We start from the raw sequence: 56990 nt of genomic DNA, 5'->3' as shown, positions 1-56990 counted from the left end.
TACCCTCTGGTTAGTCTGGCTAAAGATTTACCTATGTTGCTGATTTTCTCAAAGAATCAGATCCTGGTTTTGTTGATTTTTTTTTTTTTTGTATACTTCCTTTTGTCTCTATTTGGTTGATTTCAGCCCTGAGTTTGATTATTTCCTGCCGTCTACTCCTCTTGGGTGTATTTGCTTCCTTCCGTTCTAGAACTTTCTGGTGTGCTGTCAAGCTGCTAGTGTAAGCTCTGTCTTTTTGGAGGCACTCAGAGCTATGAGTTTTCCTCTTACTACTGCTTTCAATGTGTCCCATAAGTTTGGATATGATGTGTCTTCATTTTTATTAAATTTTAAAAAGTCTTTAATTTCTTTCTTTATTTCTTCATTGACCAGGTTATCATTGAGTTGAGTGTTGTTCACTGCCCATGTGTATGTGTGATTTTCATTGTTTTTCTTGGAATTTAAGACCACCCTTAGCTCTTTGGTGATCTGATAGTGTGCACGGGATTATTTCAATATTCTTGTTTCTGTTGAGACCTCTTTTGTGGCCATTTATATGGTCAATTTTGGAGACTGTTCCCTAAAGAGCTGAGAAGAAAGTATATTGTTTTGCTTTAGGATGAAATATTTTATAAATATCTGTTAGATCCATTTGGTTCATAACGTATGCAACTTTCACTGTGTTTCTGTTTAGTTTCGGTTTCCATGATCTGTCCATAGCTGAGAGTGGGGTGTTAAAGTCTCTCACTACTATTGTGTGAAGTGGGATGCATGCTTTGTGATTTAGTGAAGAATCTTTTATGAAGGTGGGTGCCCTTGCACTTGGAGCATTGATGTTCAGAATTGAGAGTTCCTTATCCTTTTTGATAACTTGTGGTTGAAAGTCGATTTTAATTGCAATTAGAATGGCTACTCCAGCTTGTTTCTTGGAACCATTTGCTTGGAAAATTGTATTCCAACCATTTACTCTGAGGTATTGTCTGTCTTCTTCACTGAGGTTCATTTCCTGTATGCAGCAAAATGCTGTGTCCTGTTTATTTAGTCCATTAGACTATGTCTTTTTATAGGAGAATTGATTCCGTTTATGTTAAGAGATATTAAGGAAAAGTGGTTCTTACTCACAGTTATTTTTGTTGTTAGAGTTGGCATTATGTTTGTGCGCCTATCTTCTTTGGATTTGTTGTAAGATTACTTTCTTTCTTTTTCTAGGGCATAGTTTCCCTCCTTGTGTTGGTGTTTTTCATCTATTAACCTTTGTGGGGCTGGATTTGTGGGAAGATATTGTGTAAATTTGGTTTTGTCATGAAATATCTTGGTTTCTCCATCTATGATAACTGAGAGTTTTGCTGGTTATTGTAGTCTGGGCTGGCATTTATGTTCTCTTAGTGTGTGTATGACATCTGCTCATGATGTTCTTGTTTTTATCGTCTCTGGTGAGAAGTCTGCTGTAATTCTGATAGGTCTGCCTTTATATACTGCTTGACATTATTCCCCTTACTGCTTTTAAAAATCTTTCTTTGTTTATGGCATTTGGTGTTTTGATTATTATGTGGCAGGAAAAATTTCCTTTTTGGTTGAATTGATTTGCAGTTCTGTAGGTTTCTTGTATGTTCAAGAGTATCTCTTGTATTAGGATAGAGAAGTTTTTGTTTTTTCTATAATTTTGTTGAAGATATTTGTGTGCCCTTGACAAGATTAACCAAAAGATATATATATAGAAAATCCAAATTAATAAAATTAGAGTTGAAATGGGATTAGATAGAGAGGAAATCCAGAGAATTATCAAGGAATACTATAAAAATACATACTTCACCAAATTGGAAAAACTAAGAGAAAGTTACAAGTTCTTGATTTATACCAGCTACAATAGTTAAATCAAGCTTCCAATTTATTACTGAGAGTGAAAGAGAAGCAGTAATTAAAAGTCTTATAACCATCTAAAGAAAGGAAGGGGTTTGCAACCCCATAGGAGAAACAATAATACGAACCAACCAGAATCTTTAGAGTTCCCAGGGACTAAACCATCAACCAAAGAGAACGCATGGAGGGGAAACCAGGAAAGATGATAACATTTGAAATGTAAAACAAGAAAATATCTAATAAAATGTCTTCTAACTAAAATAAGCCTAGTGTCAGAGGGATTCAGCAAAGAAGTCTACCAGTTTCAAAGAAAAAAGCTTCATGTTCTCTTAATTGCTGAGTCATCTATCAAGCCCTTTATTACCTCTGTAAGAAGGTCAAACACAGCCAAAGTTCCAGTAATGACTGGGAATGGGTTTACAAAGCCTCACTCCTAATGAAGAGTTACTGGCAGCTGCAGGCTACTAAGAGAGGGAAAGACAGTTTTATTCATCAGTGTGGCTACCTGTGGGTTACTTATTTTCCCGAGGTTGCCATTAATAAACAGAATGAACATAAACATAGTAGCAGGACATAGTGCACTCAGTAGTTCAAAAAAGGTGTATGAATTTGGAAAAACAATTGTGCTGGTCATGTGTTATGTACATGTGATGGTTCTGTTGAAATATAGGGGTGGTTTCAATCAAAGGCCTAGTATATGTGTATGAAATTAAAACAATAAAAAATGCTATCTAAAAATATTATTCTTTATTTTCTGCTGTCTATCATTTATGTTCTTTATTGCAGGCAGAAATCCACCATCCAAAGAGCATACGTGGATTGGGCCATGGCGCCGCTACATATGTAACAGAGGATTGCCTTATCTGGCAGCAGTGGCAGCGGGAGACCCTTGGTCTGTGGAGGCTTGATGCCGGAGTATAGGGGGATGCTATAACACGTGGGAGTGAATGGGTGTGTGGAGGAGCATTCCTGTAGTGACAAAAGGAGGAGTGATGGGAGGATGGAGGACTTGCTGAGGGGAGACTGGGAAGGTTACATTTAAAATGTAAATAAATAAAATTAATAAAAAAAGAAATCTATCAATTATAATGTTTATTCACTTTTGTTGTTTAGTTTGAGATATTAGAGAGCAATAATTGTGGTTTATTCTTCCAGCTGCCCTCTTATTGAATATTATGGAATTCTCTCCAACCAAAGTAAAACAATATCAGCCTGTTTACTCATCTACTTACCTACATGGTTTTTTATGGCTATTGGAGAGCTTTGGTGTTTTTATTTTATCTATCTATCTATCTATCTATCTATCTATCTATCTATTTATCTATCTATCTATCTATAATAATAATAATAATAATAATAATAATAATTATTATTATTATTATTATTATTATTATTATTATTATTTTCTATAAAGCTGAGCCTGGAGGAGAGTGACACAGCAAAGAAATAGATTCAAATTATGGTTAATTTAAATTTTTTATTAGATATTTTCTTCATTTACATTACAAATGCTATTCTGAAAGTCTCCTATGCCCTCCTCCTGCCCTGCTCCCCAACCCACTCACTCCCATTTACTGGCCCTGACATTAACCTGTATTGGGGAATATAGTCTTTGAAAGACCAAAGACCTCTCCTTCCAATGATGGCCAACTAGGCCATTTTCTATTACATATACAGCTAGAGACACAAGCTTTGGGGTTAGTGGTTAGTTCATATTGTTGTTCCTCCTATATGGTTGCAGACCCCTTCAGCTCCTTGGGTACTTTCTCTAGCTCCTCCATTGGGGACCCTGTTCTCCTTCCAATGAATGGCTGTGAGCATCCACTTCTGTATTTGCCAGGCACTGGCATAGTTTCACAAGAGACAGCTATATCATGGTCCTGTCAGAAAAATATTGCTGGCATATGCAATAGTGTCTGGTTTGGTGGCTGTTTATGGGATGGATCCCCGGGTGGGAAGTCTCTGGAATCCTTCCTTCAATCTCAGCTCCAAACTTTGTCTCTAAAACTCCCTCCATGGGCTTTTTGTTCTCGATTCTAAGACACAACGACGTATCCACACTTTGGTCTTCCTTCTTCTTGAGTTTCATGTGTTTTGCAAATTGCATCTTGGGTATTCTAAGTTTCTGGGCTAATAAACACTTATCAGAAAGTGAATGTCATGTGAGTTCTTTTGTGATTGGGTTACCTCACCCAGGATGATATCCTCCAGATCCATATATTTGACTAAGAATTTCATAAATTTATTGTTTTTAATAGCTGAGTAGTATTCCATTGTGTAAATGCACTATATTTTCTGTATCCATTCCTCTGTTGAGGGACATCTGAGTTCTTTTCAGCTTCTGGCTATGATAAATAAGGCTGCTATGAACATAGTGGAGCATGTGTCCTTCTTACCAGTTGGAATATCTTCTGGATATATGCCCAGGAGAGGTATTGCCGGATTCTCTGGTAGTACTATGTCCAATTTTCTGAGGAACCTCCAGACTGATTTCCAGAGTGGTGTACCAGCTTGCAGTACCCCAGCAATGGAGGAGTGTTAATCTTTTACCACATCTTCATCAGCATCTGCTGTCACCTGTATTTTTGATCTTAGCCATTCTGACTGGTGTGAGGTGGAACCTCAGAGTTGTTTTGATTTGCATTTCCCTGATGATTGAGGATGCTGAACATTTTTTCAGGTGCTTCTCAGCCATTTGGTATTCCTCACTTGAGAATTCTTTGTTTAGCTCAGAACCCCATTTTTAATGGGGTTATTTGAGAGTCTAGCTTCTTGAGTTCTTTGTATATATTGGATACTACTCTCCTGTCAGATTTAGGATTGGTAAAGATCCTTTCCCAAACTGTTTGTGGCCTTTTTGTCTTATTGATCATGTCTTTTGCCTTACAGAAGCTTTGCAATTTTATAAGGTCCATTACCTGTTTGGTTGTGTTTTTGTGTAATTTTTAAAGGAATTTTTATGCTTCCTCTTTACGGGCTTCTTAACTGTTTACCTGTGTTTTCCTGTATTTCCTTCTTAAAATCCTCCATCATCATCATGAGAAGTGAACTTAGATCCATGTCTTGCTTCTGGGAATGCAGAAGCAAGACAGCTTCTGAGATAGGCACCGATATGGGCTCCAGACAACCGGGCACATTCTCCACCAGAAGAGAGGTGGCAGCCTGAGAGAACTCTGACCACCAGAGCAGGTGAGGGAGCGATCTTGTGTCCTGGGTCCCTCAAAGACCAGTCTGTGCAGGTGAGAACGCAGATGGCAGAGGAAACACATCTTCTGGGACAGGCCTTGTTTCAGGCCTTCATCTTCGACCAGGAGGCAGTTCTGAACGCCAGACCTATGTGCACCTTCTCCGCAAGAGGAGAGTTTGCCTACAGAGAGTACACTGACCACTGAGACTCAGGAGAGAGCTGGACTCCCAGGACTACTGACAGAGGCTAACAGAATCACAGGAGGAACAAGCTCCAGCCAGAGACAACTATAACAACTAACGCCAGAGATTACCAGATGGCAAAAGGCAAACGTAAGAATCTTACCAACAGAAACCAAGACCGCTCATCATCATCAGAACCCAGCACTCCAACCTCAGCCAGTCCTGGATATCCCAACATACCCAAAAAGCAAGGCTGAGTTTTAAAATCATATCTCATGATGCTGGTAGAACTTTAAGAGGGGCATTAATGACTCACTTAAAAATATACAGGAGAACACTGCTAAACAGGTAGAAGTCACACTTTCATAAATGGACAGAACCTGGAAACAGAAACTAAACAGAGACACATGGACACTAACAGAAGTTATGAAACAAGTGGATTTAATAGATATCAAAAGAACATTTTATCCTAAAACAAAAGGATGTACCTTCTTCTCAGCACCACATGGTTCCTCCTCCAAAATGGACCATATAATTGGTCACAAAACAGGCCTCCACAGATACAAAAATATTGAAATTATCCCATGCATCCTATAGATCAGCACAGACTAAGGCTGATCTTCAATAACAGCATAAATAATAGGAATACAACATTCACATGGAAACTGATCAACAATGATACCTTGGTTAAGGAAGAAATAAAGAAAGAGATTAAAGACTTTTTAGAGTTAAATGAAAATGAAGCCACAACATATCCAAACTTGTGGGAAACCATGAAGGCAGTCCTAAGAGGAAAACTCATAGCCCTGAGTGCATCCAAAAAGAAACTAGAGAGAGAGTACACTAGCAGCCTGACGGCACACCTAGAAGCTCTAGAACTAAAGGAAGCAAATTCACACAAGCAGGAAATAATCAAACTTAGGGCTAAAATCAATCAAGTGGAAACAAAAAGAACTATTCAAAGAATCAACCAAACCAGGAGCTGGTTCTTTGAGAAAATCAACAAGATAGATAAACCCTTAGGCAGATTCACTAGAGAGTACAGGGACAGTATCCTAATTAACAAAATCAGAAATGAAAAGGGAGATATAACAACAGAACCTGAGGAAATCCAAAACATCATCAGACCATACTACAAAAGACTATACTCAACAAAACTAGAAAACCTGGATGAAATGGACACCTTCCTAGACAGATACCAGGTACCAAAGTTAAATCAGGATCAGATTAACAATCAAAACAGTCCCATTTCCCCTAAAGAAATATAAGCAGTCATCAATAGTCTCCCAACCAAAAAAAGCCCAGGACCAGATGGGTTTAGTTCAGAGTTCTATCAGTCGTTCAAAGAAGACCTAATTCCAACTCTCCTCAAACTATTCCACAAAATAGAAACAGAAGGTACTCTCCCCAATTCATTCTATGTAGCCACAATTACTCTTATACCTAAACCACACAAAGATCCAACAAAGAAAGAGAACTTCAGACCAATTTCCTTTATGAATATCAATGCAAAAATACTCAATACAATTCTTGCTAACAGAATCCAAGAATACATAAAAATGATCATCCAACAAGATCAAGTAGGTTTCATCCCAGGGATGCAGGGATGGTTTAATATACTGAAATCCATCAACATAATCCATTATATAAACAAACTCAACGACAAAACCCACAGGTTCATCACATCAGATGCAGAGAAAGCATTTGACAAAATCCAACACCTATTCATAATAGAAGTCTTGGAAAGATCAGGAATTCAAGGCTCATGTCTAAACATAATAAAAGCAATATATAGCAAATCAGTAGCCAATATCAAACTAAATGTAGAGAAGCTGAAAGCAATCAGGGACTAGACAAGGCTGCCCACTTTCTCCCTACCTGTTCAATATAGTACTCAAAATCCTAGCCAGAGCCATTAGACAATAAAAGGAAGTCAAGGGGATACACATTGAAAAGGAAGAAGTCAAAATATCACTATTTGCAGGTGATATGATAGTATATATAAGTAACCCTAAAAATTCCACCAGAGAACTACTAAACCTGATAAACAACTTCAGTGCAGTAGATGAATATAAAATTAACTCAAACAAATCAATGGCCTTTCTCTACACTAAGAATAAATGGGCTGAGAAAGAAATTAGGGAATCAACACACTTCACAATAGTCACAAACAATATAAAATACCTATGACTCTAACAAAAGAAGTGAAAGATCGGTATGATAAGAACTTCAAGTCTCTCAAGAAAGAAATTGAAGAAGATCTCAGAAGATGGAAAGATCTCCCATGCTCATGGATTGGCAAGATTAATATAGTCAAAATGGCTATCCTGCTGAAAGCAATCTATAGATTCAATGCAATCCCCATCAAAATTTCAACTCAATTCTTCACTGATTTAGAACGGGAAATTTGTAAATTCATCTGGAATAACAAAAAACCTAGGATACCAAACCTATTCTCAACAATAGAAGAACTTTTGGGGGAATCACCTTGCCTGACCTCAAGCTGTTCTACAGAGCAATTGTGATAAAAACTGCATGGTACTGGTACAGCAACAGACAGGTAGATCAATGGAATAGAACTGAAGACCCAGAAATGAATCCACACACCTATGATCACTTGATCTTTGATAAGGGTGCTAAAGCCATTCAGTGGAAAAAAGACAGCTTTTTAAAAAAATGGTGCTGGCACAGCTGGTGTTTATTATGTAGAAGAATTCAAATCGATCCATTCTTCTCTCCTTGTACAAAGCTCAAGTCTAAGTGGTTCAAAGAACTCCACATAAAACCAGAGACACTGAAATTTAGAGGAGAAAGTGGAGAAAAGCCTTGAAGATATGGGCACAGGGGACACATTTCTAAGCAGAACAAACAATGGCTTGTGTTGTAAGATCAAGAATTGACAAATGGGACCTCATAAAATTGCAAAGCTCCAGCAAGGCAAAAGACACTGTCAATAAGAGAAGAAGGACACCCACAGATTGAGAAAGAGTTTTTACCTATCCTAAATCAGATAGGACACCAATATCCAATATATACAAAGAGCTCAAGAAGCTGGACTCCAGAAATTCAAATAACCCCATTAAAAATGGGGTACAGAGCTAAACAAATAACTCTCAACTGAGGAATAATGAATGGCTGAGAGGCACCTTAAAAATGTTCAAAATCCGGAACAACATTATGAACTAACCAGTACCCCGGAGCTCTTGACTCTAGCTGTATATGTATCAAAAGATGGCCTAGTCGGCCATCACTGCAAAGAGAGGCCCATTGGACTTGGAAACTTTATATGCTCCAGTACAGGGGAACGCCAGGGCCAAAAAGTGGGAGTGGGTGGGTAGAGGAGTGGGGAGGGGGCATGGGGGACTTTTGGGATAGCATTGGAAATGTAAATGAGGAAAATACCTAATAAAAATATTAAAAAAAGGAAAAAAATGTTCAACATCCTTAATCATCAGGGAAATGCAAACCAAAACAATCCTGAGATTCCACCTTACACCAGTCAGAATGGCTAAGATAAAAAATTCAGGTGATATCAGATGCTGGTGAGAATTTGGTGAAAGAGGAATACTCCTCCATTGTTGGTGGGATTGTAAGCTTGTACATCCACTCTGGAAGTCAGTCTGGTGGTTCCTCAGAAAATTGGACACAGTTTAATATATGGAAATCCATCACCCTAATCTGCTATATAAACAAATTCAAAGACAAAACCGCATGATCATCTCGTTAGATGCTGAGAAAGCATTTGACAATATCCAACACCCATTTATGATAAAAGTCTTGGAAAGATAAGAAATTTAAGGCCCATACCCAAACATAATAAAAGCAATATACAGCAAACCAGTAACGAACATTAATTTAAATGGAGAGAAGTTGAAATCAATCCTACTAAAATCAGGGACTAGACAAGCCTGCCCACTTTCTCCCTACCTATTCAATATAGTACTCAAAGTCCTAGCCAGAGCAATGGCTGTGACTCTAACTAGGGAAGTGAAAGATCTGTATGATAAGAACTTTAAGACTATGAAGAAAGAAATCAAAGAAGATCTCAGAAGATGGAAAGATCTCCCAGGCTCATGGATTGGCAGGATTAATATAGTAAAAATCGCTATCCTGCCAAAAGCAATCTATAGATTCAATGCAATCCCTATAAAAATTCCAAATCAATTATTCACTGAATTAGAAACAGCAATTTGCAAATACATCTGATATAAAAAAAATCCTAGGATAGCAAAAACTATTCTCACCAAAAAAATAGCCTCTGGGGGAATCACCATGCCTGACCTCAAGAGCATATGTGATAAAAATTGCCTGGTACTGGTACAGCAACAGAGAGGTAGATCAATGGAATAGAATAGAAGACCCAGAAATGAACCCACACACCTATGGTCACTTGTATTTTGACAAAGGTGCTAAAACCATCCAGTGGAAAAAGGACAGTATCTTCGACAAATGGTGCTGGGTCAACTGGTGTTGAATTGATCCATTCTTATCTCCTTGTACAAAGCTCAAGTCTAAGAGGATCAAGGAACTCGACATAAAACCAGAGACTCTGAAACTTATAGAGAAGAAAGTGGGGAAAAGCCTCAAGGATATGGGCAAAGGGAAAATAATTACTGAACAGAACAGCAATGGCTTGTGTTGTAAGATCAAGAATCAACAAGTGGGACTTCATAAAATTGCAAAGCCTCTGTAAGGCAAAAGACACTGTCAATAAGACAACAAGGCCAACATCATATATGATAAATATGATTGCAATATTGGTCATACACAACTCAAGAAATTAAGGCAAAATGTCTTATGGGCAACACATAAAGAACAAGGTAAAAGAAGTTCTTTTTGTTCTAGTATTGTAGCAAAGTCTAGTTGATAGAGAGATTAAACAATGTTTGATTATTCAATAATATTCCAAAGTGCAATTGATTGTTCTGCAACTGCACTACAAAAACATGCCCCCAATCACAACTGTGTCAGTAAGAAGAATCTCCATGGATCCAATCCTGGTCCTGGTGCTCACTCTCTCCTGTCTGTTTCTCCTCTCACTCTGGAGACAGAGCTATGAAAGAGGGAAGCTTCCCCCTGGCCCCACTCCTCTTCCAATTATTGGAAACATCCTTCAGATAGATGTGAAGGACATCTGCCAATCCTTCACCAATGTAAGTATGCCTTATGCTCCTCCAGTATTTTGCACGGGGATATATCAGTCATGATGCTTTCAATAAAATTCTATCACTGGAGCAATATTATTTTATAATGTTCACCAAGTAGGAAACTGTAATGTGTCTATTCTTTTGTCACTAGTCCTGGTTGGTAAATTACTAATGAGCAAGGTTTCAGGTTGAAGAACACTTATGTCATTGCATTTTATAATATAATCAAAGAATTTTAAAGTTATGCTTATTCAAATCCTTATTTTCTAAACATTTTCTATTATTTTGGCTGAAGGTGGAGACTGTTGAATATTTCATTCAATAAGTCAGAAGTTTAGACAGTGATTGTTCCTGGATTAGCATGTGGTGCTTAACTCTAAAGACCTAACTGATGCTTGACATGAGGGGAAATCTCTGGACATGGCCTCACACAGGAAATGAAAGCCACAAACAGTGTGTCATAGGATATATCATAGGTTGCCAAGCTATTTTTATTACTTACAAGAACTGTCCCTTGGGCCCAGAACATTTCTTGGTGATAATATGTTTTCTCCACAAGTGCAGCATTCTGTGGTACACTTGCTATGATGCCTGCTTTCTGTAGGTTTGTAAAAATTATAAAGAACTAGACACATTAATTACTGATGACTGAAGAATTTAGGTTTCATTGTCACTTGTTCTGCTGTTTCCATAGGAGAAGTTTCATCTCTGATCCTACTGTAGTCATATGATTACTGATGGCTGTTTCTGTGTGAAGTGAGCATGAGCATCCAATAGAGATTAAGAAGAGTTCTATTTAATTCTTTTCTTCTTCGCAATAGGGCCCTAGAAAGAAAAGTAGAATTATCATTCTTCAGTTTCTTTGTGAAATAAGATAACATCATAATATCATAGTGTGATATTTTACATTCATCAATATGTCAGCTGTCTTATGGTTTCTTGTCACTCTATAGGTCATCCGCATATGATAAATATTCAAAATTCAAGATATATGCAATTAAAATGAGTCTTTCTAGTTAAAAATATTATTGCGCAGTACTATTACCAGTCTAAAAGGGTTCTAAACCATTGAGAATGCAGGTATATTTTCCTAATATTTCCATTTTCTTTTCATTTCTAGTTATCAAGAGTTTATGGTCCTGTGTATACTCTATATTTGGGCAGGAAGCCCACTGTGGTGTTGCATGGATATGAGGCAGTGAAGGAAGCTCTGGTTGACCATGGGGATGTCTTTGCTGGAAGGGGAAGGCTCCCAGTTTTTGATAAAGCTACTAATGGAATGGGTAAGTATACATGTACTGCATAGTATGCATAGTGAGCTAAAGGATGGAGAGCAGAGGCCAACTCTGTGCCTGAGACACAGTTTGGGATTCTATGGCAGCCACCAGACATCCTCTACTTCTACTCCAGGATTTACTCTGTAATGTCTGTTTTTATTGCTTTAGGCATTGGATTTAGTAATGGAAGTGTATGGAAAAACACGAGGCACTTCTCACTCATGACTCTGCGGAATTTAGGCATGGGAAAAAGGAGCATTGAGGACCGTGTTCAAGAGGAAGCACGTTGCCTTGTGGAGGAACTTAGGAAAACCAATGGTAAGTGCAGGTTTAGAGGAAGAGAGACCCCCTAGGTCTTGCAAATTTTATATGCTGCAGCACAGGGGGACACCATGGCCAAGAAGTGGGAGTGGGTGGGTAGGGGAGCAGGGCAAAGGGATGGTATAGGGAACATTTGGGATAGCATTTGAAAAGTAAATAAAGAAAAAATGTAATAAAAACAAGCAAACAAGAAAGAATATGGCATATAATTCTTGATCTAGGTATGGCTATATGAGTGATTTTGTTCCTATCTTATTGAAAGTAATTTTTTCCCCTAATGAGGTGTATAGGTCTCATGTCAGTGTTCCAAAGCATTGTCAAGCCATGCATTGCCCTTAGCATAAATGTAGCATAGAATTTATAAAGTATATTAACATGATAGCAAGGGCAAGGTGTCTTATATGTGTATTTTAATAATATTTTACAATTGTTTCCAAATTTTCAGGCTCACCCTGTGATCCCACCTTCATCCTGGGCTGTGCTCCCTGCAATGTCATCTGCTCAATTATTTTCCAGGATCGTTTTGATTATAAAGATCGGGATTTTCTAAACTTGTTGGAAAAACTGGATGAAATATCCAAGATTCTGAGCACCCCCTGGTTGCAGGTGAAGTCATGATTCCTTGACTCTGAGAACATTCTTTTTCTCTTTCTTACTCATGGGTCAGATTGAACAAAGACCGAGTAGTGAGGTGACCAGACGTGACAGTTCTGACTAACGTATTATGGAACAAATATTTGGAAGCAAGTTCCAAACCTCTTGCTATACAAATGGAAAACCAGAAGGGGGCAATGCCAGGATAGCTTTGGCCTGCTTAGTAACACCCTATCCTTTGATTTCCCCATTAACTTCCCCAAAAATCTGTGTTTAAGTACTGTATTCGCTTCTAGAAATTTGACAAGCCACTCTTAGGAATTCTTCTACTATGTAAAGTTATTGGCCTCTTTTCAACAATTACACACATCATCATATTACCAGAAAGGAGTATCTCAGTACAGAAAGACTATTCTCTTAAAAGGAGAAAGAATATGTGTGGCAATGAGAGCTGCCAAGAAGCAGTTACTTCAGTGGCTTGGTGCATAAGCAAGAACTCTAGTTTACAGGGTAAGAGGAAGAAGTTACAAGGTGCATGATTTCATTCTGTGTGGACCATAAGCATCCTCCCAGAATTGTCTTATGCTGAACTAGCCTTTCATGAAAACTACATAAAGAATGATTGTATTGGTAAACTCCACACGGGTTTTGGTATATAATTTATTTTAAGGCATAAACTCTTTTGTGTAAAAAGCTGCTTGGTAAGAATAAAATCTTGAGGTATTAAATTTCTTCTGTAAATCAACTCACGCAGACATCTTAAGTTCTTCTGTAGAGTATGTGTGTAAGTAATTTACATATGTGATATTTCAAACATGAGATTAGAGTTCTTGGAGCTATCAAAGAAGAGACATGAACATATTTTGCACAAAAAAGATATGTGAGTGTGAAATTTTTGCTATGTTCTTTGGTCATTTGGGTAGTAATTTCTCCCTTGTATTTCTCTATTAGAATAGAGAATTAGCATGTATGAAAAAGACTACCTACTTAAGATGAACTAAAGTACATATTTTTGATCTATCAATGCAAATCAATCATGTAGTATGATATGAATATACCTTAATTAGTTCATTACAATTTATTCATTTAGTAAATTCTTGAATTTCCCTATAGGTTTGCAATACATTTCCTGCTCTGCTTGATTATTGTCCAGGAAGTCATAACCAATTTTTTAAAAATTATGCTTATATTAAAAATTTCCTTTTGGAGAAAATAAGGGAACATAAAGAATCATTGGATGTTACAATTCCTCGGGACTTTATTGATTATTTCCTAATTAAAGGAGCCCAGGTAAAGAGTTTATATACATTTATATAATTACTAAATTGATCAAGTTTTTAATAGTCCATACACTTTACAGTGAATACTCACTAATTTCAAATGATGTCTAAAATCATGACAATACCATGTGAAAAACAATTTAGTAATTATTATTTTGTTTGAGTGTGAATGAAAGAAATATAATTAATCATTAATTTACACTGGTTTTTAAATTACAAACAAAAGAAAGAATTTAAAATCATCTTGTGAGTAGAAACGCCACAGAAAAGGTAGATGGGATGAAAGGAATTCCAACTTACTCATACATCATGAACTGTCCTATTTTACCATGGACACAGATATCATCATACCACAGGGATGGATCACTAACATATCCTACAGGTTAAAATTGATAGTGAGGTACTTGTACAGGGGATATTGAAAAGACTGAATGATGTAGGGAGAGGTGTACCTTGGTAAGAGTGGGTAGATGAAAGAGTAAAGCTTTAAGTATAATTTCTAATTAACTTGCTCCAGTGGGGATAGAGATGGGAATTATTTGGACATGTTCTCAGGAGTAACTGTTGGTATTGTGTAAATTGGGAAAAACACATTTTATCTACATTTTCTGAGATATTCTCACTTAAAAAAGCAATCACTAATAAATACCCGTTATTATTGGAGAGAATCAGATCTGCTCCCCTCATCTCTTTATATCCTTTGCTAGCAGTCCAGTTCACATGGATTCTTTCCTGAAACATTTTTTAAATTTATTTTTTTATTAGATATTTTCTTTATATACATTTCAAATGCTAACCTGAAAGTTCCCTATACTCTCCCCTATCCTGCTCTCCTACCCACCCACTCCCTCTTCTTGGCCCTGGCATTCTTCTGTACTAGGATATATAAAGTTTGCAATACCAAGGGGCCTCTCTTTTCAGTGATGGCCAACCAGGCCATCTTCTGCTACATATGCAGCTAGAGATACGAGCTCTGGGGTTACTGGCTAGTTCATATTGTTGTTCCACATATAGAGTTGTAGACCCTTCAGCTCCTTGGGTGCTTTCTCTAGCTTCTCCATTGGGGACCCTGTGTTCCATCTTATAGATGACTGTGAGCATCCACTTCTGTATCTGCCAGGCACTGGCATAGCCTCATACAAGACAGGTATAACAGGAAAATCTTCAGCAAAATCTTCAGCAAAATCTTTCGGGCATATGCAATAGTGTCTGGGTTTGGTGGCTGATTATAGGAAGGATCCTCGAGTGGGGTAGTCTCTGGATAGTCCATCCTTTTGTCTTATCTCCAAACTTTGTGTCTGTAACTCCTTCCATGGGTATTTTGTTCCCTATTCTATGGAGGGATGAAGTATCCACCCATTGGTCTTCCCTCTTCTTGGCTTTCTTGTGTTTTGCAAATTTTATCTTGGGTGTTCTATGTTTCTGGGTTAATATCCACTTATCAGTGAGTGCATATCTAATGACTGCTTTTGTGATTGGGTTACCTCAAATTTTAACAGTATTTCAAATGTGAGCTCCTCAATGTCAGTACTCATTTTGCCAGACTGTCTTACCCACGTTCACGCGACCGGCCAGGAAGAACGCAACAAACCGGAATCTTCTGCGGCAAAACTTTATTGCTTACATCTTCAGGAGCAAGAGTGCAAGAGCGCAAGAGTGCAAGAGCAAGAGAGAGCAAGAAAGCAAGAAAAAGAACAAGAACAAGAAAGCAAGAGCAAGAAGAAGAACAAGAGCAAGAAAGAGAAAAAGAACAAGAACAAGAAAGCGAGAGAGAGAAAAAGCAAGAACAAGAGAGAGAAAAAGAATGGCAAAACCCCGTCCCTTTTAAGGAGAATTATCCTCCGCCTAGGACGTATTACTCCCTGATTGGCTGCAGCCCATCGGCCCAGTTGTCATCACGAGAAAGGCAGAACACATGGCGGGAAAACTGCCCCTGCACGTGTGCAGATTATGTTTACCACTTAGAACACAGCTGTCAGCGCCATCTTATAATGGCAAATGTGAGGGCGGCTCCCCACAGATCCCCCTTTTCTTTTAATAAGAGCAATAGGCCACCCATATTAATGAGAGTGGAGATAGAGGTCAAATCCCCAGTGTGCAGGTAAAGGAGCCATGTACAGGATTAGCTCTTAGGCTCACAGGCTTTTACCCAGAGCAACCCTGACCTGCTCCCGTGTCGTTTTTCCTGGGGAGAAGGACACTTGGACACTCAACCTTCTTGAAAGATGACATGTCTCCCTAGAATAGGCTCATATATGCCGCAGAGCCCTTCTACTGCAGTGCTTAGCCGTGCAACTCTCTCGGGCTGCTGAAGCACACTCACTCTATCCCGTGCAATGAGACTAGCCTCGTGGGGTGCAAGAGCTGAATGGCCAGCGACCTATTGCTTAAGCATAGATAACCATATATCAGGGGAAGCACCATGTTCTAGAGCTGCAAGTGCCTGGGCAATAACCACCTTGTCTCTCCTAGTTTGGGCCTTAAGCTTACAGACCAACCAGAGAAGCAACACTAATCCACAGCAAAGTATATCTCCAAATAATCCCACCCATACCCATTCTTTAAAGAAGGAAAATGCTGAGGAGATCCAATTGGGTAATCCTTTGATCAGGGACAGGTCCAAGCGCGTGGAGTTGACCTGAATGATGGCAATTCTCAATTCCCGAAGGGTCTGTTCATTCAGCCGTCCAATTCTGTAACATATACTGAGAAAGACTTTTTTGACAAATTAGCTGCCCTAGTAAATTTCTCATACTGAATGGAAGTAACGCATAATGAGGGGTCCCCCAAGCTCCCGACAAACCCTGAGCCAGTCTTGTAAACCTTTGTTCTTTCTTGGGGCTATGGCCGCTCTGCATTCCTGCGTTCTACCAGAGGTGCGGCTTGCTCCAAATCTGCAAAAATACGCTCTGCTGCCTCTGTCATTCTGGCCACAAAATCTGAGAATGACTCCTGAGGTCTCTGGACGATCTTTGTTAGTTGTCCAGTGGCTTCACCTGCTCGGGAGAGCGCCTTCCAGGCCCTAATAGCCTTTTCATCTGATTCAGAACTATTAAGAACTGGCTCCTTGAGCTCATCTAGTGATGAGTATAGGCTCCTTCTCCTAGAGACCTCCACTAATTGATCTTTTTTCTTTTCTTTTCCCTTCTCCTTCCTTCTAATCTCTCCCCAGGTATTCTTACCTGACCTAAACTTTTCCTCAGTTCAAGACCCTTGGAAAGGCCTGTATACTTATTTTGTGCGCCATATTTCCTCTTTGCTCCTACTCTCTCTCCCCGCTTTACTTCTGATAGATTGCCCTGAATTTCATCCAGAATTTTCAGCCCTGCCTTAACCGCTTGATAACATGTGAAAAGGAACAAAAAGGCTCCTAACACTAGAGAAAGTTCAAGGCCAAACATACCTTGTAAAGCTATTTCCCACTTTACTTCTGATAGACTGTCTTGAATTTCGTTAGAAAGTTCAAGGCCAGACTTACCTTGTAAAGCTATTTCCCACTTTACTTCTGATAGACTGTCTTGAATTTCGTTAGAAAGTTCAAGACCAGACTTACCTTGTAAAGCTATACTTACGGGTACCCTGTTCCCCAGCTGAAGAGTTCTGAATTCACGCAGTTGAATCCTTCTCAACAGTCTGTTTTACGGGAACACTTCATTACCACCATTCCCCAGCTGAAGAGTTCTGAATTCACGCAGTTGAATCCTTCTCAACAGTCTGTTTTACGGGAACACTTCATTACCACCATTCCCCAGCTGAAGAGTTCTGAATTCACGCAGTTGAATCCTTCTCAACAGTCTGTTTTACGGGAACACTTCATTACCACCATTCCCCAGCTGAAGAGTTCTGAATTCACGCTGGATCCTTCTCAACAGTCTGTGTTGCGGGAACACTTCATTACCATGACCCGCAGTTCTGGTTCCGGAATGAGGGATCTTCCTTGTGCCGGTGATGGTAACCGTCCCAGGTTTTCTCGTCCCAGGATTTCTCGTCCCAGGTTTTCTCGTCCCGGGTTTCGGCACCAACTCTTACCTGCGTTCACGCGACCGGCCAGGAAGAACGCAACAAACCGGAATCTTCTGCGGCAAAACTTTATTGCTTACATCTTCAGGAGCAAGAGAGCAAGAGCGCAAGAGTGCAAGAGCAAGAGAGAGCAAGAAAGCAAGAAAAAGAACAAGAACAAGAAAGCAAGAGCAAGAAGAAGAACAAGAGCAAGAAAGAGAAAAAGAACAAGAACAAGAAAGCAAGAGAGAGAAAAAGCAAGAACAAGAGAGAGAAAAAGAATGGCAAAACCCCGTCCCTTTTAAGGAGAATTATCCTCCGCCTAGGACGTATTACTCCCTGATTGGCTGCAGCCCATCGGCCCAGTTGTCATCACGAGAAAGGCAGAACACATGGCGGGAAAACTGCCCCTGCACGTGTGCAGATTATGTTTACCACTTAGAACACAGCTGTCAGCGCCATCTTATAATGGCAAATGTGATGGCGGCTCCCCACAAGACTGCTTGACCATTCTGGATCCTATACAGTTCCTTTTGAATTTTAAGATATGTTAGCACGTTCTACAAAGCGTCCAGTTGTGTACTCATACAAAAATTGCACTTAATCTCTCAATCATTTTAAAGAGTTGTTCCATTTTTTTAAATTAGGTATTTATTTCATTAACATTTCCAATGCTATCCCAAAAGTCTCCCACATGCTCCCCCACCCACTTCCACTTCTTGGCCCTGGCCTTCCCCTGTACTGAGGCATATAAAGTTTGCACGAGCAATGGGCCTCTCTTTCCATTGATGGCCGACTAGGCCATCTTTTGATACATATGTAGCTAGAGACATGAGCTCCAGGGGGTACTGGTTAGTTCATATTGTTGTTCCACCTATAGGGTTGCAGATCCCTTTAGCTCCTTCGGTACTTTCTCTAGCTCCTCCATTGGGAGCCCTGTGATCCATCCAATAGCTGACTGTGAGCATCCACTTCTGTGTTTGCTAGGCCCAAGAATAGCCTCACAAGAGACAGCTATATCTGGGTCCTTTCAGCAAAATTTTGCTAGTGTATGCAATGGTGTCAGTGTTTGGAGGCTGATTATGGGATGGATCCCTGGATATGGCAGTCTTTAGATGGTCCATCCTTTCATCTCAGCTCCAAACTTTGTCTCTGTAGCTCCTTCCATGGGTGTTTTGTTCCCAATTCTAAGAAGGGCAAAGTGTCCACACTTTGGTCTTCGTTCTTCTTGAGTTTCATGTGTTTTGCAAACTGTATCTTATATCTTAGGTATTCTAAGTTTCTGGGCTAATATCCACTTATCAGTGAGTACATATCATGTGAGGTCTTTTGTGATTGTGTTACCTTACTCAGGATGAGGCCCTCCAGGTCCATCCATTTGCCTAGGAATTTCATAAATTCATTCTTTTTATAGCTGAGTAGTACTCCATTGTGTAAATGTACCACATTTTCTGTATACATTCCTCTGTTGAGGGACATCTGAGATTCCACCTCACACCAATCAGAATGGCTAAGATCAAAAATTCAGGTGACAGTAGATGCTGGCGAGGATGTGGAGAAAGAGGAACACTCTTCAGTTGTTGGTGGGATTGCAAGCTTGTACAACTACCCTGGAAATCAGTCTGGCGGTTCCTCAGAAAATTGGACATAGTCCTACCGGAGGATCCCGCAATACCTCTCCTGGGCATATATCCAGAAGATATTCCAACTGGTAAGAAGGACACATGTTCCAGTATGTTCATAGCAGCCTTATTTATAATAGCCAGAATCTGGAGTTGTTCCATTTTTAAAACAGACATAAAACTAACATATGATGCTAATAAGTGGATTTTGCATGCACTGTAGTATTATTTAATGCATTTAGAAACACTACACCTACCAAGTAACTAGTTTCAAGATGCTGTCTCATTCTTCAAATATACCACAGTAATTAACAGATACTCCTCAACCTCCACCACATTATTAGTAACTGTTGGAGTGATTTCTTTCTTTATCGAGTTTCCTCTGTCTCTGAGACTGAGTAAACTAACATCCAAACCTGTTCTTCGGGTATGAGACTTTATTTTCTGTCTTCTTGCACTTGGGTAAAATATTAGATGTTCCTGTATGTGTAGTCTGCTTCCATACTTCCTACTTCTGTTACAGAAAACTTCATTTAGAAGGATGAGAACCATAATGCAGATTTTCATCATTCATGTATCTTTCTGTTATATCTACATCTAACTTGCCTAAGTAATTTATCTGGGAATATCTGTGTACATGATTTTTGACATCATGTTTGCACTTTATGTGTGCATATATACAATAACTGAGGTTTCTAATTCAAATGGCAATTTCATATTTATCTTTGTAAATAACTGCTGTAACTTTCAAAAGACAATATATAATTTAGTAGATAAAAGATCCTTCATTTTTAAAAGTTTTATTTCTTGTGTGAGGCAGTTTGGTCTGCACATCACTCTGTGCATATCTAGACATCTAAGTTCTTTGGGTCTTTTTTTTAATTAATATTTTTTATTACATATTTTCCTCAATTACATTTCCAATGCTATCCCAAAAGTCCCCCATACCCTCCCCCCCCACTTCCCTACCCACTCATTCCATTTTTTTTGGCTCTGGCGTTCCCCTGTACTGGGGCATATACAGTTTCCAAGTCCAATGGGCCTCTCTTTCCAGTGATGGCCGACTAGGCCATCTTTTGATACATATGTAGCTAGAGTCAAGAGCTCCGGGGTACAGGTTAGTTCATAATGTTGTTCCACCTATAGGGTTGCAGGTCCCTTTAGCTCCTTGGGTACTTTCTCTAGCTCCTCCATTGGGAGCCCTGTGATCCATGCAATAGCTGACTGTGAGCATCCACTTAGGTGTTTGCTAGGCCCCAGCATAGTCTCACAAGAGACAGCTACATCTGGGTCCTTTTGATAAAATCTTGCTAGTGTATGCAATGGTGTCAGTGTTTGGAAGCTGATTATGGGGTGGATCCCTGGATATGGCAGTCTCTAGATGGTCCATCCTTTCGTCTCAGCTCCAAACTTTGTCTCTGTAACTCCTTCCATGGGTGTTTTGTTCCCAATTCTAAGGAGGGGCATAGTGTCCACACTTCAGTCTTCATTCTTCTTGAGTTTCATGTGTTTAGCAAATTGTATCTTATATCTTGGGTATCCTAGGTTTTGGGCTAATATCCACTTATCAGTGAGTACATATAGTGTGAGTTCCTTGGTGAATGTGTTACCTCACTCAGGATGATGCCCTCCAGGTCCATCCATTTGGCTAGGAATTTCATAAATTCATTCTTTTTAATAGCAGAGTAGTACTCCATTGTGTAAATGTACCACATTTTCTGTATCCATTCCTTTGTTGAGGGGCATCTGGGTTCTTTCCAGCTTCTGGCTATTATAATTGAGGCTGCTATGAACATAGTGGAGCATGTGTCCTTCTTACCGGTTGGGACATCTTCTGGATATATGCCCAGGAGAGGTATTGCTGGATCCTCCAGTAGTACTATGTCCAATTCTCTGAGGAACCGCCAGACTGATTTCCAGAGTGTTTGTACAAGCCTGCAATCCCACCAACAATGGAGGAGTGTTCCTCTTTCTCCACATCCTCTCCAGCATCTGCTGTCACCTGAATTTTTGATCTTAGCCATTCTGACTGGTGTGAGGTGGAATCTCAGGGTTGTTTTGATTTGCATTTCCCTGATGATTAAGGATGTTGAACATTTTTTCCAGGTGCTTCTCTGCCATTCGGTGTTCCTCAGGTGAGAATTCTTTGTTCAGTTCTGAGCTCCATTTTTTAATGGGGTTATTTGATTTTATGAAGTCCACCTTCTTGAGTTCTTTATATATGTTGGATATTAGTCCCCTATCTGATTTAGGATAGGTAAACATCCTTTCCCAATCTGTTGGTGGTCTTTTTGTCTTATTGACGGTGTCTTTTGCCTTGCAGAAACTTTGGAGTTTCATGAGGTCCCATTTGTCAATTCTCGATCTTACAGCACAAGCCATTGCTGTTCTGTTCAGGAATTTTTCCCCTGTGCCCATATCTTCAAGGCTTTTCCCCACGTTCTCCTCTATAAGTTTCAGTGTCTCTGGTTTTATGTGGAGTTCCTTGATCCACTTAGATTTGACCTTAGTACAAGGAGATAGGTATGGATCGATTCGCATTCTTCTACATGATAACAACCAGTTATGCCAGCACCAATTGTTGAAAATGCTGTCTTTCTTCCACTGGATGGTTTTAGCTCCCTTGTCCAAGACCAAGTGACCATAGGTGTGTGGGTTCATTTCTGGGTCTTCAATTCTATTCCATTGGTCTACTTGTCTGTCTCTATACCAGTACCATGCAGTTTTAAATCACAATTGCTCTGTAGTAAAGCTTTAGGTCAGGCATGGTGATTCCACCAGAGGTTCCTTTATCCTTGAGAAGAGTTTTTGCTATACTAGGTTTTTTGTTATTCCAGATGAATTTGCAGATTGCTCTTTCTAATTCGTTTAAGAATTGAGTTGGAATTTTGATGGGGATTGCATTGAATCTGTAGATTGCTTTTGGCAAGATAGCCATTTTTACAATGTTGATCCTGCCAATCCATGAGCATGGGAGATCTTTCCATCTTCTGAGATCTTCTTTAATTTCTTTCTTCAGAGACTTGAAGTTTTTATCATACAGATCTTTCACTTCCTTAGTTAGAGTCATGCCAAGGTATTTTATATTATTTGTGACTATTGAGAAGGGTGTTGTTTCCCTACTTTCTTTCTCAGCCTGTTTATTCTTTGTGTAGAGAAAGACCATTGACTTGTTTGAGTTAATTTTATATCCAGCTACTTCACCGAAGCTGTTTATCAGGTTTAGGAGTTCTTTGGTGGAATTTTTAGGGTCACTGATATATACTATCATATCATCTGCAAAAAGTGATATTTTGACTTCCTCTTTTCCAATTTGTATCCCCTTGATCTCCTTTTGTTGTCGAATTGCTCTGGCTAATACTTCAAGTACTATGTTGAAAAGGTAGGGAGAAAGTGGGCAGCCTTGTCTAGTCCCTGATTTTAGTGTGATTGCTTCCAGCTTCTCTCCATTTAATTTGATGTTGGCTACTGGTTTGCTGTAGTTTGTTTTTATCATGTTTAGTTATGGGTCTTGAGTTCCTGATCTTTCCAAGACTTTTATCGTGAATGGGTGTTGGATCTTGTCAAATGCTTTTTCTGCATCTAACAAGATGATCATGTGGTTTTTGTCTTTGAGTTTGTTTATATAATGGATTACATTGATGGATTTTCGTATATTAAACCATCCCTGCGTCCCTGGAATAAAACCTACTTGGTCAGGATGGATGATTGCTTTAATGTGTTCTTGGATTCGGTTAGCGAGAATTTTATTGAGTATTTTTGCATTGATATTCATAAGAGAAATTGGTCTGAAGTTCTCTATCTTTGTTGGATCTTTCTGTGTTTTAGGTATCAGAGTAATTGTGGCTTCATAAAATGAGTTGGGTAGAGTACCTTCTACTTCTATTTTGTGAAATAATTTGTGCAGAACTAGAATTAGATCTTCTTTGAAGGTCTGATAGAACTCTGCACTAAACCCGTCTGGTCCTGGGCTTTTTTTTGGTTGGGAGACTATTAATAACTGCTTCTATTTCTTTGGGGATATGGGACTGTTTAGATCGTTAACTTGATCCTGATTTAACTTTGGTACCTGGTATCTGTCCAGAAATTTGTCCATTTCATCCAGGTTTTCCAGTTTTGTTGAATATAGTCTTTTGTAGAAGGATCTGATGGTGTTTTGGATTTCTTCAGGATCTGTTGTTATGTCTCCCTTTTCATTTCTGATTTTGTTAATTAGGATGCTGTCCCTGTGCCCTCTAGTGAGTCTATCTAAGGGTTTATCTATCTTGTTGATTTTCTCAAAGAACCAACTCCTCTTTTGGTTAATTCTTTGAATAGTTCTTCTTGTTTCTGCTTGGTTAATTTCACCCCTGAGTTTGATTATTTCCTGCCGTCTACTCCTCTTGGGTGAATTTTCATCCTTTTTTCTAGAGCTTTTAGATGTGCTGTCAAGCTGCTAGTGTGTGCTCTCTCCAGTTTCTTCTTGGAGGCACTCAGAGCTATGAGTTTCCCTCTTAGAAATGCTTTCATTTTGTCCCATAGGTTTGGGTATGTTGTGCCTTCTTTGGGTCTTTATTTTAATCAGTGGTTCAACACTGCCACACTTTCATTTTTGTAATCTGTAGCAAGTTTCTACATTTGGGGAATATCTTCCACAGTTTCATTTGAATCTTTGGATTATATTTCCCGTTTTAACTTTATTACAGTGGGAAGTGATTAATTGCATTACTTTGAGGAATATTTCTATTATTTGAAAACAATTCCATTTCAAATACTTGTTCATGAGAAAATTTCCACTTACTAATATAGTTTTTGTTTCTTAGTATCAGAAATGGTTTGAAGTGTGTATACCTTTCATATCTTTGATTATAAAATCTTAAGTCTTATTTCCACTATTATAAATGTGATTATATGTCTGAGTTCACTTTAGTTCACTAAATTCTATTGTAGTGTCATAACTAAATTTAATTTTTAACATTGAAATTATGCTGCACAATTTACTAGTATTACAGTTTTATCCTCTTATGATTTACATGGGATTTTTTATATATGCTTTGTATGACATTGACACAGTTAATTTTTTCCTAATTTTTATTAGATATTTTCTTCATTTACATTTCAAATGCTATCCCAAAAGTGCCCTATATCCTCCCCTCTCCCTGCTTCCCTACACACTCATTCCCACTTCTTGGCCTTGGTAACCCTTGCACTAGGACATATAAAGTTTGCAAGATCAAGGGGCCTCTCATCATATATACTATCATATCATCTGCAAATAGTGATATTTTCACTTCTTCCTTTCCAATTTTTATTCCCTTGACTTCCTTTTATTGTCCAATTGCTCTGGCTAGGACTTCAAGTACTATATTGAATAGGTAGGGAGAAAGTGGATAGCCTTGTCTAGTCTCTTGTTTTAGTGGGATTGCTTCATGTTTCTCTCTATTTAGTTTGATGTTAGTTACTGGTTTGCTGTAGATTGTTTTTATTATGTTTAGGTATGGGCCTTGAATTCCCGATCTTTCCATGACTTTTATCATGAAAGGGTATTGGATTTTGTGAAATGCTTTCTCAGCATCTAATGATATGATCATGTGGTTTTTGTCTTTGAATTTGTTTACATAGTGGATTACGTTGATGGATTTCTGCATAGTAAACCATCCCTGCATCCCTGAGATGAAGCCTACTTGATCATGATAGATGATCATTTTGATGTGCTCTTGGATTCAGTGTCCAAGGATTTTATTGAGTATTTTTGCATCGATTTTCATAAGGGAAATTGGTCTGAAGTTCTCTTTCTTTGTTGGATCTTTGTGTGGGTTAAGTATCAGAGTAATTGTGGCTTCATACAATGAATTGGGTAGAGTACTTTCTGTTTATATTTTGTGGAATAGTTTGAGGAGAATTGGGATTAGGTTTTCTTTAAAGGTCTGATAGAAGTTTACACTGAACCCATCTGGTCCTGGGCTTTTTTTTTTTTTTTTTTTTTTTTTTGGTTGGGAGACTATTAATGACTGCTTCTATTTCTTTAGGGGATATGGGACTGTTTAGATCGTTAATCTGAATCTGATTTAACTTTGGTACCTGGTATCTGTCTAGGAAGTTGTTCTTTTCATCCAGGTTTTCCAGTTTTGTTGAGTACAGCCTTTTGTAGTAGGATCTGATGACATTTTGGATTTCCTCAGGATCTGTTGTTATGTCTCCTTTTTCATTTCTGATTTGGTTAATTAGGATACTGTCCCTGTGCCCTCTAGTGAGTCTGGCTAAGGATTTATGTATCTTGTTGATTTTCTCCAAGAACCAGCTCCTGGTTCAGTAGGTTCTTTGAATAGTTCTTTTAGTTTCCACTTGGATGATTTGAGCCCTGAGTTTGATTATTTCCTGCCTTCTACTCCTCTTGGGTGAACTTGCTTCCTTTTGCTCTAGAGATTTTAGATGTGCTGTCAACCTTCTATATTATGCTCTCTTAGTTTCTTTTTGTCAATCCTCAGAGCTATGAGTTTTCCTTTTAGGATTACTTTCATCATGTCCTATAAGTTTCAGTATGCTGTGACTTCACTTTCGTTAAACTCTAAAACGTCTTTAATCTCCTTCTTTATTTCTTCCTTGACCAAGGTATCATTGAGTAGAGTGTAATTCAGCTTCCAAGTGAATGTTGGCTTTCTATTATTTATGCTGCTATTGAAGATCAACCTTAGTCCATGGTGATCTTATAGGATTCATGGAATAATTTCAATATTTTTGTATCTGTTGAGGCCTGTTTTTTGACCAATTATATGGTAGACTTTGGAAAAGGTATCAGGAGGTGCTGAGAAGAAGGCATATCCTTTTGTTTTAGGATAAAATTTTCTGTATATATCTGTTAAATCCATTTCTTTCATAACTTCTGTTAGTTTCAATGTGTCTCTGTTTAGTTTCTGTTTCCAGGATCTGTCCAATGATGAGAGTGGGGTGTTGAAATCTCCCACTATTATTGTGTGTGCTACAATAAGTGCTTTGAACTTTACTAAAGTTTCCTTAATGATTGTGGCTGCCCTTGCATTTGAAGCATAGATATTCAGAATTGAGTGTTCATCTTGGAAGATTTTACCTTTGATGAGTATGAAGTGTTCCTCCTTCTCTTTTTTGATAACTTTTGGTTGGAAGTCAATTTTATCCAACATTAGAATGGCAACTCCAACTTGTTTCTTTGGACCATTTGCTTGGAAAATTGTTTTGCAGCCTTTCACTCTGAGATAATGTCTGTCTTTGTCCCTGAGGTGGGATTCCTGTATTCAGCAAAATGTTGGGTCCTGTTTACGTAGCCAGTCTGTTAGTCTATGTCTTTTTATTGGGGAATTGAATCCTTTGATATTAAGAGATATTAAGGAAAAGTAATTATTGCTTCCTGTTATTTTTGTTGTTAGAGTTTGGGTTCTCTTATTTTGGCTGTCTATTTTTAGGTTCGTTGAAGGATTATTTTCTTGCTTTTTCTAGGGCATAATTTCCGGTTTTGTATTGGAATTTTCCCTTTATTATCCTTTGAAGGTCTAGTTTCAAGGAAAGATATTGTCTGAATTTGGTTTTGTCATGGAATACCTTGGTTTATCCATCTATGGTAATTGAGAGTTTTGATGGGTATAGTAACCTGGGGTGCTATTTGTGTTCTCTTAGAGTCTGTATAACATCTTTCCAGGATCTTCTGGCTTTCATAGTCTCTGGTGAGAAGTCTGGTGTAATTCTAAGAGGTTTGCCTTTACATGTTACTTGACCTTTTTCCCTTACTGATTTTAATATTCTGTCTTTATTTAGTGCATTTGTTGTTCTGATTATTATATGATGGGAGGAATTTCTTATCTGGTCCAGTCTATTTGGAGTTCTGTAGGCTGCTTGTATGTTCATGGGCATCTCTTTCTTTAGTTTGGGAAGTTTTCTTCTATAATTTTGTTGAAGATAATTACTGGCCCTTAAGTTGACAATCTTCATCCTCATATACTGCTATTATCCATAGGTTTGGTCTTCTCATAGTGTCCTGGATTTCCTGCACGGTTTGAGTTAGGATCTTTCTGGATTTTGCATATTCTTTGATTTTTGTGTACATGTTTTCTATGGAATTTCCTGCACCTGATATTCTCTTCCATTCTTGTATTGCTGCTGCTCAAATCTATGTTTCCTGATTTATTTCCTAGGAATTCTATCTCTATAGTTGTCTCCCTTTGGGTTTTCTTTATTATTTCTATTTCCTTTTTTTTTTTTTTTTTTTTTTTTAGATCTTTAATGGTGGTGTTCACTTCCATTACCTGTTTGGTTGTGTTTTACTGTAATTCTTTAAGGGATTTTTGTGTTTCCTCTTTAAAGACTTCTACTTGTTTAGCTGTGTTTTCCTGTAATTCTTTAAGGGCTTCACCTGTTTAGCATTGTTCTCCTGTATTTCTTTGAGTTACCAATTCCATTTTTAAAATCCTCTACCACCATCATGAGATATGATTTTAAATGTGAATCTTGCTTTTTGGGTTTGTTGGGGTATCCAGGACTCGCTGTGGTGGGTGTACTGGGTTCTGATGATGCCCAGTTGTCTTGGTTTCTGTTAGTAATATTCTTATGCTTGCATTTCACCATCTGGTAATCTCTGGTGTTAGATTATCTAGCTGCCTCTGGCTGGAGCTCGTTCCTTTTGTGATTCTGTTAGCCTCTGTCAGCACTCCTGGGAGTTAAACTCTCCCCTAAGTCCCAGTGATCATTGCACTCTCTGCAGGCAAGCTCTCCTCTTGCAGGGAAGGTGTCCAGAAGTCTGGAGCTCCAATCCACTTCCTAAGTCCTGGTGTCAGACCCTTCCCTGGAGGTCAACTCTCCTCTGGCAAGGAAGGTTCCCTGAGGTCTGGGTCTCAACTCTGCCTCCTGGCTGAGGATGAAGGTCTGAGAGGACCCTGTCCAAGAAGCTCTGTTGCTTCTGCTGCCCATGTGCTCTCAAGTGATCCCAAGGTCCCAGGTGTCCTAGTGAGCCTGAAGTGTGGAGAGTCCTCTGGAGACCTTGGACCCTCTACCAGGTTTGCGCTAAAGATGCCGTAGGGCAGGCCCCGACTGGAAAGAATCCCAGCCTCTGGTCTGGCATGGTTCCTTTGTCCCTGTTCCTGCTGGTACAACACCCTCCTGGATTCTTTGAAACTGATGTTGCTTTCCACTCACCAGTGATCAAGAGGACCTGGGTATGCTAGGGGCCCTTTGGAGTGGAGAGTCCTCTGGGGACCTTTGGGCACCACAGTTAATTTTATTGAGATTAGGTGAAGCTAACATTTCTCTTTCCTTTTGGAGCTGTGACGAAAGGATGGACCATCTAGAGACTGCCATATCCGGGGATCCATCCCATAATCAGCTTCCAAACGCTGACACCATTGCATACACTAGCAAGATTTTGCTGAAAGGACCCAGATATAGCTGTCTCTTGTGGGACTATACCGGGGCCTAGCAAACACAGAAGTGGATGCTCACAGTCAGCTATTGGATAGATCACAGGGCCCCCAATGGAGGAGCTAGAGATAGTACCCAAGGAGCTAAAGGGATCTGCAACCCTATAGGTGGAACAACATTATGAACTAACCAATACCCCTGAGCTCTTGACTCTAGCTACATATGTATGAGAAGATGGCCTAGTCGGCCATCACTGGAAAGAGAGGCCCATTGGACTTGGAAACTTTATATGCCCCAGTACAGGGGAACACCAGGGCCAAAAAGTGGGAGTGGGTGGGTAGGGGAGTGGGGGGGGGGAGGGTATGGGGGACTTTTGGGATAGAATTGGAAATGTAAATGAGGAAAATGCCTAATAAAAATATTTTTAAAAAGAATATTTACTTCTGTGTCGAATGGAGTGTTCTGTATAGGTGTTTTAGGTTTAGATAATTTCTATTGTTCTAAAAGTCATTTATTTCCAATCAATTCATTCTTTCTAGATGCTATATATACAATTGAATATTAATTATGATGAATTTCATACTTTTATTGTAAAACAGTTCATTAGTCTTTGGAATGTCTGCTTCATGTTTATTGAAGGTCACTTACTTGATGAAGATGCATTTACAATTCTATTATTTTTTAATTTAGCACAATCATAAGATCAACACTACATCTTTAATTTTTTCTATTTTTCTTACATATTTTCTTTACATTTCAAATATTCTCTTTCCTGGTTTCTCCTCTGAAAATCCCCTAGCCCCTCCATCCTCCCCCTGCTCACCAACCCACCCACTCCTGCCTCTACACCCTGGCATTACCCTACACTGGGGCATAGAGCCTTCACAGGACCAAGGGCCTCGAATCCAATTGATGACTGACTAGGTCATCTTCTGCTACTTATGCAGCTAGAGCCAAAAATCCTACAATGTGTACTCTTTGGTTGGTGGTTTAGTCCCTTGGAGCTTGCGGGGCGTGGGGGGGGGGGAGGGAGTACCGGTTAGTTCAAATTGTTGTTCCTCCTATGGGGATGCAATCCCCTTCAGCTCCTTGGGTCCTTTCTCTAACTCCTTTATTGGAGATCTTATGCTCAGTCCAATGGATGGCTATAAGCATCCACTTCTGTATTGGTCAGGCACTGGCAGAGCCTCTCAGGAGAAAGCTATACCAGGCTCCTGTCAGCAAGTACTTCTTGGCACCCACAATAGTATATGGGTTTGGTGTTTGTATATGGGATGGATACCCAGGTGGGGCAGTCTCTGGGTGCCCTTTCCTTCAGTCTCTGCTCCACACTTTGTCTCTGTAACTCTTTCTATGGGTATTTTATTCCCCCTTCTAAGATGAAAACAAGTATCCACACTTTGGTCTTCCTTCTTCTTGAGTTTCATGTGTTTTGTGAATTATATCTTGGGTATTCCTAGCTTCTAAGCTAATAGCCACTTATCAGAGAGTGAGTATCATGTGTGTTCTTTTGTGATTGGGTTACCTTGCTTAGGATGATATCCTCTATTTCCATCTATTTGCCTAAGAATTTCATAAATTCATTGTTTTTAAAAGCTAAGTAGTACTCCATTGTGTAAATGTACCACATTTTCTGTATCCATTCCTGTATTGAGGGGCATCTGGGTTCTTTCCAGCTTCTGACTATTATAAATAAGACTGCTATTAACATAGCAGAACATGGGTCCTTATTACAAGTTGGAGCACCTTCTGAGTATATGCCCAGGAGTGGTATTGGTAGGTCCTTGGGTAGTAGTATGTCCAATTTTTAAAGGAACCTCCAAACTAATTTCCAGAGTGGTTGTACCAGCTTGCAATCCCACCAGCAATGGAGGAGTGTTTCTATTCCTCCACATTCTCCACAGCATCTACTGTCACCTGAATTTTTGATCTTAGCCATTCTGACTGGTGTGAGGTGGAATCTCAGGGATGCCTTGATTTGCATTTCCCTGATGACTAAGGATGTTGAACATTCTCTAGGTGCTTTTCATCCATTTGATATTCCTCAGTTGAGAATTTTTTGTTTAGCTCTGTACACCATTTTTAATTGGGTTATTTTGTTATCTGGAGCCTAACTTCTTGAGTTCCTTGTATATATTGGATATTAGCCCTCTATCGGATGTAGGATTGGTAAAGATCTTTTCCCAATCTGTTGGTTGCAGTTTTGTCCTATTGCAGTGTCTTTTGCAATTTTATGAGGTCACACTTGTCAATTCTTGATCTTAGAGCATGAGTTATTGGTGTTCTGTTCACGAAAATTTCCCCTGTGTTCATGTGCTGAAGGCTGTTCCCCAATTTCTCCTCTATTTATTTCAGTGTCTCTGGTTTTATGTGGAGGTCCTTGAACCACTTAGACTTGAGATTTGTACAAGGAGATAAGAATGGATCAATTCACATTCTTCTACATGTTAACTGCCAGTTGAGCCAACACCATTTGTTGAAAATGCTGTCTTTTTGTTGTTCTTGTTGGATGGTTTTAGCTCCTTTGTCAAAGATCAAGTGACCTTATGTGTGTGGGTTCATTTCTGAGTCTTCAGTTCTATTCCATTAATCTACCTGTCTGTCACTGTATCAATATCATGTAGTTTTTTTTGTTTTGTTTTCTTTTTGTTTTGTTTTGTTTTGTTTTTTTATCACGATTGCTTTGTAGTACAGCTTGAGGTCAGGATGATTCCACCAGAGTTTCTTTTATTGTTGAGAACAGTTTTCAGTATCTTAAAATTTTTGTTATTCCAGATGTATTTGCAAATTGCTCCTTTAACTCTGAAGAATTGAGTTGGAATTTCGATGGGGATTGCATTGAATCTGTGGATTACTTTTAGCAAGGTAGCCGTTTTTACTATATTAATCCTGCCAATCCATGAGCATGGGCTTTATTTTGTTTTTTTAAAACTATTCTAATTAATTCTTTGAGAAGTCCACAACTGTTTTGCCTGTATTCACTTCTAACTCATCTATCATCTATTCAGTCCTGATCCACCTCCACATTCTCTGCCCAAATTCTTGTCCCACTTTATACTTTTATTTTATGCCGTATGAATTTTTATTGTTGCTCTCATTTATTCTGGATGTGGGTCACTCAACTGGAAAGTGGTGTACCTATCAAAAGCTACAGTCATTAAAAAAAAAACCGAACTCTCCTACCTTTAGAAGTCATCAACTGACCCTCAGATCAGTGTTGTAGTTCACACACCCCTTCTCTCCCTCTCCAGATTGGGTTGTTCTTGAACAGGTCTTGTGGAGGTAAGCATAGGTGCTATGAGTTCTTGAAGGCAGTGGTTCTCTCGTATACCAGAGACACAATAGTAGGAAATAGGGTTCAGGTGATGAAATGATCTTGTGATTACTGTCCCTGAGTCTATTTAAAGTATCAATTATATATGTTTCAGTTCCCTTGCATCTCTGAAATAAAAGTCACTTGATCATGAGGTGATCTTGAATTCAACTTGAAAATATTTTATTCTGAATTTTGCAAGTTTGTTAATCATAGAGATTAGCCTATAACTTTCTCTTTCTTCCCTTGTTCTTTCTCTGCTTTTGGTTATGAGAGCAATATTGGATTCCCACAAATGACATAAAAATTGTTCTTCCTTGTCATTTTTTGAAGTAACATGAGAAGTATTGATATTATCTTTTCTCTAAAGTTCTGGTAGAATTCTGCACTGAAACTGCCTGGCAGTAGGCTTTTTGTAGTTGAGGAAATTTTGTTTTCTACTTCCATGTCATTGATTATTATACATCTGTTGACTTTATTCCTTTCATTTTGATCTAACACTGGTAAGTCATTGCATCTAAAATTCATCTTTTTTTTTGTTTTCCAGTTTAATAGAATATACATTTTTAGAGTATATCTTTATGATTCTCCATAGTTTTGCACTGTCTGTTGTGATGTCTCCTTTTTTTCTCTGATTTTCTTAATTTGGACTTCTCTCTCTTACTTTTGGATATGTTAGCTAAAGGTTTGTTGATCTTGATCATTGTTTACCTTTTAATTTAATTTTTGTTTTTTAGATTATATTTCATTACAACATTACTAGCAAACTCTTACTCTCACCAAAACCTCACATATATTCCCCTACACTCCCATGTAGACTCATGGTAATTGATCCTTTGTATAGTTTTTGTTTCTTTGTCCGCTATTATTTTATTAGTTTAAGACCTGATATTAATTATCTCTTGCCATCTACTTTTTGGAGGTGGTGTTTGTTCTTGTTTTTCTAAGGCTTAGAGTGCCTCATTGAGTTATTAATATATATCACTTAATTTTTATATAGACATTTACAGCTATATTCATTCCCCTTATTTAATATATTACTTCCTTTCCCATGATCCTTATGTCCTTCATACTGATCATCTCATGTTTTTATTTTTTAATGATCATTGGTGCATATGTGTGTGTATGGGGGTGTGGTGTGGTGTGTATATGTATTGCATATATAAATGCAACCAGTTGAGTTTATTTATTATTGATTTATGTCCATATTTTAAGGCTGACCATTTAATGTTGGATAACATTTAGTATGTTCAACTATGTGAAAGACTAAATTTCCCCATCTCTGCAGTTTTTAATTGCCTGGATCTCTTCATGTAGGGTTGAATTACCATGCCATTTTTTTCATCAATGTCATCATTCCCACTGATGTTATCACTGTTCAGATATTTTTCAGGGAGAACAGTTTTGAGATGGCCATAGCTTCCCTCTCCTATCTAGAAGAATCAGTCTTGCAGCAGATATTCTATTCCCCTGGCTCTTACAATCTTTCTTTATCTTCTTCCAAGATATGCCCAAGTTTTAAATATCAGAGTTATATTGTAAATGTTATAATTCAGGAGAGGGAAACCCATAGTCAGATGTTCTCTGCAATTTAAATAGGTGATTCTTTCTCCATTTGCTCCACAAAGAAGCTTTATTGATGACATGTGAAAGCTGCTCTAGTCTATTGGTACTAAGAAAATTATTTATAATACAGGTAAGAATTTTACTAGTTTAAGAATTATTATTTCAATAGAAGAGTTGGATAGGTTTCCAGTAACAGCATGACTCCCATATTGTTGAGCAATCCTTAAATACATGTAGACAGACGTTTGTTACTGTTGAGATATAACTTCCACAATTGCACCATTTTGTATCCAAATGCATTCCAGAATATGTGCTGGCCTCCAGTTTTCTGCTCTTGCTGCAAATACAGAGTCCCCTTGTTTCCTCAAGCCATGGAGACAATAGAGATTAGGAGAGTGACCTCCAGCTCCTAATATAGCCTCAGAGCCACAAATTGTGGTGTTACCATTGGCATAATTCTTGTGGGTACAGCCCACAGAGACCTTGCTGAATTTGAGGTTGACAATTCTCCTTTAGGAGCTGAACAGGACTCAGAACTGTGTATACTGGTTTGTGATAATACAAATACAGAATGGGCACCAGCGTGGGTCTGATGCTAAGCACTGCAGGGGAAGGTCCAACTTGACCATTTCTGAGTTCCCTGAGAGACACACCCGGTTTGGACCGAGGTTGATATCTAGTTCCAGTTACAACCGAAGAATCTTTCTAAGGCTCTGCCTCCCCTCCCCAAAAGATACCAAGAGCCATGAGTGTGGGTTGTGACAGCACCCACGGGAGGAATCGGGTCAAAGCTTCCCCAGCCATGGTTAATGCCCACTCATCCAAGGATGAGAAAATCATTTGATCACCTCAGTTAAGTGTGGCCTTATTAAATTTAATTCAAAGGGGGGAGATGTTGGAGACCATACCATGAGAAAGTTGACCTTTCACAGTTTCCCACCCTAACAAGCCAAATGGCCTTGTGTTGAGGAGCTGGTCACCCCCTCCTCTCTATTCCCTTCCTGGCAGCTGAGGCCATAAAAAGCTGAATTATAGTCTCCCCTTCCTTATCTCTTCCTGACTCCTAAGACTTCTTAGGACATGAGTTATGTGCTGAGCCCAGCTTGACACCCCGGACTGTTAAGGAGGAATCTACATTCCTGAGATAGGACTCAATTCGCCTCACGCCTGCAGTTAGAATTCGGCCTTCATGTTCCCAGATGCCTGCTTCTTTGTTCTTTGTTAATTCCCCCTCAAACCCACCCTATTTCCCTTCACTGTGTGCTTATAACCTGGCATTTTCAGCCTAATAAACTGAGACCTTGACAGGAACTCTCATTGGGCTCCTCTCTTCTTTGCCTTCCGCTCATTTCTCTTGCAGGTTTGCGGTTCCCCTCGTACCCACGAATAACTGGGTCCTGCTGGACAGGACAAATATGGAAATAAAATTACCATTTCAATGTATGGAAATAAAATCATTAGTTTTTAGTGTAAACCTTTATAGGTATTTGAGGATAATTTTGATGCAAGCCATGCTATATTCGTGGTTAGAAAATGATTTGGAGCTGCATTACAGAGATGAGAGGTTTTATATGGTAAATATCAATACAGAGAAAGTTAGTGATTTAATAATGTTGGTTATACAATATTAAACACACAGGAAGCTACGTGGAGATTATAAACTTATGATCAGTTTGATATTTAAAAATGATAATGACGTCTTATCTATTATCCCCTGTCAGAGCATTTAAAGCTCTAGCCTTGTTGATAATTCTGCAGCACATCAACTTCTCAAATTCATGAACTACTTTTCTCCTAGTATCCTGTGATCCCTTGATGGTCATGAGTGGTTATCACTCTTTCTTTGTTACCTATGTCTCCTCAGATCAGGTAGTCCTTCCATCCCTCCCTATTCCATAGACCATGTTGCTAGTTGATAACACATGCAATGGACCCAGGTCATATTCACTGTGTCAATATAATCTTGCTAGATATGCTTTCTTAACTCTTTAACACTATTTGAACTTTATGGTAAGTCTACAGCAATTTGAGTCCATGAATAACTTTTTAAAAAAGTTAATAGCAAATTCTTCATAAAATGTTTGCCACGGCTCTAATACCAAATCTGTACTTTTCCACTTGCTATTAATTTAAGTTTCCTCACAAATAAAAAGAAATCTAGTTAGGAGTATTCTATCAAGAATCTATTGAACTTAGGAACAAAGAAACTTCTTGTAACTCTGTGTTGAAATATTGTATTAGGCATAAAGCATTAGAGTCAAGTATCTGCCAATGTTTTTATTAGGTTTATCATATGAACTATTTAAACAGATTTTAAAACAGATTTTAATATTAGGAAATTGACATAAACAAAATCATCTTCTTTTTTCCATATTTTCTATAGACTTATCAAACATTTTACACACAAACATACACACACCTGGGCAGATAATCTTTGGAGTTCAATTTTAGACAAACAAGAAATATAAATATAAAAATGGAATTTAGACAATCAATACCACAGATTCTGAAAAGTCATATTAGTTTCCACCACTATTTTATGTACATTTAGAGACAGTGTGTTGGCCACAAAATGAAGTTATCCAATATTGTAGATTTGTTGTAGTGTTGTGTTCAGTAAAAAAAAAAATCAATCAATCAATCAAATTATTGTATCAAATCATTCTTAGGAAGATGACAATCATCCTTTGAAAAATAATTTTGAACACCTGGCAATAACAGTGACTGATCTTTTTATTGGTGGGACAGAGTCAATGAGCACAACACTGAGATATGCTCTCCTACTCCTATTGAAGTACCCACATGTCACAGGTGAGGATGAAACAGGTGTTGAACCACTGTGCTCTTGTAAGATGCTGATAAGACGCTGGATAGACATCTGCACGTAGTCATTTGACTTCTCAGTATTTCATTTTCTGTTTCACTGTCTGTAATGAGGAGGGTGACTAATAAAAGTAGAGAATATGTGTTCTGGATTCCCAGGCAGGTGGTAGGCACCATCTAAATATATTGGACTGTGGTTACCTATTGTTTTACTCCCCTAATTGAGGATTTTGGAACATACAAATAGGTTTTACTTGATTCTTGTCACTGTTGCATAATGGCAAAATAGTTGGAGAAATAGTTTCAAACTACACATGCATGCACATAAATTGAAAATAAATATTGAATTTTAACAGATAGCTGATGCCAAATGTCTTTCATCAATGACTATCATAACAGATAACTATACTTAAATTTATTGTTTAAAATATTTAATTACCTATATTTTATTATGACTCCAAATGATAAATATATGCTAATGAATAATAATCCTAATTTGATAGGACAGTACCATAAATCTAATTCATAGCAGTTCTGTACACCTGAATTTATTCTTGATCATGAAATATATGTTTATAATTCTGATGAGGCATAGTCTCCATGCACTGGGTAACCTTGCATTATTGTAACAAACATGCCACATTTCCCAGAGGCCATTTTAAATGTCTGACATGGTGGCCCATGCTTGTAATCTTATCACTGGTTATATGAAGAAAAGATAACTGAGGTGTTCACTGGATAGTTGTTATAGACTAATTAATTCACTAGAGGGTCTTAGAATCAGAGAAGAAACAAGGAGAATGACTCCTGAAGAACACCTAAGAACCTAAGAATATAATTCTGCCTCCAATGCCTAAGTAAATGTTTGAAAATGCACATGTATAAATGTGTATTGAGAGAGAGAGAGAGAGAGAGAGAGAGAGAGAGAGAGAGAGAGAGAGAGAGAGAGAGAGAGAGAAATGATTTACACACAAGTAGTAACTATTTAGTAGGTGAGTGGTATGGATACAATTGCAGTGTATATGGTGTGAGTACTGTGGTCTGTACTGTTTGTGTCTCTGTGTGTGTCTGGGTGTGTGTGTATTGATCAATTGTCTTTTCAAAATTTTTACTAGTAAAGAACACTTTAAGGCACCTTCATTATGCCCTAGATAGGCCTGCATTGTTGTGAAAAAAAAAAACATGTCACTTCTCTCCTTTTCCAACACCTTTCACTGTGACCAATTAGCTAAAGTCCAGGAAGAAATTGAGCATGTGATCGGCAAGCACCGAAGACCATGCATGCAGGACAGGAGCCACATGCCCTATACAAATGCCATGATTCATGAGGTCCAGAGATTCATTGACCTTGTCCCCAACAACCTGCCCCATGAAGTGACCTGTGACATTAAATTCAGGAACTACTTCATTCCCAAGGTAAGCTTATGTTTTTGCATCTCTATGCTTTTGATGCTCCTAGGTTCACAATGTGACTCCAGTCCACAGAGTCATATAGTGCTATGAGTGCCTTATGCTGATTCATGGATGGGATAGCAGCTCTACAGGAGGCAGGGACATAGCAGTGTTGCTTTCACATTTGGTCTTCTTTCCAAATATTTTAGTAAAGCCTAGGTGCTTACATTTCCATGTTTATTTCCCAAATTTTTCTTGATTTTTTTCAAAAACTCTGGATATATATATATATAGACACACAGACACACAGACACACAGACACACACACACACACACACATATATATATAACAGAATATAAATATATACTTCAGATTAATTTTGAGAGAGTCTACTAAGATTAGAATAATAACCCTTTGATTAGCATCTTTCAGGTACTCTCAAATTCATACCTATGTAGACAGATGTTTTAGTTAACAATATAAAGGCTTTCTGTTTTATTATTTTAAAATAATATATGTAAAGATTCTATTTTGTGGGGAACATTAATACGAATAATTACTAATTTCATTCTATGGCAAAAGTTGAATTGATTTTACAAAGTGGTAATGGGTCATACCCTATGATCAGACTTGGTGGAATGTTAGTTCTTTTGTTTTGGTCAAAGCACATACCTGGGATAAAATTTTGCTTTTCAGTAGTGAAGTTTATGCTATTATAATGTAACTTGTTTATGCCTTTACACCTAACTAAATGCTAAAAAGGCTAAAGATTATGACAGGAGTGACCTATCTCCCTGATCCCCTCCTCGGGTTTACTGTCATATTTAGAGTGTTGCATCTGCTGAACTCAAAATCCTTCACGGCTTTACTAGCTGTTCCTGATGTGACTGTTCTCTGTTGGGTGTGGTGAGCTAGAGCAATGCACTCTTTCCTACATAAAAATCCTGGTACAGAAATAAACATCCCGAAGTAGCTGTGACCACAGTCTTTTACAATAACAATGCTGTCACAAACATGTGACTCTCTTTGTCCACCTGGAGCCAAAGATCTCAGTAGAGATAGCAGGCTAAGATAAGAAACAATCAACTTTGCCTGCAGCATTCCCAATGCAATAAGGCATGAAAATGCTGCTAGTTCTTTGAGTTCTGTCATTGTAGGAGAGAGCAGTCATTGATGCTCTGCAAACAAATGAGGGGGGCTGTAGACCATAGTTATGGAGTCTGAAATGTAATTTTCACAGGCTTTCCACACACCAAAAATAGTCTTTCATTTTTTTTTTTATTTAAAACACATTTAGTTAAGTTTTCATGCTCAGAGTCAGATGGAGAGAGACACAGACAGACAGACAGACAGACAGACAGACAGACAGACAGCAGAGAGACAGAATGGAGAGAGAGCATTACAACCTGTGAAAGCTTAATACAGAACATTCCCAACTGTGAGAAGTTTGAGGATTATGTGATATCAGTTTTATTATGTGAAGAGAATCTGCCAGCACCAGCTCAAACCATCTACATGCATCTTCAGAAGCTGTTTCTTTTTTAGCTGTAATTGCACTGAAAACATGACCATCACTACTTTATTTTATTTTCATTTTATTTTTACTTATTCACTTTATGTCCTGCTCAATGACTCCACTCTGGATCACTGCCTCCCACAATCCTTCCCCCATAACCCCTTCTCTTCTCCTCTGATCAGGTGCTGCTCCCCTACACACACAGCTGCCTGCATAACTCCACCTTGGCACTTCTAAGAGGTTAGGTACTTCCTCCCCAACTGAGGCCTGACAAGACTGCCTACCTAGAACAGCTCCCACATATGGGATCAGCTTTTTGTGATAACCCCTGCTCCAGTTGCTTGGTACCCACATGAAGACCAGGATGAACATTTCTTAATATGTACATGGAGGTCTAGATCAGATGGGTGTATGTTCTTTGGTTGGTGGTTTAGATTCTGAGAGTCCTGCAGGTCCAGGTTAGTTGACACCATCGGTCTTCCTGTGAAGTTTCTGTCCCCTCAGATCCCTGCGATCCTTCCTCCTATTCTTCCCTAATAGTCCCTAAGATTTGTCCACCATTTGGCTGTGTGTGTCTGTATCTGTCTCAGTCCACTGCTAGGTATAGCCTCTCAGAGGACAACATGCTCCTCTCTGGAAGCATAAGAGATTATTACTAATAATGTTAGGGATTGATGCTTGCTTATGGCCTGGGTCTCTTGTTAGGCTGCTCATTGAATGGCCATTCCTTCAGTCTCTGCTCTACCCCAAGTGCCTGCATTTCTTGTAGACAAGATAGATTTTTTGGTTGAACATTTGAGGGTGGGTGTCTCTATTGCTCCAGTCGGGTTCCTGCCTGGCTACAGGAGGTGGCCTCTTCAGGTTCCATATCCAAAATGTAGTGATCATATCTAAGGTCACCTCCATTGATTCTTGGATTTGTTCTGTATCCTTGTTCTCTATATCACCCTGGAGATGCCCCTCACCTCCTTACCCCATCGATTGCAGAATTCCATTCATTTTCATGGCCATCTAGCCATCTCTCCTGACATTCCCCACACCTAATCCTGAACCCCTCATTCTCCTCCCAGTACCCTCTCACTTCCAACTCCCTTCCTCCATCTGCTTTCTATGACTATTTAATTCTCCCTTCTAAGTGAGATTCAAACTTCCTTGCTTAGGCCTCAATTCTTGTTTAGCTTCTTTGGCTCTGTGGAGTGTAGCATGGTACCTGTATTTTATGGCTAATTTATAAGTGAATACATGCCATGCATGTCCTTTTATTTATCTTGTCCTTATTTTCTGTCTTTCCTCCTTCCTATCCTCTTCCATTATTCCTCTTCCATCTTACAAAGAGTCCCACATATTTGTATTTATACAAACATATAGATTCTTATAAAAGATTCTTATATATAAAAAATATATAGATTCTTATTCTTCTTATAAAAGATTCACATGATTATATTTGTATATATGAATTGTCTAAGAGAGAAAAACAAGAGATATTTGTCCTTCAGAATGTTGTATACTTTGCTTAAATAATCTTTTTATTACTAATCACACAAGACACAGTATTCCATTTGAAACCATGATCTATGTAATTTCTGAAGACCACATGATGAACTGGAGACAAAGGTAGTGAGACTCTCGTGCAGTACCAGTCCCAGATTCCAAAGTTCTGATTTAAACGTCATTGATGGCACGTTAACCACACCACTGGGATTGATCTCAAATTCCACCTTGTTTTTAACCTGCTTTGTGTGTTGAAATATCACTGTTCTCATTTATATTAACCACTTCTTTTTCTGCATCTTTAAGTCTACTCCACTGATCAACCTGTTTATTTCTGTACCAATACCGTGCAGTTTTTATCACTATTGCCCTGTAGTACATCTTGAGGTCAGGAATAATGATTCCTTTAGAGGTTCTTTTATTGTTCAGATTTGTTTTGGCTACCCTGGATTTTGATCTCAGATAAAGTTGAGAATTTCTCATTCAATATTTCAACACAAAGTAGTATTGGAATTTTGATGGGAATTGCCTTAAATCTGTAGATTACTTTTGGTAAGATGTCCATTTTCACTGTTAATCCTACAGAGTTATAAGCATGGGAAATGTTTTCACCTTCTGAGGAGTTCTTTGATTTCTTTCTTCAGTGACTTGAAGTTCTTATCAGAGAGTTCTATCACTTGCTTGGTTAGAGTTACACCAAGATATTTTATATTATTTGTGGCTATTGTGAAGAGTGTTGTTTCTCTAATTTCTTTCTCAAACAAATTATCTTTTGTATAAAGGAGGTTCACTGAATCCTTTGAGTTAATTTTATATTCAGATACTTTGCTGAAGTTGTTCAATACCTGTAAGAGTTCTCTGGTAGAATTTATATATACCATCATATCATCTGCAAATAGTGACACCTTGACTTCTTCTTTTCTAATTTGAATCACTTTGATTTCATTTTGTTGTTTATTGTTCTAGCTAAAATTTCAAGTACTATATTGAATAGATAGGGAGAGAGCAAGCAATCCCATTTTAGCAGGATTGCTTCTAGTTGACTATTGGCTTGCTGTATATTGCTTTTTAACAGTAAACATAGTAAACATAATTTAGATATAAACATTCAATTCCTGATCTTCCCAAGACATCTAGCATAAAGGGTCATTGGATTCTGTTGAAGGCTTTTTCAGCATCTAATGAGATCATCATGTTTTTCTTTTCCTTCAAGTTTGTTTATATAATAAACTGTGTGAAATAAAACCGTGCCAGGAAGCTTGGTGGGTAGAACAGGTTGAGATCTGGGAGATTCAGTGGCACAAACCTTAGACAACTCCCCATTCCCTGACAGACTCCTAGCCTGGAACAGGTGATATGTTCCTCAATTAAAGAAACTTGTTCTGTGGTCACATAAGCCCAAAACAGATTTCTCCTTGCTAATGAAGTACCTATAGCCCTGAGGGCTTATCCAATAAACTTTCTTTCCCAGACATTCCTCCCTGCAAAAAGTATTTGATCTCAGGTTAGACCCTGAGAAAGGGTTTATGCATCCATTTTCCACCATGAACATCTAATATACTATATGTTTAAACACGGTCTGTTGCTTTCATCAAGACCAATCATGAAGAACCAGGAGAACGCCTTTGTCTACAGGCTTGCAGCACATTCTCCTATAAAAAACCCCTCAGCTCTTCCAGCCTGCCTACACTAAGCTAAGGACAATCACCAACCTCTGTGTCAAATCAGAGCTCTCTTCCCCTCAGCCCCAAGCTAGAGACAGTCCCTACTCTAAGGCCCCAATCTCCATTATCAGCTCTTCTGTGACTCCCAGCAGGGTCTGGATATCCAAGAGACTGAGAATCCCAAGGTTCCACCATCTTTACAGGCCCAGGAACACCCAAAACATTTCTGGATTTACCACATCTCAAAATATGGTTTCCCAGCATGCTTGTTTGGTGTCTTGGTGCTTCCCAGCAGTGGCATGGGATAAGCTCAGTCAAACACCCTGCATTCAGCTTCCCCAAGAAGCCATGCCCAGTGGAAAGGCTACTTCATTGCCCACAACAGAATATATTGGTGAATTTTCATATATTGAACTATTCTTGCATCCATTGGATAAAGCCTACTTTATCACGGTAAATGATGGTTTTGATATGTTCATGGATTCCTTTTGCTAGTATTTAATTGAGTATTTTTGCATCAATGTTCAGAAGAGAAATTAGTATGAAGTTCCCTTTCTTTGTTGAGTATTTGTGTGGTTTAAGTATCAGAGTGATTGTTGCTTCATAAAATGAGTTTGGCAGTGTTTCTTCTGTTAATATTTTGTGGAATAATTTGAGGAATATTGGTATTGGCTCTTCTTTGAAAGTCTGCTAGAATTCTGAACTAAAATTATCTGGCACTGGGCTACTTTTGGTTGGGAGGTTTTAATGACTGCTACTCTTTCCTTAGGGGATATGAAATTGTTAACACATGTTACCTGATTTTGATTTGACTTTGGTATATGGTATCTATCTAGAAAACAATCCATTTTATTCAGATATTTCAGTTTTTCTAAGTATAGGTTTTTAAGGAAAGGCCTGGTAATTAAAAAAAATTAACCACTTTTATGGAAGAAACAGTAAACTAAGTTATTTTCCTAATATGTTTTAGCTCCATAATTTCTGTGTAACTTGGTGTCAACTCTTTTTTGGAAAAGACAGTAAATTATTTTCTTAATATGTTTTAGCTCCATAATTTCTTTGTAACTTGGTATCTATGTTGTGTGTTGTTCCAGGGAACAACTGTAATAACATCACTGTCATCAGTGCTGCGTGATAGCAAGGAGTTCCCCAACCCAGAGAAGTTTGACCCTGGGCACTTTCTAGATGAGAATGGAAAGTTTAAAAAAAGTGACTACTTCATGCCATTCTCAACAGGTAATGCAAACTCATTTTCATATGTGTGATTTACAGTTTCAGTTAGTGTCATAAGACATAATGACCAAAACAATTTGGAGATGAAATTTCATCTTGAAATTTGTACTCTAACATCAGGAAATCTGAACAGAAATTCAAGACACATACCTGGAATCTAGAAATGATATAGAGGTCATAGAGGAGTGTTGCTAACAAGTTTCCTTCAGCCTGCTTACTAAAGAAACCCAGGACCACGAACTGAGAAGTGTCACTACTGACACTGTGCACAGGGTCTTTCCACATCAAAAATCAATCCAAAAAATGGACACACAGGCTTACCTGCAGGACAGTCTGGTCAGGCATTTTCATGAATGAGTTTCCCTGTTTCTAAATAGCACTAGCTTTAGTCAAGTTGACATAAAATTAGCCAGCATAAACTGGCCAAAATGCAGGTACATTGTGTCAGTTTTGGGCCTTACATGGTGACTCCCATAAGGTTAGTAAATTTGTAATTTATGCATAATCAGGAGCATATTCCAAGTGCCCAGGCATTGCCCTTGTTGAAACATGCTCCCTGTCAAAAGATTTAAAAAGGGATACCTTAGTTTTCACAATCATTTATGACAATTTGAGAAAACAAGACTTTATGCTATTTGCATTTTGCCTTTAGCTATATCACAAAGACACCAAGAAGTCGTTAATGACTTCTTCTGGAAATTAAAACTCATTTAGGCTTTATTCACTTATCATGAATTTGGAGATTGCCATATTTTGGCTTCTTCATTCTTGTTGCTCCTTCCTCACATCCTGGCTTGCTTAAGCTGAAAAAGGTGTCTAAAAACACAGAGAAACTCCAAAAATCAAGCTCAGTTAGAAAAACAGATGAGTGAACATAGTGATACAGTTGTACTAGTGCAGTAAGCGAGAATAGCACATCACTATCCCAGGGAACTGTTAAGAAACATCACATTCTTTCTTTAAATGTTTTTATTGGTTATTTTATTTATTTACATTTCAAATGTTATCCCCCTTCCGGGTTTCCACTCTGTAAACCCCCTATATTGTCCCTCTCGCCCCTGCTTCTATAAAGGAGCTCCTGCACACACCTACCCATTAGTGATAGAGAACAAGAAAAAAATGCAGAATATTTAAAAGTATGTACTTATTATGAATGTTTCTTACTTGTATCCTATGTTATAAACAAGTTCACTAGCACTTTATCCCTACAGTCCTCCCATAAGCCCCAGCACCATTCTCTCTCCCAAATTCATGTGCCCACTGAGTCTTCTATATGATGCTACTGTGTGTATGAGTATAGAGTCATCCACTGCAACTTTGGTAACCTACCAGGGGCCACATCCACTATTAAACTAGCTCTCCTTCTCTCAAAAGCCATCATTTGCCAATAGCTCCTCAGTTCCCATAAGTCTTTATGAGTATGTACCTTCAACTTTCTAGAATGGGCCATTTTTACAAAAGTAAGAATGGGTTTGAAGACATGACTCAGCAGTTAAGATAACTTGCTTCTCTTATAAAGGACCTGAGTTGAATGCTCTGCAACCATATTCTATAGCTCTTGCTATTTCCTTAAGATTGCATGCTCTTTAGGAAATAAATGTGACCCACTTTTGTCAACTTGCCTGATAGGGTATCTTCTCAGCCATTTGTCCATCTAACCATACATCTAGTAACTCAACAGTTATTCTTAACCTCCAATATTAGTTAAGAGCTCTGTGTGTCTCAGGCTGACACTTGTGAATAAGGCATAGTTACCTCTTTGACATTTTTACACAGGGAAACGGATATGTGCAGGAGAGGGCCTGGCACGCATGGAGCTGTTCCTGTTCCTAACCAGCATTTTACAGAACTTCAACCTGAAACCTCTGGTTCACCCAAAGGACATAGATATAACCCCAATGCTCATTGGATTGGGCTCAGTGCCTCCTGCTTTCCAGCTCTGCTTCATTCCTTCCTGAAAATCAAATGCCTGGCTCCACTGCTTTCCATACTGAACACACTGCCTTTTATCCATTTCTTTTGTGTCCTCATAATTTCATAAGCATCTAATGAACATACATTTACCAATTTGCAAATCCTGCACAAATATTTTTGACTGTTCCTATTTTCTAAAACACTATTACCATATGCTGTGATGATATGGACCTGATTCCAAGTTAAATATACTCTCATAAAATTGAAATTACTATTGTAGGTTAATTCACTGTCACTTCTCTTCTGCATTTTCTTAATAATAAATTGTTTTGGTATACCTATTCTCAGACTTTTCTTTCAGTTCAAGTAATAAATGAAACAAAATGAATTTCTAATATATCATTTTGGTCCACTTAAAGAGACATATAGAGGATGTGATAAGAGAGTGCAGAGAAAACAACTTGATTTACCTGCCACATCCTTCTAAAAAGTTGCACTGGATTATACATCCTATCCTTGAAAGAATACTTTGGACAGCCCTATGCTCACCATATTTAACATGCTCCAATGTGACATCTGAGACCAGCATAGTACTGCAGTACTCTACCATACAACTGCATCTCACCATGTAGACACTGTGAGGAAAAGTCACAAGGAAAAACATACACCTGTGTGGTGGTGACCATGGCTTACTTTATTTTTAACAGGAAGGTAAACATTCTAAATGTGATTTTTTCCCCTGTTATCAGCTTAAAACCAAGCATGCTATTGCAAAACATATGCTTGGTGTGCCTCTCTTCTCTTTCATCAAGAATAATCATCCAAGGATGTCATTACCATTGTTTATAGTTGCAACTTTCCTTTACCACTGCATTGAAAGTTATTAAATGAAAAATAACATCACTCAGGAGCCCTTTTTGTGTCAGTCCCAAAGGAACCAGTTTTCCTGTACTCACTCAGCCATTTTGTTACCACCTAATGTCGACACATGTCTGCACATACATACATGCACAGACATAAATTCAGACAAGATATGGAACTGATACACAGATAGTTGTTATACAGCATGTGAGTGTTTAAACTCTAAATAATTATATATTGTAGAAGGGTCAAGTAATAAGTTAAAGTCATGCCTAAATGGCCCTCCCAAAATTACAAATATGGATTCAAAAACTATATATTTAAATTTACTTCAAACTGATACATAAAGAATTAAAATCAGATTTGACATATCTCTATTACTATTACCAACTGACTATCATACAGAAACACAACTGGACAAAAGAATATTAAATCAAGATTCTTTGAACACAATATCAAAGCCAACAACAAAAGTAACATTTTTAACTCTAAAAGATTATGTGGGGTAATACAGGATGGTACATTTACCTTAACACTAGAACCAGTTCCATTTTTATTCTATGCTGATTGTCCAGCATACTCTGGCAGCTATTGTGTCTTTTCCATTGGCATTTGAAGGTAAATAAAAAACATGTGATCTATTTCTGGGGCTCTTTATTACTCCTTTCTGTTTATTTGGCATATCTTCTAAAGTGTATTTAAATCTTTCTATAAATGTCTATCATAAAGGATTGTGAGGTTTGCTGTAATGTGCTTCATGTGGTAATATGGAAAAAAAACTGTTTCATTTTACTAGAAAAATATACTGCGGCAGTCTCAGTCTTCATTTACACAGGTTTTCCCATCATACACACAAGTTCTAATAAATGTGTAAGTGCAGAATCAGCCTTTTCAGAACTTAAAGCAATTGCCATTGGATTACTGAATATTTATCTATGGTATGGTACACGTACTTAAATTTTCTAAACTCTGCAAAATGAAACTACTCATTTATCAAATTTCATTTCCTTGGGTAACTTTTGAGATACTTCCTACAAGTAATGGAGTTTGCTCATATCAAGAACAAGTAGGTCATTTTCTGTTCCAGTAAATCTCCAACTCCAATAAGCCCATGCAAAAAAAAACATACAACTCAGTCACAATGTTTATAAGCTGTATGCCTAGAATGGAAAGATGTACCACTACACTAATCTATTCCCCAGCTATGAGATCTCTTGTTACCTGTGGCTTCTTCAGGCCATGTTGTTCTGCTCTATCATCCTTGCATCTCTCTTCCTCCACTTTCTAAAACCTCCAGACCTATCTTTTCCTTCCATTGCCCAATCATGGTCTCTTTCTTTGTTTGACCAGTTAAAATGGGGAGAAACACATGAAACCATCTGAGTACATGATCTACTTCTCATCTGGGCAGCCCCACTTTAATAAGCAGAATTAACATCAGAATACAAAGAAACTACAGTCTGAAGGCAACCCAGTGCCTCTGTACCCACGGAAACTGGTAAGGGACCCTCCTAAGGCCCATAAGTGCTGGGAGTCCAGTAGACTCAGGACCCATTACCCTACAAAATCTTCAATCCCCGAATTCTTCTCCCTTTCTGGCTCTTGCCTTCTGCTGAAATAGATCACCAGCTGATCTGCTCTCATTAAGACACCACAATGTAAAGGCATTCCAGGAGTTGCCCTGTACACGGGGCAACTGGTAAGGGACTGCCCTAAGGCACACAACTGATGGGAGCCCAGTGGAATCTGGACCCATCACCCCCCAAAATCGCCACCCCACAAATTCTACTCCCCTTCTTGCTGGTGCTTTGTGCCAGGGCAGATCACAACTTGTCTGCTCTCCTGAAGATACCACAGCCTAAATACTTCCCAGTTTCTCTGTACACAAGGCAACTGGGCAACTGACTCTATAGTCTGAAGACCTCTCAGGGGCTCATCAGCATGAAGGGCAACTGACCCAACAGTCTGAAAGCCTCCCTGGAATTCTGCTGCACACAGGGAAACAGAACCCTGTCTGTATCCTTCCTGGAGAACAACTCCACACAGGGCAACAGCTTGATTACTATTCTGAAGACCCAAGAGTCTGAAGGCCTTTCAGGACAGCAGATCAGCAACTTCTCTGCCCCTCTGAAGACTGAGCAGTCCCAAGGCCTTCCAGAAGGTCTACTAGAAGGCCTCTAAGAAGAGCCACTGCAGACAGGGCAACAAGCCACCAGAGTATATGCCACTCTGGAGACCCTACAGATAGAAGACCCCACAGGAAATCTGCTACAGCCAAGGCCACAGGCTTACCAAGAGACCTGAAGCAACCTAGGGACACAGGAAGCAGGCTCCAGACAGAGACACTCAGACCAGCAAATACCAGGGATAACCAGATGGTAGAAGGTAACCATAAGCAATAGAAACAAAAATTCATGGGGATCATCAGAACCCTCTTCTACCAACCACAACAAGTCCTGAATATAGCAACACATCTGGAAATCGGAAAGCTGACTTAAAATCTGATCTCATGAAGACAATAGTGTCCTTTAAGGAGGATATAAAAAACTCACTGAAAGAAATAGAGGAAAATACAAGTAAACAGGGAGAAGCCCTTAAAGAGAAAAGGAATAAACTCCTTAAAGACACACAAGGCCTCTGTACACCTTCCAAGCCAGAGGAGAGCTTGCCTCCAGGGAGTGCTCTGACCCCTGGACTCAGTGGAGATTACCATTTTTTCTCAAATGTCTCCTGAAGGTGGGTTGACTCAGGAGACCCCAGGTCTCAAAAGCAGCAGAGCAGTTGGGACAGGGTCCTATAGGTCTAATATGCATCCAGGAGATACAACTGATTCTCAGTCCTCTGTGCACCTTATCTGACAGAGGAAAGCTTTCCTCCGGGAAGTGTGTGACACCGGGACTCAGGGGAGATTACTATTTTCTCTCCAGTGACTATCTAAGGCAGATCCACTCAGGAATGCACAGGCTGCATAAGCAGCAGAACAGTTGGGACAGGGAACCTACATGCCTATATCACCACCTGGGAGGTAGGGCTGTTCCACAGCCCTCTATGCACTGGTCTTGCCAGGAGAGATCTAGACTACCAGGAATGCTGACACAAGCTTACATACTCACAGGAGGAATAAGCTCCAGCCAGAGACACCAATAACATCTAACACCAGAGATTACCAGATTGTGAAAGGAAAACAAAAATCTTACCAACAGAAACCAAGACTACTTGGCATCATCTAAACCCATTACTCCCATCATGGTATGTCCTGGATTCATGAAGTCACCAGAAAAGCAAGATTCAGATTTAAAATCATATCTCATGATGCTGGTAGATGATTTTAAGCAGGACATTTATAACTCCCTTAAAGAAATACAGGTAAACAGGTAGAAGCCCTTAAAGAGGAAACACAAAAATCCTTTAAAAAATTAAAAGAAAACACAACCAAACAGGTGAAGGAATTGAACAAAAGCATCCAAGAGCTAAAAATGGAAGGAGGAAAAAAAAAAAAAAGAAATCACAAACAAAGACTACTCTGGAGATAGATAACCTAGGAAAGACAAAAGGAGTCATAGTTGCAACCATGACCAACATAATTCAAGAGATGTAAAAGAGAATCTCAAGTGCAGAAGATACCAAGGAAACATTGACACAATAATCAAAAAAAAAAAAAAATGAAAAACACAAAAAGCTCCTACACCAAAACATCCAGGAAATACAGGACACAATGAAAAGACCAAACCTAAAGATAATAGGCATAGAAGAGTCTGAAGATTCCCAACTTAATATCTTCAACAAAATTATAGAAGAAAATTCCCCTAACCTAAAGAAAGAGGTGCCCATGAACATACAAGAAGCCTACAGAACTCCAAATAGACTGTAACAAAAACGAAATTCCTTCTGTCACATAATAATCAAAACACTAAATGCACAAAACAAAGAAAGATTATTAAAAACAGTAAGGGAAAAAGGTCAAGTAACATACAAATGTAGACCAATCAGAATTACACCAGACTTCTCAAAACAGACTATAAAAGCCAGGAGATCCTGTACAGATGTCATACAGACCCTAAAAGAACATAAATGCCAGTCCAGACTACTATCTAGCAAAATTCTCAATTACCACAGATGGAGAAATCAAGATAATCATTGACAAAAACAAATTTACACAATATCAATCTTATATCCTGGGTCCCTCAGAGACCCGTCTGTGCAGGAGAGCCTGCAGACTGCAGAAGCAACATAGCTTCTGGGACAGGCCCCATTTCCGGCCTTAATCTTCAGCCAGGAAGCAGATCTGAGCACCAGGCATCTGTGCTTCTTTCCCCACAGAAGAGAAGTGGCCTGCAGAGAGTACTCTGACCACTGAGACTCAGGAGAATGTTGGACTCCCAGGAGTACTGACAGAGGCTAACAGAATCACAGGAGGAACAAGCTTCAGCCAGAGACAGCTATAACAACTAACGAGAGAGATTACCAGATGGCGAAAGACAAAGATAAAAATCTTACTAACAGAAACCAAGACTGCAAACCATCATCAGAACTCAGCACTTCCAACTCAATGAGAAAACAAGATAACACACCCGAAAAGCAAGATTTGGGCTTAAAATCGTATTTTATGATGCTGGTAGAGGATTTTAAGCAGGAAATTAATAACTCAGTTAAAGAACTACAGGAGAACATGGCTAAAGAGGTAGAAGGGCTTAAAGAGGAAGCACAAAAATCCCTTAAATAATTACAGGAAAACACTGCTAAACAAGTACAAGCACTTAAAGGAGAAACACAAAAACCCCTCAAAGAATTACAAGAAAACACAACCAAACAGGTGATGGAATTGAACAAAACCATCCAAGATCTAAAAAGGAAAGTAGAAACAATAAAGAAAACCAAAGGGAGACAACTCTGGAGATAGAAACCCTAGGAAAGAAATCAGGAACATAGATACATCAGCAACAGAATACGAGAGAGAAAAGAGAGAATCTCATGTGCAAAAGATTCCATAGAGAACATGGACACAAAAATCAAAGAAAATGCAAAATGCAAAAAGATCCTAACTCAAAACATCCAGGAAATCCAGGATACAATGAGCAGGCCAAACCTACTAATAATAGGAGTAAATGAGAATGAAGATTTTCAACTTAAAGGGCCAGCAAATATCTTCAACAAAATTATAGAAGAAAACTCCTCTAACCTAAAGAAAGAGATGCCCATGAACATACAAGAAGCCTACAGGACTCCAAATAGACTGGACCAGAAAAGAAATTCCTCATGACACATAATAATCAGAACAACAAATGCACTAAATAAAGACAGAATATTAAAATCAGTAAGGGAAAAAGGTCAAGTAACATGTAAATGCAGGCCTATTAGAATTACACCAGACTTCTCATCAGAGCCTATGAAAGCCAGAAAATCATGGACAGATGTTATACAGACCCTAAGAGAACACAAATGCCAGCCCAGGCTACTATACCCAGCAAAACTCTCAATTACCCTAGATGGAGAAAGCAAGGCATTCACGACAAAACCAAATTCACACAATATCTTTCCACGAATCCAGCCCTTTAAAGGATAATATAGGGAAAATTCCAACACAAGGACAAATTATGTCCTAGGAAAAGTAAGAAGGCAAGAGCTATAAAAGGAGTGAAATTCGGGGATTGAAGATTTTGTAGGGTAATGGGTCCTGAGTCTACTGGACTCCCAGCACTTATGGGCCTTTTGAGGGTCTCTTACCAGTTTCTGTGGGTACAGAGGCACTGGGTTGCCTTCAGACTGTAGTTTCTTTGTATTCTGATGTTAATTCTGCTTATTCAAGAGGTGTTGCCCAGATGAGAAGTGGATCATGTAGTCAGATGATTTCATGTGTATCTTCTCCCCATTTTAACTGGTCAAACAAAGGGTAGAGCCAATGATTGGGCAGTGGAAGGAAAGATAGGTCTGGAGGTTTTAGAAAGTGGAAGAAGAGAGGTGGAAGTATGATAGAGCAGAACAACATGGCCCGAAGAAGCCACAAGTAACAAGAGATCTCATAACTGGGGAATAGATTAGTGTAGTGGTAGATCTTAATAATCTAGGCATACAGCTTAAAACCATTGTGACTGAGTTGTATGTTTTTTTGCATGGGCTTCTTGGGGTTGGAGATTTATTGAAACAGAAAATAACTTACTTGTTTTTTGTATGAGTAAACTCCATTACTTGTAGGAAGTATCTCAAAAGTTACCCAAAGAAATGAAATTTGATAAATGAACAGTTTCATTTTGCAGAGATTAGAAAATTAAAGTATGTGCACCATACCATAGATAAATATTCAGAAGTTACTTTAAGTTCTGAAAAGTTTCATTCTGTAATAACACATTTATTAGAACTTGTGTGTATTATGGGAACACCTGTGCAAATTAAGACTGAGAATGCCACAGTATATTTTTCTAGTAAAATGAAACATTTTTTTGCATATTATCACATAAAACACATTATAATAATACCTCACAATTCTTTAGGACAAACAGTTATAGAAAGGTTTAATTACACTTTAAAAGATATGCTCAGTAAACAAAAAGGAGTAACAAAGAACCCCAGAAATAGATCACATTTTTTTTTTAAGTTTCAATGCTGTGAGAGACCAAACTGTGGGAAACTAAGTCCCGCACTTACTCTTACCCTAAAGATCTGGCTGACCCTTTGAAGGGAATTATGTCACCCCCTCCTTCATTGCCTCCACCTGGTGCCTGAGACTGCCAGCTTCACTCCCTCCTTCACTTGGCGCCTAGAACTGCTTAGATTAAGGCAGCTTCACCTCCTCCTCCATGTCTCCGTTTGGTGCCTGGGACTGTTTATGGCACTCCAAGATAAACTTCAGGATGTTTGAAGGCCACCCAGGACTGTTAGGGGGCCGACATTCCAAGACAAGTTATGAGAAGCCTGTAATCAGCATTCGCCCCAGATGTCCATCCCTTTCTCTGTATTTTATTATGCCCACTTGACCCCTCCCTATTTTCTCTCACTCTGTGCTTATAATCAGTTTCCTAGCCTTCATTAAACAGACCTTGACAACTCTTTGCTTTGTCTCACTCCCCTTTCTCTGCCTGCTTCTCTTGCAGGCCTCGGTCCTTCTCAACCCACGGAATAACTAGGTCCTGCTGGATGGGACAAGTGGTGCTGACAACGTGGGGCTCGAGGCACGGACCTTTGCCCGGTGGAGACCATGGAGACTAGCTCCAAGGGAAGTTCGTCGTGACTAGAAGAATAAGAAGAATAAGTTGTTTGAGGAAAGCTCCTACTGCTCATAGGAGAAACTGTCCTCGGTGAGTAATTCCTCTCCACTATGAAATGGGAACTAAGCTGTGGAAGGAAGCGGTCCTCATCAGAGACCTGAAAACTTCACTCAGGGAAAGGGGAGTTTGAGTTAAGAAAAAAGATTTGATAAACTTTTTTATTTTTATAGATCAAGCATGCCCCTAGTTTATCATTGACAGGGCAGAGATACACCATAAAAATGGTGAAAGGTAGGCAGAGATTTAAATGATAAACTAGCTAATGAGGGTCCTGATGTGGCCCCCTGCAACCATCTTTTCTTATTGGGGAGTAACTATCAGAAGTTACCACTGTGCCTCCTCTCCCTTCTCTGCCAGAATCCCCAGAAGAAGGAGATAAACAATTAGAATTTGAACATGAGAGAGAGAGAGAATAAGTTTCAGAAAAGCAGTTATCCCATGTTTGGGATCTTTTAGCAAAAAAGAGAGAAAATGAAAATAAGCTATTTCAGAGCTCTCCTGGGGACAAATGGATATCGGGAGACATCCTGCTTCCTCTCTGGCTCCTATGGAGATAGTCTTAGTTCTGGTTATGATATCTGGGTCTCTTTGAGACATCAATTTCTATTCCCTCTCTGTCTATTGTCTGTCCTTGGTGTAACATTTGTCCTTATGTCTGTCTATGTTTTTTTTTTCTTGTTTGAATGATTGTTGTTCTGTGTTTTATGATGAAAAAAAAAAAGGTTAAAACTTTATCTGCTGGCTGTCCATTCTTTGATTTAGTTTAAATTGTTTAAAAGGCAGTCTCAATTTGCACAGCAGAAACTGATAAGTTACACTGCACTGTGGCTGGGAGTCAATTACAGCTGGAAAAGGCCTGCTAGAGGCTGATTATCTACACAGGAGATCTTAAAGGGACAGGCAGCTTTTTGCTTGTAACAGAAAGTTAGCTTAAAATAGGGAACTCAGGGTTGGTATCATTCTAAACAACATGTGGCATGAACAAACCCAGGAAAACAGGTCCTTAAAGATACGTCAAAATAGAGATAATCTTTGGTCCAGGACTCTGGCAGAGTGCTCAGATTGAGACATGTTTGCGTTTGGGTTGACGCTGAGCTAGGTGGGGAGCTGCCTCACCGAGGCTTGTGTGGCACTTCTTTTGTATCACAAACTGTGATTAGGGAAGTTCCTGGGACCTCACCTCTCCCTCCCTTCTTTTTAGCTAAAAGAGCCTTGTTGCAGACCTAGCCAGATGTTGTTCTGAATAAAGTTCAAATTCAAAGTTTATAAAAGTTCAATCAGGCTGTGGAATTTATCAGAACATTGCGATTTGACTTGCCTACTTTATATAAAGTTATAGTGTACAGAGTTTACTTATATGTATATGTATATTGTTTTCTAAGTGAAAAGTATTTTAGTTACTAATGCTTTTTAGCTCTCACACAATGAGCTTTTAAGTTCTGGGGAGTAGCTGTAGCTCCAGCTAGGATTCAGAGGCAATATCGTTTAATACTTAGGGTTATTTAGCTATATTAGAAAATCGTGGTACAGAAAATCTAAGAAGGAAAAATTGATTTGCTTCAAAATTTTATTTTTAAAAGCTTCCAGGAGATTTTAATTGGCTAAGACCTTACCTTGAAACCTTAAAGTGACTTAAACCTTTGTTAGGTGCTATCTAATAAGATTCAAAATTACTGGGGAGAAACAAAAAGGTTTCACAGAAAGCAGAGGAAACTTCTGTGATCAATTGTTATCAATTATAATCAATGGTAAATAAATATTACCTGCTTATTTTTTATGTGCCCACAACAAATCTTTGGCAAGAGAAAACATTGTTGTAAAATCATCTTTCTTCACCTCAAAGTAAAGTCTTAGCATCCTATTAGGCCACTGTGGTGCTAATAAAGAATTGTAAGATAAATTCATATATTTTAGAAAAACTATAACAAAATTTATGTCTTAAGAACCTGACTAAGTGTCTGTTCCTTGTTCCAAACAGCCATTAATTTGGTTATTACAGAATATTAATGTTTGATATTGCATACCATCATTTTAAATAAAATTGATAATCATTATCCTAAGATAGTTAAAAATTGTTCTTATGCATGCTTCTGTACCTTCTATAAATTCATGCATGCATGCATCCCATTTACCGTGTTTAAAAACAGCCTTTTTATGGGAGAAAAGTATATGTGAATTCGATCACACACTTATTCTTTTGAGTTTTCTTCTGTTTTAGCACAGATAATTAAATTGTGTGCTGTAGATGATGTTTTAAAATGTTGAATAATCAAACTTTAAGTTGTATATTAATAGTCAATATTATATCTCAGAGCTTACAATTGCTTAAAATTATTCATCCCTCAGATGCTATTAATTCTCAAGCTTGCAATTGCTTATGCAACTTATAAGAAAAAATACTGTTCCTTTAAAAAGACTGTTTTTGGACAGTTAAGAAATTGTCCTGGGTTGTCTGGAAAAGACTCCCAGGATTTGCTTTTGTGTTATAGAGGTTTACATAAAGCTTTAACTGATAAGGATTACAGTACAGATAGCTCCTGAAAGGATACAAACTCAGGATCCTTATAATTATTTGGGTTTTAGATTTACTAATCAAGCTGTTTTTCCCTAGAAGATAGTTATTCACAGAAACAACTTAAGGACTTTGAATGATTTTCAAAAAATGTTAGGTGATATTAATTGGCTTCGCCCCTATTTAAAGGGTACTTCACGGGAGTTGAAACATTTGTTTGATAGTCTTAAAGGGAGTTCTGATCCAACCTCCCCTAGATCTTTAACCTCAGAAGGATTGCTGGCCTTACAACAAGTGGAAAAAGCTATTGAAGAGCAATTCGTCACTTATATAGATTACTCTTTGCCTTTACATTTGTTAATTTTTAATACGATTCATGTGCCTACAGGATTGTTATGGAAAAAGTCTCTTCTAATGTAGATACATTCGAGGATTTCTCCTAAACATAATATCTTGCCATATTATGAAGCAGTAGCTCAGATGGTTATCCTTGGAAAGAAGCAGGCACTAATATATTTTGGCAAAGTGCCAGATATTGTAAAACAATATCCTAAATGTATTACATTATCTCCAGTGCCACATTTAGGAGTTAATCCACGAGGTCTTATGCCTAATCATATTTGGTAAATAG

General features: G+C 38.5%; 1 protein-coding gene across 2 annotated transcripts; it reads left to right on the top strand.

Moving 5' to 3' along the window:
• The first annotated feature begins 10159 nt into the window (after positions 1-10159).
• Positions 10160-46066, top strand: Cyp2c54 (cytochrome P450, family 2, subfamily c, polypeptide 54). Of its 2 annotated transcripts, NM_206537.2 has the most exons (9): positions 10192-10361; positions 11476-11638; positions 11801-11950; positions 12399-12559; positions 13661-13837; positions 36360-36501; positions 37742-37929; positions 43672-43813; positions 45587-46065. In NM_206537.2, the coding sequence occupies exons 1-9, from the start codon at positions 10194-10196 to the stop codon at positions 45766-45768; spliced, it is 1473 nt and encodes a 490-aa protein (NP_996260.1). In that variant the 5' UTR covers positions 10192-10193; the 3' UTR covers positions 45769-46065. The 2 variants fall into 2 exon arrangements, with proteins under 2 accessions (XP_006527235.1, NP_996260.1); XM_006527172.2 differs by lacking the exon at positions 13661-13837 and having other exon boundaries at positions 10160-10361; positions 45587-46066.
• The last annotated feature ends 10924 nt before the right edge of the window (positions 46067-56990 follow it).

Source organism: Mus musculus, chromosome 19, assembly GCF_000001635.26.
Source record: "Mus musculus strain C57BL/6J chromosome 19, GRCm38.p6 C57BL/6J".
Lineage (NCBI taxonomy): Eukaryota > Metazoa > Chordata > Mammalia > Rodentia > Muridae > Mus > Mus musculus.
Note: the sequence above shows the minus strand (reverse complement) of the source record. Positions and strands in the feature narration are given on the sequence as shown.

Coding starts and splice junctions, on each gene's coding strand:
- Cyp2c54 (NM_206537.2), top strand. CDS start 10,194: ATGGATCCAATCCTGGTCCTGGTGCTCACTCTCTCCTGTCTGTTTCTC. Junction 11,639..11,800: donor TAAAGCTACTAATGGAATGG/GTAAGTATACAT, acceptor TTATTGCTTTAG/GCATTGGATTTAGTAATGGA. Junction 36,502..37,741: donor GAAGTACCCACATGTCACAG/GTGAGGATGAAA, acceptor GTGACCAATTAG/CTAAAGTCCAGGAAGAAATT.